Source organism: Nymphalis io, chromosome 9, assembly GCF_905147045.1.
Source record: "Nymphalis io chromosome 9, ilAglIoxx1.1, whole genome shotgun sequence".
In the NCBI taxonomy this organism is placed as follows: Eukaryota; Metazoa; Arthropoda; class Insecta; order Lepidoptera; family Nymphalidae; genus Nymphalis; species Nymphalis io.
In genome coordinates, this window is record NC_065896.1 from 3,291,667 (window position 1) to 3,363,755 (window position 72,089).

A 72,089-nucleotide genomic window follows, 5' to 3' on the forward strand; every position below is an offset into this window, starting at 1 on the left:
GTTATAGTAAATGTACCCAAACAGGTAAAATACGAAATTATAGAGAGACAAAGTGTACAAAAATATTAGCTTATGAACTTTAACCTTATGTATTTTCACTTAAAACAGAAGTATTTAATAATTGCATGAGAAATAATTTAATAATCAATACACAGATCGTCAGTATATATGAAATTTGCTTTTCTTAAAAGCATTTTGAATCATTATTTTAGGGAATCTCTTGGTGGTAGGGTTTTACGCAAGTCCGTCTGAGTAGTAACAACTCACTCATAATATGTAAATAATCATATAAACTAATGTTATGAGGAAGTTAGTTGAAGATAAAGATCTTGATTGCTAGTAAACTAAAGCTAGTATTTCTCATCATAATGCGTCAGACGATAATTATCATGCAGATTTTAAGTATGTTATTATGGGATAGCAAATATTTTAACTTTTTCCATAAAAGTATATAATTTTTTTTATTTTTTTTATGTAACACTAGAAAGTGTTCAAACTTTAATGTATTTAATTAAATAAATGAACTAAGAGAAAGTTTTTATAAAACACAAACTATTTATCGCATAGAAAAACTTTGATTCTAATCGCGTATAATTACTTTATTATTTTTGGTAATAGCTTCGTTTCATTCAAATAAGCGCTTAAAAGCATTACTTCGCCTGATGTGACCATCAATATTTATTTACTTTCACTTAAATACTAACATAAGCTATTGAAAGGTTTATTTTATAATAAAATAAGTATCTGTATAAAATAATAACATTCTTTTATCAAAAGTCAAATTATAATTTCACAATTTTCATCATCTATATTATATAAATATCGAATGATTTTGCTTATATACTAATAAATTGTAATTATGTGTTATTAAGTATTAGTTTTAGGTATTTTTATGTATGTTAATAGCTTTACTATCTACTAAGAATCTATTTCAATGCCATCTTATGATTGAAATTAAATAAGTAATTAAATAAGTAATTTAATTTAAATGAGACGCTTATTGTACTACGAAATTAAATAAGTACTCCTACGTTGTATATGGTAATATAGTATTACAAACTGCCCTGATGGTCTAGTAGCTTGATATAAGGCCGCAGATCTAGAGATCCTGGGTTCAATTCCCAGGTCGGGCTAATAAAAAGTTATAGGCTTGTAGCATCATTGCAAACGAAAACCAAACTGGACTATGAAACGCGAATTTTAACCGAATCACGCTGTTTCAACAAGCAAGTACTACGAAGTTCTCATATGCTTGATAATAAAATAAAACTTCTTGATTTAACCTGTACGTATCGAATGAAATTATGTCATATCTATCATTGCGCACTGAACCAGCGTGGTGAAATATATTCAAAAGCTGTCTCTATAAGTAGGTAGTTACTTATTAATATAATCTAACGATACAGTCTATTATGTATCATAAATCTATTCCGTGAAACAATAGACAACCAACATGGCCCTGTATATACATATTACATACACAACATTCCGAGTCAATGAAGAATTCATCCCTACAGAGTATACTTAAAACTTGTTCAACTATCCATAATCGCGAAATTTTGATTATAATTGCTGGCTGGAAATAAAATGAAACAACAGGCTCATCAAATGTAAAATAACAAAACATAAATACAAATAATAGATAGGTTACACCAAATAGATATGACCCAATTTGCTCGCGAATCGCGGGTTCAAATCTGTGTTCTGAGTCTTAAGTAACGTTATTAGCTATTTTATAAGAAGGTTGCATATTATTAAACGCAGCCATTGTTACCTTAGTCTTAAGGTAGAATTAAAAAAAGCTCCTTGTTACATAACACGAAGTGTCGTGACACTTTTTTCACTGAACCATAACTTAGAAAAACTTACCAACCCCTTATATTTTTTATAATAAAATCGTGCCCATAATAGGAAAGTTAATTATTTAATTCAACTTCTCGACTTTTTAATTTCCTGTAAAAGTCTTAATGAAGTGAATTACGACATTCTTACACGAACATGTTTTTGTGTTACACAATTTTTAGGACCACGTAAGCAAATTATACAATTATTATTTTTTAATTCGAAATAACTGCAATTTCTGAAGTGAAAGAAAATTTAATAATTTTACTCGAAATAAAAATGTCCTCTGACGTAAAAGAAAAACAAAATAATTAAATAATTATAAAACCTGGAAGCAAATTTTACATCACGCAATTGAAAGTGGTTTTCTAGCTAACCGCAGTTTTGAATTCATTAAAGTATTTTATTAGAAATATTATCTTGTATTTATATAAATAATAAAAGAAATAAAAATATAGAATAAATTTATAAAAATAAAAAACAAACAGAAAATTGAAAATATATATGTATATCCAGAGCGGTTCTTCTCCATAAATAGTTAAATGAGAAGAAGATGTTATAGTGCATAAGTGCATCGTCCCTGTCATAAGCCGAGGGGGTAGCAGTCAGATACGACCAGAGAGAGATCAGGCACAAGGCGGTTTCACGTACTTTCGGAGGTACGGGATTGTTACACTGCCTTTCTAACTTCAGCGTATTATTTATAATATCTTAACAGAAAACCTATATAGATATAAATCGAATATGTTTTGGAATAGGACGCGTTATTTTTAATCCGTGTTATAAAACAATCTACAAACTTTCAAAACTAGCGAAGAGGGTAGCCTCTAGTTCCTTTAATATTCCTTCATGTAATATTTATTCTAGTTAGTAGTCATTTATTCTGTTTTAAGAATCGAAAACCACAAAGGAATATTTAAATCAATAGTAAAATACGTAATTATTTACGTAATTATAAATAAACTACTAAGAAATACATGGTTCCAGTGATATTCATCGTACATAAAGTTATTATTCCAATTTGAGTAATGCTTAACATATTATCAAGATCTGATATGAAGCTCATATTCATATGACGTAGTTCCAAATGTCCCGATCCCGTAATTATAAATGAATTAGGCCAAAAACTCTGCGTCCAATGGCCACAAATTGATATAATAAAATGTTGTAGGCGTAGAAATACAATGGGGCTGTGTTCTTGAATTTATTTAGGGCTTTGAAATCATAGATAATATATATATTAGGAATAGAATAGATTTAAAAATCTAATGTAAACATTTATTTATGACTTACACAATCTTATAAATGAACAAGTGACGGAATAAATTATTCAATAAAAATATATTATATATAGACAATACAACGAAGTCGCAAAAAGCAACAATCTGAATATTAAGTAAATTAAAAAAAACCTTAAACAATATTTAAAATAAAGTTATCTTTCTTCATTATTTTTATTTGTATTTTTAGTATTTTTATTGTGTTACTTTGTTTTAGTTTTTCAAATTTTTTTTACTAAAGTTTAATCATTTAACAAAAGAAGTTTTGTTTTTTAAGTATCATTTTAGCTCTTTAAGTATTATTTTTAATTTGTAAAGAAGATATTATATTAGCTGTTGCTTAGTTATATAAGATGGATGCTGTGGTTTTCTATAACTGAGCACTTATCACTCGTGTAATGTTTTTAAAGCTTGTGATGTGTATTACTTGTTAGAGATCCTAGTAAACTAAAATAAATAAAAAATAATGAAACAAATCTCGAAATCTAAAATCGAAATACCCTTTATTGATAACAATATTATTGTGAACTAGTCTATACATACTAATTAGGATAGTCTATACATAATGAGATGGACAAACAAATAAATGTAATGAAATCAACGCGAATAAAACAGCTGGGAAGCATGAATAAAAGTATTATATACAATACTGAGCACTTAGCTATAAACGTCTTATTTTAATTTTTTTTTCTAGAATAGGTAGGCGGACGAGCATATGGGCCACCTGATGGTAAGTGGTCACCAACACCCTTAGACATTGGCATTGTAAGAAATGTCAACCATTGCTTATGTAGCCAATGCGCCACCATCCTTGGGAACTAAAATGTTATGTCCCTTGTGCCTGTAATTAAACTGGCCCACTCAACCTTCAAACCGGAACACAACAATAACAAGTACTGCTGTTTTGCGGTAGAATATCTGGTGAGTGGGTGGTACCTGCCCAGACGAGCTTGCACAAAGCCCTACCTCCAGTAAATACCTTAAACCGAATATTATGTGTTTACATATGAGCTCTAATCAAATGTACCGCTGAATGACAAATACTGTAATATAGTTTTGCAGTCAGTTATATTGTGGAAAAGGGCATATGTTCATTTTTTAAGTATTTGTAATTTTGAATAGCTTTATTAGCTCAATGGTTAACAACTGTTTTTAAATAAATCAGTTATTTTAATATATTGCAATTTTCAATGTTCAATAAAAAATTGTTTTGTTTTTAACAACAATATGTTAAAAATTAGCTTAATAACTTTTTTTAAAAGATCGTCAGCCCTGACGTATGTTTGAGGTGTCGCCCAATAATTAAGTGATTACGTTAGGCCGCGTGTTGGTGCGATTTGTATCATTGTTCGGTCACTCAGGCAATCATTATCCTGTTGTGGAATTGTTCTACGATTATATGACTTATTAAAAAATACGTCGAAGTCCCACAAGACTAAAATTATTTACGATTGATTTTTGTACGAATTATAAATTAATTTGTATATTTTTCCGTTAGTTTTAGAATAACCGTATAATTTATGTGTCTTCAGACTAAGCACATTGCCATATTAACAGCTTATATATATGAATAAATAAATAAAAAGATATTGATAATAAAAAGGATTGATAATGTTTTCGTTTAAATTCTTCTTAATTTTATAATTTTTAAGGGTGCATGCAGGTGTACGATAAGAATGTATCAACTCACTTTTGCATTTCTTGGTCGCTGCTGGGATAAAAAACCGTTTAAATAATGGAAAGCGATGAGCCATAGAATGAAACCTGGATTTTCTACATCCGACATTCTAGATGACTTCGACAATGCTGATGCCTTCTGAGCCATAATAACATATGCACAGATTTAATTAGAGCTAACTTATCTGCTTAGAAAAGCAGCCGAAACGAGACACAAAATAAACATATCTTAGACCAAAGAGAAGCAATATAAAAAAATATCATATTACTACTCATTGGCACAGAGGTTGTACAAAGACAAATTTACTTACCTAACCTTGCCGCGGAAACTTGGTGTCGGAAACTAGAGGAACAGAACAATATGCACAACGCCACCTCCGCACTGCTTAGACCTGTAGGGGATGTAGTCACAAAAACTGACACGTGATATACGGGAAAGTATCATGGAGAGTTGCCAAAGTCATTGCAGCAAATCCAAGTCTTCGTGATCTCTTGTTTTCGATGAAGTATCGGTATATTCTAACTTGGAAATATAACTAAAGTTAAGCTGTCAAAATGGTCTAACAAAATACCGATTGAACTACAAATTACACTTCGCAAAATGGAACTAGATCGACCACATCGGTTGAAAAGACCAGGACCATATTGCCAAAATAGTTTTGTATTGGATCTTGAAGGACATAGGAAGCATGAGCATTCTAAACTAGTATAGTTTCAGCAATCGTACCGTTGTAAGGAAGTCAAAATCAACAGTCGAAGGTGGGGTGAGGTGCAGCCCCAAACTCAAGACCGAGAAACCCAGTAGCCGCCTTCTACCTTTAAGGAGAAAGGAAATTATAAAAAGTCAAGTAAATTAAGTCAATATAATCTTTCATCTCTCAGACCTATTGTACTTATTTCGATAAATTAAAAGCATAATATGATTAATTAGATTTTAAAAACCTTATAAAAGATCCTGAATAGTAATGCAATACAAAATGGACGTATATTTATTTCACTCCGGATTGGTAAAAAGATTAATGTAGAGCGATAACCCGACTAAATGAAAAAGTCAGCCGCACTGAATTGAATCATTTGGAAATGAATGCTTTCATTTGCATAAACTATAATTAGGTTATAAGGGCTTTCACAAACGCCGGTCCTTGCTTATTTATCTGTAAAAAAATAATTTCGACAAAAATAATTTAAAAATTTCCACTCAAAACAGCAAAATATTAAACTGTATAATAAAGCACCTATAGTATCAAGATTCTTAAAATCTACACAGACTAAAATTTATAAAAAAAAATGTAGTGCTCATGAGACGCTCGGCAGGTGAAACGGTACATTGATCGTTATTTAAATATTTCTTTTTATGGAATATAATAAATTAAAATATAGAATTTCGTTTTTAAAATAAATATATTCTTTTTATATAACATACTTATGCACGCGTTACGAACGCACAAGCGAATAGAGATCTGCGGCGGAGAAACGACAAAGCAGACCGTCATACCTTTTGCCACGGCATTGTATCAGCAGCGTCAATCAAAAATCGAATCCATTTTTTTAAATGTGCGTGATGTTATATATATAGTTATAAGCTATATTACAATATATAGAATTTATGTACTACATATATTATTTATTACAAGTATTTTTAAGAACGTAGAGTACTTCTAGACGTTATATTGCTTGGAATAAATTTAAATACAACAATGTGATTATTAAAAAATATATAAAAAATAATTGGTGGTCTATTAAAATGACATGTAATTCTAAGCCAACTTTCATTAGAATCCGTCCGTTCGAGCTTGATAGACGAATCTGCTAATTTTTTATTACACAGAATTTATTTATTTATATATATAATTATTGCTTTATGTTTGTACAAGTCACAAGTCAAGTCAAGTAATTAGACATTTATTGATTCTATTAACCTACAATCTGATTTACGCTAATCGAGAATCTAAAGTAATATACAACATGTGGTCGACCTAAATTTTCGATTGCTGTAAGACTAAATTTACCCGCAAAATCTTTTGACATATTTTTTTACATATTTTTACTTTAAAAAAAGATAAAAAGGCTAATATATATAATTTATCAGTCTTACCTTACCTACTCGTAACTTTACGGTGCCGAATCTTTTGTTTTGTCAAATGAGTGGTCTATTTTTTTAAAATATAAGTGGTAATGATTATTTTCTATTGAAATTGATTTATATTCAATCTCCTTTCTATTGTTTAATTCAAATTACGATATGAAATAGAACGACAGAGTCGCATGTCATCCCTCTATGTTTGTATATAAAATTAAAGTTTTCAAAGTATAATTTATTTAAGCCTCTAGTAATAAAACTGTTTTAAATTAAAATGTATCGCGTTATAAGCGGTGTTATGGCCTGAATCTATTGATTATTACAAATCGGTACGCCACGCCCATCGCTATAGAGAAACTACATTATAAATCTAAGTCACTAACAATTTGCCAACATTCTAAATATTAAGGTAGAGACAAAATTATATAGTTCTATTTTTGACTTTGGAATATAAAATAATTGTTTTGAAATTAATTGGTAATTCTTTACGTGCTTTTCTAAATATATACGAGTGTGTACGTAAGTGTAGTTTCTGCTTTTAATCAAACTATTGTTTGCGAAATGAAATTAAAAAAAAATCTATATATTTTTAATAAATGTCAAAGAAGGTTTTTATACTTGTAAAATATCATTAAAGTGACAATTGAATTTGAAACGTAACACGTAAAATGTATAATATGAAATACAAAATATTTATCTTGTTATTTAGTGTTTTAAGTACAAACGTACCTTGTACTTGATACTTTAACTGATTTCGACTTTGTTCCAGAACTAACTTTTAAGTTTATGTTTTTAAGAAAAAAAAAGTAACGGCCGGTTCTAACAAGAAAGAACAAACAGCTAAAATAATTTCTCCTTTATAATTATGAGTACTTCTTTATATATTTTCCAAGTTCCACTAACCATCGAGCATTGATTTAAACAAATGGCATACATTAGAGGAAATCGCTAACTATCATCTCGAGCGTCGAACGTTACTAAAACTTATTATTCATTTTACTTGTTTTGTGAAAGTTGAAAAATGCTACATCATATTTTAAGCTAAAGTTATAATAATGTAAATGATGAAATCAGACTGTCTGTCTGTTTTTGTTGTTTGATTTTATGATAGATTGAGGATAAATATGGATAATTTTATTAGTCGTTTATCATTTTTATGTCAATAGATCATAAAAATAGTTAATAAAATAAATTTGCTATACATATGAGCCGTGATGGTTCAATGGTTAGAGGATGAGAATCTTAATCGATAATTCGGATTTCAAACTCGAGAAAGCACCAATTGATTTTTATGTGCTTAAAGGAAACAAGATATCACGATTAGACACGAAGGAAAACATCGTTAGGAAACCTTTATGTGGCGGACGCAAATATACCACGTGTATCAAATATAAACATGCAGCGTGGTGGAGTAAGCTCCTAAACTTCCCTTCAAAAAAAAGAAGAAGCCTTAGCCCAGCAGCGGGACATTTACATACTGTTACTTATCAGATATACCTAATCTTGCTATATTTAATAAATCAGGTAGGCATTAGGTAATAACAAATTTGAATAATCATTTTATAATATAACGTCAAATGTAAATCAACCAGCGGCTCGGAATATATTTTTTACCTAAACCGTCTGTTAATTTAACCAAAGAGGTTATATAAAAAATACATAACAAATTAGAAACTTGATGAAACTAAATGAAATAAAAATAGATGTATACACATGAGTAACATCATAAAATCTGTAAAAGAAATAAAAAATGTAATCCTATTGGAAAATCATGTTAAATTAAATGACAAATATATTTATATAATTAATTACAAAATTAGTCACCGAGTAAATATAATACGATAAGACGCTAAAGCTTACATAACATTGACGACCAATGCTGACTTTACTTACAGTTATTGCGCAGTTCGTATGATATATTAATATTTCAATCACTAATAGAATGTATTTTTGTCACCCGTTGTCTTATTACCTTGAACTAATAAGCCGATTTAACTAATGAAGCGTGATAGATGTTTTTACATAAGGATAATTTCTCAACGACGACATTCATATACAAAAGCAGTTAATTTCGATGTATGGATATATGAAGATATTATCATATAAGTCCCGCCTCGAGGATCCATTATTAATTATGCAAATTATATTATGAATAATGTATCACGTGTTACGAGATACGGCTAAATTCCAATAACTATTATTGATACATGTTAGGGATGTTATGTACACGTGATTTCGCATGAATACAATTATGGAAGTTATCTTAAGCACATAAGAGCTATAGTGCAATGTATATACTAATTTATGAATTTGTTATTTTAAATTAAGAATCGGGAATTTAAATGGTACTGATGTAGAGCTTTGTGCAAGCTCGTCTGGGTAGGTACCACCCACTCATCAGATATTCTACCGCAAAACAGCAGTACTCGGTATTGTTGTGTTCCGGTTTGAAGGGTGAGTGAGCCAGTGTAATTACACAGGCACAAGGGTCATAACATCTTAGTTCCCAAGGTTTGTGGCGCATTGGCGATGTTAGCAATGGTTAACATTTCTTACAATGCCAATTCCTATGGGCGTTGGTGACTACTTACCTGGCTCATATGCTCGTCCGCCTTTTTATTCTATAAAATTTTATATGGGATCTTTTGAATAGATGGAGAGTTGCAACGGCGTGTTATTCGTTATATACTTAAAATTTTTGCTGATTCTGCTGACGGTATTAATGCGCTACTAACCGTACGATCAATGTTATGAATGGCTTACACTACTTACAAATGCACTCTAAGTGTCAAAGCTCTGTTAACCTTAAGATAGCTTTTTTCTGACATCTTTGCCTGATATGGTACCTACTGATTTCACCCTCCAAGGAACTTAACAATACAAAGTATTGTTATGTACAGTTGAATAGTTGTGATCATTTAGTAACCGTCGAGATGTGATTGCACAAAACGCAATCAAACTATAGACTATACTTACTATTTTTTATTTACAATAATTTGTTTTGTCTTATCCTCTCCTGAATTACAATAAAATTTGTGAGATTTACTAAAAGCTTATAATGGTTTTAAATCCATTTAAATCTGACTATTAGCCCAGTAATATTACGGAATGTATTTTGCCGTCTTGCAAAAGAACTTGACTAATAAAATTCTGTTACGTTAGTTTAGGTTAGGAAACGGGTATTACATGATCGTGTAGTCCTTATATATATGCTGTCAGATTGCACACTTACAGAATTTAAACTAAAAACCTGCTTATGCCCAAAATTACTTCTAACTAATTTTCGGTCAAAAGTATTTTTGACTAATATCTTAGAACTGACTGTATGTAGTATATCTCGGTACAAGAACGACATGACTAGTCAATATTGTTAGCTATTTTCTAAATGACACGCCCACAGAAATAAAACTAACTTAACCTAGCGTTTTTATAGCCCGAATTACTTTTTACTAATGATATCAAAATTAACTTTTGACTAGGAAGAAAATTGGACAATATATAAAAAAAGTCTAAGACTGTAACATACATGTATAAAGTTATTGACAATTTTATAAAAAATAAATAACAAATATTGTAAATTTTTTGTCGGCAAAGATATTTCACGACAATATTTTTAGTAACGAGGGAATCGTTTGCACGTAACTAATTGTCGATTCCTAATACATGTGGGTGTATTATTAATTGGCATTATTGATTAAAATCTTGTTTTAAAAAATAATGTTCACTAAAAATTATGATAAATAGGCAATTTAAAAGACGCCAGGTGACCTCGATTTCTATGTAAAAAAACATTGGTTTGTTCGTTAAGTTTAATGAAAAGAGGTTAGGTGAATTTAAACAAATGGATTTTTACTGTTATTCCATGGGAGGGATGTTGGTATTCCGTAAAATGAAACTTTAAAAAAAACATATAATATTTTTAAGAGAGAAGATGATAATTTATTCATTGTTTCTTAATTAAATTATTAAACTAATGACAACACATTAATTTGATTAAAATATTTGTAATGTTGTTGAAATAGCAATACATTATAATTATCGTGTTCATCTTTACTTAATAGAAAATGACCGACTTTAATTTGATTTCACTGATATAACTTTTAATTTTAATTTAATTATATATAAAAAATGTATATTATACGAGATTAATAGACTTCGAGACCGTTTAAACGAGGTTTTTTTTTTTAAGGGAAAAAGGTTTATATTATACTATCCACTTTGTTGGAACTCGCTACTAGATGGCGCTGCAGTACATTTACTTCTATAACATTAAACAGTTCGCCATGATTATTGATATATGTTCGCTTGTATGATGTTTAAAATATTTTGAAATTTGTTTCTGTGTTACATTTAATTTATTAGGATCATTTCCACGTTTTATTTAAAATTGACTACAAATTTTAAACTTAAAAGTAATTAACCGACTTCTTTGTCAATGTTTAATTACTTCATGTTAAATTAAGCGTTCCAGCTAAAAACCACATTACCCTTTGGCCATTGAATTTAACTCGACCGGTAATGTCACGCATTCGCGTCTGCACATTGATACGGGTATCGTGTGTCAAAGCGGCATTTCTCAACGGTTTAAGATTTGGCGAATAATTTGAGCAAATTTTACAATTATGTTTAAATAATTCGAGCGAAAAATTATTTCTTATGCCTCTTGTTTTATGATCGTTTTTTGTTATGCTTTGAAAATTTCTTGAGTCGTGTTTTTTATTTTGTTATTTCTCTATAGAACATCTCTATATGAAATATATTCTTTTCCTATATAGATTTTAAAATAAAATAATTATTGCTTTAGGGATTTGTGAGATATTGTTATAGCTTAACACTACGAACTGATTGTTATACGTATGTTATATACTAGCTGTAACCGCGGTATCGCCCGAGTTTAACTTAAAGAAATCACTAAGAGCTCTCATAATATTTCAGTATATACAAATTTTTTTGTTTTATTTTCCTGGAATATTCATTGTAATGTTAACCCTTTAACCGTGCTTTAAATCAAGTCGTAAGATCGGTATTACAAATTAAATAATACATATTATATTTTATATATCAGCTAGCTGTGCACACATATCGTCTTCACTTGTGTCAATGTCAAAATGTGTGTCATCCGATATGACAGATGGATAGATACACAGATAATATATACCTATTCATATTATAAAATACTAATTAATACATTATTGTAGATGTGTGCACACTACATTCGTATTTATTGGTTTTCCCCACACCCAGATCTTGATAGGGCAACATACAATAGGCCATGTGAGCATGAGCGTTCCCTTTATTTATTGTGACTGCAAAGGATACTTTCACAAAAAATAGTGTCCTTTTGCAACTGATAGGTAACAGACTGGTTAAGTCCCACTGCTGGGCTAAGGCCTCCTCTCCCTTTTGAGGAGAAGGTTTGGAGCTTATTCTTCTACGGTGCTCCAATGCGGGTTGGTAGAATACATATGTGGCATAATTTCAATTAAATTAGACACATGCAGGTTTATGATAGGTAAATCTGTGTATTTAAAAAATAAATAGTTATTATCAACTAACCGACAAAGTATTAATTTAACAAAACAATGAAAAATATATGCGGCGACGAAACGAAATACCTACCTAACATATAAACTTTAACTTACAACGTTATTTATAAACCGAAAACAAATACTCAAAAAGAATAATTTTTTCCCGTTTTTGCAACATTTTTCAATCAGAATTACATTTCATGCTTCTTACTTTAAAATCACAGACTTCTATACAAAATTTATCCTTTACCTATACTTACGTGCGAGCGAAGCCGCGGGCTTACATATATACATTATAGCTAGTTAAACATACAGTATCGAAAAACAAAATAAATGTTTATTACATATATTGGTATATTATTTTTTATAATCCGTAATATTAACAGTTTTTTTAATAAGCCTTTTTTACTACCCTGAAAAAATATATTACAAACGAATACAGACAGAGGTTCACCAGGTCCCTGTGACCAGTGAGCACTCGGCGCGCTTTACATATACGCGTGGGCACCTTAACGTCCAGCATAAGCTGAACCCTATTTTATAGGATTGATAATATAGATCTGAGCTCAACTTACATTGGAAGTTCTATGTCTGAAACTGTCCATTTTTAACTTTGTTTTGTTCTATAAAATTTCAATCATCATCATTTTACAGACTATCATTAATAGGTAGCTAAAGTTTCATTTAAGCTAATTCAACTGAACAGTATTTTATACCATTTTTTAACGAATAAATGTTCGACATGATTGTTATATATTATATAAAAACATACGTTATAATGAATATCAACCCTTTGCGGTAGAATTTGAATATAAAAAATAAGCTAGATCAATTTGATGTACTTAGTTATTATAAGGGATGTAGTTATTATTATTTAGAATGTTTTTAGCTACCGTTTGTCGTTATATATTATATGTCGTTGGCAAAGAAACACCTCATCTCTCTTCGGTCATGTGATCAGGAGTGGAGGATAATCCGCTGAGAATTGTCATTGTAGCCGAAATGTTGCAAAAGGTTTAGCTTTTCTTTTTTAGGCAGAACGATTAACATTTGATCTTAAGGGCAAATCAAACATTATTAGAGAAAATCGCGAACGACATTTTGACATACTTAAAAAAATTACCAATATACGAGTATTTATATAAGGAAAAGACTATCATTAAGATTACAGAATCTGGGAACCGAACCCACGATCATCACCATTATATAACAATAATAGCTTTATCGCAGGCTGAAAATAGAATTCACTGAAATAAATTACTTAATTCAAACTAAGAGTTAACATTAAATTTAGACAATATTAATAGCTAATAATATAAAAAGTATATATTTATAACTCTTGGTCAAGGCGAACTGTCATCCAGTGTTATTTTTTAATGTATTGTTTTGTCTTAGTTCTCGGAAAATCTGCTATTGTACTGCTTAATACTTCTTATATGTCGGATGCGCAATCATCCGCATTTTTAATGCAATACGGAGGTTTTCGTGGTGCTGAAATTTGCAGTAATTCTTGTAGGTATATAATACTTTTTGTAGCGGAAGGGTATTTGAGCCTGAACACGTAGCAATTCGGTTTATGGATTTATATTACGCTGCGTAATATAGTATTTAATTTTTTTTATAAAATAGGAAGGCAGATGGGCCTTCTTGATTACTTACCTGGTGGTAAATGGTCACAACCATTCATAGACATTGGGGCTGTAAGAAATATTAACCATTCCTTATATCGTCAATGTGGTACCAACCTTGGCAACTAAGATGTTATGTCCCTTGTGCCTATAGTTACACTGGCTCACTCATCCTTCAAACCGGAATAGAACAATACCAAGTACTGTACGATGTAAGCGATGGTTAACATTTTTTACAGTGCCAATGTCTATGGGCGTTGGTGACCACTTACCATCAGGTGGCCCATATGCTCGTTTGCCTACCTATATTATACAAAAAAAATAAATAGTGGATATGTATTGAAAAACAAGTACAGTTTTAATAATGTTATATTTTGATTCAATAAGTTACTCGCATAACATACTTTTTACATCTTAATCAATGTGATAATAAATTTACAAATATTCCCGTATCACGCCACGTCTCATCTATAGATATAAATAAACTTAATTATTTTGTACCTATCGTATTGTTTCCTGCTACAAAATATACATTAGTGTGGTCTACGCTTATTTCTATTACAATAATCCATTACCAAAAACGCATACAAGTCATTCCTTATTACAAATATTACTAATATATATAAAATAATAAATAAAATTTAATTTGAGAAACACACAAATCAAAGTCTTATATCTTTTTGATCTATTTTGATGATTATGTATTAAATTTTGTTGAATATCTATATTTTTTTATTATGGCTTTTAGGGAGCTATGACATAATTTAATGTAAGTTTTACTTAACATGTGATGGGTAACTGAAATGCACATGTTTTAATATTCATATCATATCTTATTTTGAATATAAAAATAACTATTATTATTATAAATAAATATTTTTATCCACTAGAGTAATAAAAATTTGTTTACAAAATAAGACAAATTTATTGATGTATTCGAGTGTTTACTTTATAATATTAATGTATGTGAATAATTAGTGTTTTTTAAATTATTTTATTATTTACCATAAGATATGTTTCGATACTATATAAGGTTCTGTATAAAATGATAACTCAAATATGTCAATATCAATATCAGTGTGTGTTTAAATATACGTAACACCTATATTTAAACCCACACACTTACACTTGCAATTTAATTGGATGAAATAATAACTCGTAATTAGCGAGGAAAGCATAAAGATTTTGACTTGTGTGCGTACGTGAGGAACTATAAACAAAAATATAACTATACAACAACACAAAAACAAAACCAATTTTTTATGACGTTTTTACATTCATCTTTCGCGCTTTACTATTTAGAAGGATTTTATAAATATTTTACTAGTTATAACCTGTAAACTATTACTTCTAATTAATCGTTCCAATGTATCATGATCTTTTCAAATAGATTTTTATAGAAATTTATATATTTTATTTAGAAAACCCTATAAGATTCAACTTTCATTATTCATATAAAATAATCTCTCATTACACAAAGAAAATCGAAGCGAATCAAATCCACAATATAAAATTTAACGCTTGACCCAATGTACCTTAGCAAAGTGACCTTCTATATAAGTTAAATAAAACTTTTGAAATAATAAAGCAAGTAAATCCGACCATCCACTAAGCACGTAGCGATACAACGCAAATAAGTCGAGTATGCCAGGCGCTTACGCTACATATCCAATTCTCATTACGCATTTTGCCTTTATAATGATATTTGTAAAATCGTGTTTTGATAAAGTACTAGCAAAACATAGTGCTATATTTTCGATAGTTGACAAGCCTTTATCAGAGTGTTGTGAGTAAAAATGGCAATAAAGCGGTCAGCCATATTGTTGCACTAATTGGCGCTTATCGGCGGTCTCGCGTTATACATTAATTACTCATTTTACGACTTGAGACTTTCCTATGCAATCATATTTACGTGGACATTTTTATATAATTTAATTATATCGAAATGTTATTCAGAACAATGAGATTTTAATAGGTTATTCGGGTTAAGTGGAACCGTAGATTAATTTTGAGTTAATGATGTTGTTATAATTTTATAAACACGAAGTTCACATCGTACGTTATGACGTCATCGTTATCCAAATATTGTCGATAAAAAAACATTAGAAAAAAAAGAAAGAAACAAAGTTGTCGTAATACGTTTCTGCATTTACGAGATCAAAAATAAACTGTTATTCCAGTTCTAAGTTTCACTAAAAAAATGAATCAATACATGAAGTTACCAATCAGCTTAGCATACAAATTGAAATCGACGGATTACTATACATTTCATATTTACTTGTAACACCGTGGACCGGTTCCGTTTGCTCGGAATTTATTTCACTTACATATCAGCAGGTGTTCTTTGACAAGATAAAGGGTACAGTAGCAAAAACTTTATTTAGCAAATATAAAAGGACAATTTATGAAGTTTGTAAAGTGGTAAAGCGGGGCGTGTAAGAAATTATATTATTATGTCGGCAATTAGGTTAATTGCTCGCTTCGCTTGTGATGGAACAAAGTTACTTAATTTTCTGTTAAATGTCCTCTATTTGCACTGACGATAAATGAGATAAAAACTTAATGAATTTAAAAGATACCTATCTTCAATATATATGTGTATGACAACATAATCAATAATAGAATGTACTTAAAATACTAAAAATGACATTAGTAATACTTCATACACAACCTTTGCTTTGTCAAACCGAAAAAACTGGCTTACATTGATTAAACATTTAACGAAATACTTTTGCTTTATTAACTCAATCTGGAAAATTACACAATAAACATTTTTTTTTAATTTTAAGCTTCAATTTTTTTTAAGTACAAGGCCAAATTATGTAAACACCTTTTAGGTAAATACTTTAGCCATAGACGCGTTAGCTTTTAAAAAATATATATTGGTTTTTTAAATTCTGTATTACTATGAAAATTGATTTAATTCATTTCAGAATAGTATAGCGATGTCAATCGAGATCGATATTGAATATATAAAAAGATCGTTAAACTTTTCATTTATCAATAAATATACACGTGAAAAATAAAATACTAAATGATTAACAAATATTTAGATTTTTTTTTGTATTATTGCCCCACGATGAATAAAATAACATATTAACAAGACGAAAATAAATATAAAATTACTATTTACACTACTAACTATATAATACAGTTCCTAACTAATATTCACAAAGGGATATGTAAACTGGTACCTATAAGTCTTAACCGAAGCTGATTACCACTAATGATAATTATAATTCATTAATATTAAAGCAAAGGAACATTTCACAAAATGCCAGTGTTTAAGTCTGTGAAAGAAAAGTTACATCCGGAAGCCTCCCTCGGCGTACTTATTCTAGAAAAGTCATTTTCACGTATTAAGGAGGGATTCTATACTGAATGGATTGTGTTTTCTTGTTCCTCCGTTTTTGGAAAGGTCCTGTTCGGTGTTTGAACTGCCACTCAGGTCTAAGGAAACTGCTCTGCCAGAGTCGAAATCGAATTTGTCGAAGTTACTAGCTGCTGTGCTGAACTGCTTGAAGAAAGATGATTGTGGGTCGGGTAAGGGGCTAAAATTTCTCGCTGAATGGCCGTCTGAAGTAGAACTATCTGAATTGTTGATAGCATCAGTTCCAGATGGCGCGCGAAGTCTTCCAGATAGTGAAAAGTCTTCCGGTCCGGAGTCGTGACATGAATCTCCACCGACTACATCTATCATGCATTCTTCTCCTTCAATTTCGCCATCAGAGTCAGAATAAAGTCCGCTATTCCTGTGCTGTGCTAAGTATTCCGCCTTCAAAGCTTCGAGATCTACCGCAATACCCTTAGCACGCAGCTTTCTCGCTTGACGCTCTAATGCCTTTGCCAGCTTCTTTCTTCTTCTCGCCCTGTTGGAAATTGTAGGGCCTAATTAGTATAGAACCTTATTTTTGATAGATAGAACTCGATAGTAAAGTAAATAAGCTTTATTTAAATAATTGTAATTTGTTATTTATAATAAACTATGCCTATCGAATATAATCGGACATTTCTGACATTGATCAGAGGATTCATTTTACTAACAAAGCTTTACACATTACTATGACGTCTTTTGATGCTGATTTTAAACTAAAGTTCATCAGTCTTTATAAAATAAGTAATAGTGTCATTCGGCATCTTAATAATCTAATAAAATTATTCTGTTTTAAAAATCTTATTGCTTGTTATAAATTGTCATCATGCTATATTACAAAGCTTTCAACTTTTCTAAGCTAACCTTACAGGTTTGGCCTGTAATCTGCTCACCTCTCGCGAGCTCTCAGCTCATGCGGTGGTATGGGTTCCCCGGAACAGGATTGCGGGTGCGCATTATGAGCAGGCCGCCCAGGGCCCTTCTTTGTGTGTTCTTTTTTGCGCCATTTTGCACGACGATTCTGGAACCATACCTGTTGGCAATTGAGATTCGAGATAAGATATTTAACATTAACATGATTTCTTGTTTTCAAAACCTGCTGGTAGAACTGGCTGGTAATTCCGTAACTACAAACGTCAACGTTTTTTGAGATATGAAGAAGGCAGAACAAAGGCACTATGATTACATGTGGTGAAGAATATATGATGGATCATGAAGCGAAGGCAATTCTGTTTAAAGAATCGTAGCTGTGCGTGTCTAACTAGTTGTAAATGCCTCAATTAATGACAAAAAAAAACATCTTTAATAACAACATTATTTTCGCAAAAGGCCTTTAAGATGTGATCTTAAAACTTTTCACGTATTCACCAGCGAAAATAAAAAATATATATAATTTATTAGAAATGATAACCGAAAATTTGCATTCCTAATAATTTAATTTATTAATTTGGAATTCCTAAAAGCATTGGATAAAACATTATAAACGGTTAAATGTTATTAGTGATAGTTTAAGAGTAATCCATTGTATGAAAATGAATTTCTTTCATAACATTTAACATAAGTTCAGATAAAATGATTTCATAACGTATTATTGTATTTATAATTCTGACATTATATTTATAAATTGCCTCGTATATAAATAGAACTATTAATTTAACATCTAAATGTTCCACTGACAATAATTACGGAACAAATCATATTTTATAGTAAGCTCAACTTATATTTTCATAAAAGCCGTTTACCTTATTAGGTCTTTTATACTTAGGCTATCATTAAATTGCCTTTAACTATGAAAAATGTAATAACTTTATTAATAATGTAATTTGTGTTTATAATTAAGGATATTAATCAAGTAGTACTCTTTTTAAAATGTGGAAGGTTTATTTAATGAAGAAATTTAAAATTATTTACAAGTTATTATGAGTTATATGGTTATTATTAAGGGGAAATGCAATTATGTAATTAATTGTAATATTCTATTTTTAAATGTACTTTTTATAGCGTCCTGTTAAATTGCATTTATCTTTCTTAATCGAATGTATTAATTACATTTCATATTGTTTTAAAAAAGTTATTAGATAATTTACTGTATTTGTATCTCCACAGACGGGTTGTGTGACACAGTACTTTTGGTGCATCTTATCTTTAATTTGTTTCAATGTTTATAACCAGACAGCATCACAATCTAAGTTTCAGGATTAAAAATTAATAGCAATATGATATTCATATGCAATAAATACATAAATATAAGTTTAAATTAGACGTCGTAGTGTCCAGATAACCTCTTCATGAACTCGGAATATGTGCCAGTTGACTTCCTTGAAGGGGTGTTATTTGTCTTCGTGGGATATAAATTTCTTAGTTGCCTTTTAAAGACTTGTACAAATAAGATACCGTAATTTAAATTTCAAGTAGAATGTATTTTGAATTGAAATTCATAAGAAATTTCAATTCAAGTTGGTCATTATAAATAATACATATATTATATTAAAAGTAGAAGAAAATCTGACAAAAACTCAGTAGGTACTCTTTTATATGAAGTGTAGTAATAAGTACATGTATTCATTATTTTCATTTTTTAATATTCGGCATGAAAACCAAAAATAAAATATTAAATTTTAATAAATTATTGTTGACCAATAAATAGGTTTTAAATTTTCATACAATGTACATGGGTATGGAAATTATTCAATGAATAATTAAAACTACAAGAATCGGTAGCTATATGACGACATTTATAAGGCATGTTTTTGGTAATAATCTTTGTCGGCACACCGGTGCATGCGCAGACACGTATGTCATATTTTCGCATCAACCCGTACGCTTTATGTCTCAATTGATAGCTGTCTCGTGAATTCTTTTGTTGGTTGTTTTTATGATGAGAAACGCTTTCAATCATTTATAATTAAATTCAATTCTTTGCTTAATAACATTTAGTTATAGTATTGCTATTAAAATAATTGATTGTAAATGAATAAAAATAAAACATTGCCATAAAAGAAATATTATATTGTGGATATACTAAAGGAAATCTCTTCGAGCTTTTAATGCGTTGGTTTATTTTGATATACACATTCTATAGGCCTGTGTACTGGTAGAATATTGAATGAGTAAAATAAAACATTTTAATAACCCTGCATGTATGTTAGGATTTAAAGTTCTTATTTATATAAAAAATTGGATAATTTTTATTTAAAAAAAAGCAACGATAAGGATACATTTTCGCTGTTTTTATGTCGAGTATTATCTCGAGTATTACGAAAGTAAAATAAGGGTTAAAAATCACCTTATTCCATAACTAAAATTTGCTTATTTAACAAACTCATATTGTGAATTTTAATAGTACTAATTTAATTTTCTTAAATAAATATAAAACCTTCTTGTACTCAAAATGCTTAACAAAAAAAAGAAACAAATTGATCTTTTTGGAGGTATGATAAAGTACATTGTGCTAATTCTTTCATGGACAGATTAAATAGTCGAAAGAATATAAAGAAAAATATGTTGTTTTTATTTTACTTACACTAATTAATATATAATTTCTTCCACGTGTAGTCATACTTTAATTCGATTAAAAGCTCCTAGTTTCAAACAATGGGCTTTACAAATGAACAATAGTCTAAAAAATTCATTTCACGAGAAAAATATTTTTCACTCAATATTGAATCTAAAATGATCTATAAATACGTTTTTATTATTTTATAAATTCAGTTTAGCCTTTTATTACAGAGAGCAGGTATTTTTTATTTTGAATGCACTATTTATAGCTATTAAGATAAGTAATAATTACCGACACGCTATGCTTGGTGGCTGTTAGTTATTTAAAAATAATTTAAAAAATTATAATGGTCTTCAACATAACTATTATTTTTAAAACTAAGCCGGCCTAATTGGCTTACGCGACTTTCAAAGGCTTATGATAGGTCGATTTTAGCAGGTTGTGTTTGTTTACGAGTATGAATAGCTATGTGCAGTACGAGTAGATAGTAAAACTGATTTTAAAGATAATTTACAAATTACTTTGAAAAAAAAAAATTGTTTAAAAATATTCGAAATGTAGATTATTTAACTTATAACACCAAACAATTATTAAAATAAATATACACTTTCTTATTGGCATTTACAAAATTTTGATTTACATATTCCATGCGATTTGCTAATTAGCTCTGCTATGTTATGCACTTGCAACTGATTATGATGGGAAAAGTTGCCGGAAGGAGAGCTGTTGGGCGCAGAAAAAAGTCTTGGCTGTGCAACATCCGTGAATGGACGGGAATCGCGAGTGCTGCCGAACTCTTTCGCCTCGCGAAGAACAAGAAGGAGTATTTAAAGCTGACTGCCAACCTTCGCTAGTCGGAGTGGCACTCGAAGAAGAAGAAGATGTTATGCACTACAGATTATTCTTCATTAATTTATTATCTTTAAACGTAATACGTGTTGTATTATATTCTATATATTTATTTATATTCACTTCAATATAACCTCGAAAGCTGACAACATTTAAAACGCCATTTTTCGCGAATCCATAATGAATTTCATAGATAATTCAAAATGTCAGCCAATGACATAACGTCAATTTAATGTCAAAGTTGTTTATTTGTCTTTACTCCTCTTGCGATTGGAAAAGACTATAGATAAATAATGAGAGATTCATTTTATGTATTTTAATATTTTTATCTAATATCTAATAGATAAAATGAGCTATAAAAACTCTTTATGTTCATTATCAATAGCTCTGAGTATATAAGCCGAGTTTTTAATTAACCCCGAAGTCTGGCTCAAATCGAAATACATTGATTACGGAATAGAATCCGAACGGGCGGCGGTAATGGGTCTGCTCGTTTCCCTTAATGACTACCTACCACCTCTGGGGGAGGATCTCCCCGATAACTTGCTTGTTTTGCCAATGTGGTTGATAGGATTTGTTTGGATATATATGATTATTTAGTTGTAAAACTCTATTTTATCCGACTGTTCTTTATATATTTTAATTAGAAAGTTATTAAGACGCTTTTATCTATGATTTGTTATAAAATAAAAACACTTTTTAGGGAGTAATGATAGATTATTATACGAGAAAATATAACATTGCGTTTGCAATTGCTGTTCTCGTTCGATAATATGATAAATAGATGACAAACATTGATAAATCGCTATTAGTGTTGCCAGTTTCTCAAATTTCTGGATTAAGCGTTTTTTTTTTATTTTGGTTGCACTTAAAAATGCCTGTAGATACGAAGCTGTATCAAAAGGCGTGTAGCGTTTGATATTAAGGGTGCGAAAATATTAGTAGTTATTAGTACGAAGAAATTTACTGCATTAGGATAATCAAGATATTAAAACTTAATTCAACATTGCCCTTCTAGTAATGACATTTAACTTATGCGCACAAACAAACAAAAGTGTATGTAATTGTGACAATTCGAAAGACGAAAGTAATTGTCATCGTTCACAATCAAGACCCTTGCTCAGTCGTTGAGAACAAAAAAACATTCCTTCCCCAGTGAATTGCCTACTTACGCAAACCAAACAAAATTCATACGAAAACCATTCGTGAAAATCGTATTGTGTCCGCAATTGGCGCCTTTCCCCTAAGTCGGTGTAAATAAGAGGAGCGTATCGATACATTGACTTGTATTTAGGTATCTTCCCCTACTAGGAGGGCAGGGGAAATGTTCCCTTTTATCCTCAACGTCTGCGGTTCGAGCTATGAAAATGTCACGGCCTTTTGATACGAATAATTCAACAGCCGCAACGCAAACGTTTGATTTGACGCGTTTTTTTGTTTTGATGTTTCAAATTGTACAGCAATTTGTGATTTATTGTAACAATTTATAATTATACGTTTTTTTGCTTACTTTTTAAATTTATACAGTTGCAAGAAAATAGTAGCCAGTAGTTACATGCGTAGCTATCACGTTATCCGCACAAGTCAATACTTCTGTAGGGTTGGAAATTTCTTAAATTTATCATTAAAATATAAAACTTAATAGTTTCCATCGTTATCGTTATATTATTAATAGTAAATGACATTCCATATGATATTTATCGTTAAAACGTGCTGTCGGCATTAAAATAACCTCACCTTTGAAGCCCTAGTTACATTAAATCACTTTCAAACGAAGTTAGCCTTGTTTGTCATTGAATATAATATTAATGCGAAATATTTTACACTTAAAGAGGCAGCCCTGATATTTCCTCGTGTCTATCTTTTACCGCTAAGCCTAGGGCGGTAAAGGCGGCACGCGTTAGATACGGTAGAGCGAGACATGAGTATAAGAAAAAAACAAGTTAGATAGAGACAAGGAGATGTCCTTAAATTTTATATTCTATCCGCATTTTGTCGCCTAAGCGTTCCATTTAGTGTGCCATATTTAAACCTCGCGCATTTTCTTTTTCTTGTCAGCCAAGCGAAGAATGTAACGCAATTTTCTTTTTTTTTTTACTTCAGGTTTCTACCCGCGCCGATGTGTGCGGAATACTGATGTGTGCGTACGACCGCCGAGGCTCAGTTAGGGAATGAAATTGGCATATAAATGTAAATTTTATGCTATGAATTTTAAAATGAAGTCGATACTTCCTCTCTTACCGCAGAGCGGGTGAGCCGTTTTCGCAAGTTTTACGTTTGCCAGGGATAAAATTAGATTAGAATTTGCTATTTAGGTAACGAATGGCGTTTTAACGGTTCGCGTGGAACACTTGCTTAGGGGTAAATAATATTAAAACCACCTAATCACAAAAAAGTGTATTTATTTTTATGTTATTAATTTAAAAACTTTTTTTAAATATACAATAATCACAAACTTGTTGTTATATTTTATTTTATTTAATTGCGTAACCTTGTATATAAATTTAGATACATTGAGTTAAACATAAAAAAAAAATATCAAAGTTTAATTCACAAATGTCACTGTTCCAACGAAGAAATGAAAAAGAGAAGTCAAGAAGAAGAAAAAATCCACTTTACAGACGCAAACAAGTCACTTAAAGTTTATTGAGCTGTAATCGAATTGTGACGTCCCTGCACCGCGTTTCAGTCGGAGCGCGCAATCTATACCCATCCTTATCTGACCCGACCATTTAAATCTATGCTATTCAATCGTGCCTTCTCGCTCGCGTCCCAGGGGTGCCGCCGAGATGGCAATCTTTTGATTTATACCAACTATTAGGAGTGGTGCGGCGTAGTCTGTCTTTTGAAGCGAGATTCGCTGCGATAAACGCAGGATACAATCGACGTTAGTACTGATTATAGAAATAGATTCATTCCTGTTCCTCTGGGGAAATTTGTACACTTTACTATATTGTGACCCTTAGATTCGAAACCTATTGAGGACGGTTTCATGATATTAAGTACTTCGAAATATACCACCATACCATAGCATACCATACCATACGTATGTACCATACTTACTTTTTTGGCAACAAAAATCTTAAGTGCACATGAAAACACGTCTTAATAAACTCATCGGGAGTGTTTAAGTACAGTAAGAAAATACTGCCCACATAGGCAATTATGGTTAATGCTTGCAAAATACATTGGTTGTTTTATTTTAATACTATTTGTTAGTAATAAAAATAACAGCAATTCAGTTAAACAAGAAAACACGCTTGGTCTGTGGATATTCGATTAAAATATATAAAAACTACAGTAATTATTTGAAGGAACACCATTATTTTAATTAAAAATTGTTTCATATCCCATTACATTGAATATCGAAAACAACAAGTATTAATTTAACTTAATAAAATTAAAATTAACCTTTTATTAGCCGAGATGGCCCAGTGGTAATAAAGCGTGAATCTTAGCCGATGATCGTGGATTGAAACCCGGGCAAGCACCACTGAATTTTCATGTGCTTAATTTGTGATTATAATTCATCTCGTGCTTGAGACGGTGAAGGAAAATATTGTGGGGAAACCTGCATGTGTCTAATTTCACAGAAATTCCAAAAATGCGGGTTGCATTGGAGCAGCGTGGTGGAATGAGCTCCAAAACCTGCTCCTCAAAAAGGGAGAGGAGGCCTAAGCCCAACAGTGGGACATTTACAGGTGATAGCCTGTAAATGTCCCACTGTTACTGTACTGTTAACCTTTTACCAATTTCATCGTTATGTTATTAAAAGTTGCTCTAAGATTTATTCAATTAAGATTATCGCTAACATTAGTAGGACTATATGTACAATTTTGTATCAAGCAGTCTATTGAAAGGGATAATAACCAAAATTGTCTATAATATCGTTCGGTGAACTTTAGGTAAAAAGTCGACGTCCCTGAAGGCCGCTTAGACCGGGGGGTATTGGGAAAACGAAAATAGCCCCTCATTTATATTGAACAGGAAGTTAGGCCTACATACTCGTACATGGCATCGTAGTACTACCATACTTTGTATAAAATATTTTAGTTTTTACGTTTTCTTATATAAGTTAAATTTATTGTTTTTAGTAGAGCTGCTTTGCTCTTTTGCTTTTTAGTAAGTAAAAAAAAAAGATCTAACAATTTTAATATTTTTTTACAACTTTATGCATTTTTTTGTGAATAGAGTTGCGCCGTTTAAAGTGTTTTGAACCATCTAGATTTCCTCAGTGCGCGGTTGTTTTTCTTTCACAGTAATCTATCCTTTAAAAAAGAATTAAATATATTGATATTGAAATAGAAATTTTCACACAACGAATGACCAATCCACTTTATACCCAATTTCTACCCTTATTAAGCTTTGAAATTGGCTTAGAAATAGCACTCATTGGCCCTTGAATTGTCTACATACTACGTATATGTGAAAAAATTACGTCAACTAGTTGATCTACTGCAAGATACTCTAACAAAGCAATAAGCATTTATCTATTTATTACCTATTAGGTATTATGATATAAAGTACTTAATAGTATATACATGATTATATATGGATAATGAATTAAATTAATCCATCCTAGAAAGAGGCGTGGGCGTGCTGACTCTACTAATATACTTAGTATTGATATATTTTCATAGAGAACATTACATAAAAGTACTTCTTTTGATAAATTCTTAAAAAAATTAAAAATTAAGTTTATATCTCTGTTAACCCAATCTATTATTACTTTTGTTTCGATCTCTTGTAAATAATAATATTATTGTTATTTTTTACATTATCGTTTTTTTTAAATAGTAATAATTAGTAAGAAGCCTGTTATGTTGCCCCGTCTTAAATATGGCTTACGATATTTTGCATAATGTTTGAAATTTACATGTACCTATGCTTTAATGCCGAAGATTACGCCCTTAACATCATTTTTATTAAAAAAAGTATTCGGTGGTAGATCTTTTCACAAGAAATAAATATATATAATAATATATAAATATAATAAAAGGAAAGTTTTTTTTTTTGTTTTGAATGACTTACAATTTTTGTTCACATTTATAATAAAACTTATTACAATTTTTTTTTAACTTAACTTTTAGTTTTTTAAACTTGTAATTGAAAAATCAACATAATCATTATTCAAGAAATCTTTTACAACCACTTTTCAATAGTAGTTACGAAAAAAAAAGGTTTTTACTTATGATATGTTTTGCTAAATGACAATAAAATATAGAAAATTTTTGAGTAGCTACACAACCAGATAGTACAAAATTTTCCTTTCAATATTTTATCGTTCTACGTTTTTATGCTCGCCAAGATTTCGCCCCGTTTTATTATTCATACACAAATTTCACGGATCATTGAACGGGTCAATCTAATCGTTAGAATGGTAAGCCATTTTAATACATTTTTATGACAGTTGAAACTAACCAATAAAAATATTTATAATAAGCAATTTCATTCTTAAACAACATATGGGATTCTTAACTTTTTCATAATATAATAAAACATTATAGATTATCTAAAAATAACATTAATACATTTAATTTATTTCAGCGCTTTTCAGGTGAAGTATTTATTTCTGAAGATATTAAATAAATATTTTTCCTTCACCAGATAATACCTAAGTGGTTTTCTCTGACTGACTTCTCTCAAAGCTCTCTGGACATTAGCTTTGGGTGAAGTAATAACCGGTGTATTGTTATAATTGCGTTATCAACCATCTTATATAAAATATCTCTCATACTAATTTACTTACTATTCAAGTTAACACCAAGAACAAAATGTATTGCGGTAAATAATTGGCTTATAGACAAACCACGAGAAAAAGCCGATAATAATTATAAAATAATACATACTACAGTGCATTAAGAACAATCTTGCTTAGCCATGCAAGTTTTATACGGACATGCTATTATTATTTATAATGACATTTAAATTCCTAGCACGTACTTTACAACCTGACTTGAAGGAATTATCAGAAACAAGATGTACTATACTACAAAAACTGCAGAAATAAGGCGAAATTTTAAATAAAACACTTTAAATATCCTGAAAATCGTAAACTCTAACATTAGGTGTGAAGCGAATTAAGATGTTAAGCGTAACGTCCAGCTATTACAGCTTTCGCCACAGACTAAAAATATATAACCTCGCGTTAATAAACGGTAACTACTGGACAGTTAAAGCGTTTATGAACACAGGGAATATTGGTTCCAAGTTTAATTTCGTTATAATAACCGAATGGATTCGTTAACATTCTTTCTGAAGAAGTAAATAAAATATTATAATTATAATTATTTATTTTATTAGTCATATCGATAGATGCCGCAAAAACTATATTAAACTAACCTAAGTTTAAAATAGTAATAAAGGAATTATTTACATAATTTGTCTGTAATTATTTTACCGAGGTTTTTAAAATACAGGTTAATTAATAAAGTGCATTTCCAACATCTTCATTTCGTCCTTTTTTTTCTCGCTGGAAAAACACATTTATGTGTTTCCCCCACATGAGGTGGGGGGGGGGGTGTATGTGGGACTCGCCGGCGCTGAAGGCGGAATACCCCTAAAACCAGCGGTACCCACTCCGTCTTGTCGGGGGACGTCACGGGATCGCTTTCGCATACTACCGTGCCGTCCCATCTTCATTTCGTCCTTCATTAATATATTTATTTTGTTAACTATCATTCTACGAAGAACTGGCATGAAACTTAATTATTTTAGCTCTCTATGAAACTGTTAAACGTTTTATTATTGAATAAATTAGATAGTCCGTAAATTCTAATAATATTATTATTATAAAAAGTTCCAGTCTTACTAAGTCGGCGTCGTAATTTCGAAGTGTCCGCTCTATTAAAGTGGAGCCATAACGTAAGCGGAACAACTATAACTATAAACTAAAACTATAAATATTGGTAAATATTATAAATTCAAAAGTGAGGTTGAGTAATTGTTTCGCTTTCACGTCTTCACTTCTAAACCGATCATCTGGAAAATTTTGCATACACATTGTCAGGATTTCAGAAAAGGACATAAGAAGTACCCAATACCTCCAGCTACCTGCCACGTGGACGAAACCGCTGGCGCAAATTAGCTTGACATAATGTAAACAGATTTTTTTATTACAATAATGACTCACCGCAACCCTGCTCTCCTTAAGGTCCAAGCGCATCGCCAGCGCCTCTCTCATGAACACGTCCGGGTAGTGCGACGCAAGGAACGCACGTTCCAACTCCTCCAGCTGCCAGGAGTTAAAGTTGGTCCTTGATCGTCTCCTCTTCCCACTGTCACCATCGTCGTCACCAACACCTCCTGAAGGAAGAACTTGGTATCAATATACTTGGTAGTGTAACATGTATAATTGTTTAGGACATAATATATTATATTTTTCAGTAAGTAAATATGTAAGTTACTCGATGGCGAATGCATTCGACATTATTTCATTCGAAACGTTATTTTTTCATTGCAGTTGTTAAGTTTTATACGACTAAACACCAGGTTACCCACTCCAAAATATGTCCACAAATGATATTTGTATTTTAATTCTGTTACAGTTTAGTAACACAGTACAGTATTTACAGTAGGTAAATAACTATCATATTAAATGTATATAGTTTAGATTTTTTAAGCTATAAACGTGTACCGTTATTAGGTTATAACCGTCGTCCAATTTATGAAATAATGTTAAAAGAACATATAATTAGGTAAAAATGAAAATGTTCAACGATTTTTTAACCAATTTTATTAACCAATTGAATTTATCATAGAAATATCATCAGAGCTTTCAATATTAAGTGGAAAAATTTCTTTATGGAAAGCGATAAACACTTTAGTGCGATAAAGGCAAATGCGTAACTAAAGCTAAAATATTTCCAATCATAGCAGCGCAGTATTGAAATGAGTAATACAATCGTAAAAGACACCGGCTCTAACATTGACCATTTAGACAATCCTTTGGCCGTTAAAATAAAGCCGCGACCGGGGGCTCATAAAAAAGAGATAATCTCCAACAAAGCGTCAGAACAAGTTTCTGAAAATAGAATATAATTTCTAATTTTCTCTCGGTGATTTTAATTAAAAATGGTCCCAAGAGAGAGAGACGGCTGTAACGTTCGTAACAGGGGTTTGAAAGGGACAAGCGTAAATTACTCGCTCTGTCTTTAAATCTAAATAAATTAGAAGTGATTAAAAGGAACACGCTTCTGTTGCTCTGAACACGTCGTTATATCGTACCTTTTAATTTATTGAGCCGCTTTGAGTATCATCGGTTTATGGAAACGATTCTATATTAATTACATAAAATAAAAATACAATTTAAAAAATATTAAGAAAATTATAGCAACCGCCATATAAAGTCGTACAAATGTAAGTTGCCAACTAGATCAATGAGTTATGTAGTCGCCTTAAGAGAAAAACTAATTTACGTTAGTGTGAGGGAGACGGTGATAGCTTTCTAATGAGCGGAGTGAAAGAGATGACTACGCTTATTGTATTAAAACAAACGACCGCCTTGGGCCCGGAGAGAACAGTTTTGGCGCGCTTTAATTTAGTCTGCCTCAATGTTTTAATGTCACTGGGGAGGAGGGAGGGGGGACTCACTAAGTATCTATTTGAGGGTTGTATAACGCGGTTAATAAATTCGTGCAGTTAATAATTCTACTTTGCTGTTTCTGTATAAATAATACCAGAGATAGGATTTGTTTGGACCTATATTTAATTCGCAATTGTTCTCTCTCCAAAACTAGACATCGTTTAACGAATTTGATACATAACAAAAAAGGCTTAAATAGCAAATAAAGTTCATAGCAATTACGGATAATCAATTTTATTATTGAAAGTAGTTTAGCAGACTGGCAAATGAGACACCTAGACTATGAGTGGTGGTACTCATAGACGTTGACTCTGTAGGATATATTAACCATTGTTTACATCGTCAATGCGTCACCAACTTTGGTAACTAAGATGTTACTTCCCTTGTGCCGGTAATCACATTGGCTCACTCTCCTGTCAAACTAGATCACAACAAACCTAATTAACTGTTTAGTAAGAGTATATGATGAGTGGGTACACCCAAACGGGCTTGCACGAAGCCCTACCACCAACGAAATATCACAAATACTTAAAACACTAATTCCTATCAGAAAACAATATTCGTTCCGCAATATAAAAATACTAACATCAGACAATGGTCGTAAAGATTTTATCAAGCAAATAGAAGCAATAAATTTATAACATACAATGTAGAGAACGTAATTTTCCCCTCACTTAATAGAAATATGAATCTTGAATAACATCGCTTTTATTGAATAGAGAATATTCCGATCTGCACGATAATAAAGAATATTGTTATTCCCTTAAATGTATTTCGGTTTGCTTTTATTCTATTTACTGTTTTATGTAACTGTTTTTAATAAAACGTGTTAGATAGGTACCTGTATTTAAATCCATAATGATCGCTTATTTACTTATAATTAAAGGACTTATTTGTTGCGTTATATCTTCTAAAATTTTTAATAAAAGTAGGTTACATATATAAAAAATAGTACACTTAAATCAAATATCAGCTTAAGCTTTAATGACAGGTAATTAGAAAGTTCTTAGTGGAAAATTGCCATGAAGAACAGACGCATTTAAGATTATGAATTAAAATTAACCGAGATTAATAACGAGAGATTTATTTCTGTCTTATTATTCTATAAAAGATTATGTAGAAGATAATAAGTGTAGTGTTTATATTCCATAATTTTTATATTAAAATTTTTAAGAACTAAGTTTCTTACCGGTTTTTTCTGTCTCTTAGATTTTTTTTATAGAATTTCATTCAATTTTCACGTGGCTCATATTCTCGTCCACCTTCCTAAGGTGTCACCAACAACAAATTGTAAGTTGTCACCAACTCCGTATACATTGGCATTGTAAGAAATGTTAACCATCGCTTACATCAACAATGCGCCACCAACATTGGGAACTAAGATGTTATGTCCCTTGTGCCTGTAATTACACTAGCTCAGTCAACCTTCAAACCGGAACACAACAATACCAAGTACTGCTGTTTTGCGTTAGAATATCTGATGAGTGGGTGGTACCTACCTTGACGAGCTTGCACAAAGCTCTACCACCAGTAATGAACTTCATTCCGAACCGGAAACAGCTTTATATTAAATTTAATTTTGTAAAATGATGACATAAAAGTAATTTCTAAAGTAACTCGAATAAAATTTGTTTTTATTTCAATTAAATAATTAAAAAATGAACAGTAAGTTCAAGAAACGTAAGTCGTAAAAATTTATGAATCGGTTAAACGCTGATTACAATCTAATTTGAATAGGAGATAAGATAAAATATTCAACTAAATGTTTCCGAAATTATAATAAGTGTTTCTTAGTGTATTTAAGTTTTGTCAAATGAATTATCAATTAATTATTGCTAATTGAACCTACAGACACCTACCAAGTGTCAAAATGATTACGTTGTGTGTTACTATTAATATTGGTCATAACTACTATAATATTGGTAAAAATTAAACCAAAATTTAAATTAAAGAGTCCATACCCAACCGTCTGTGTACATAGTGTTTATTAAATCATAATTCAATATGGTAACACTATGGATAAAAAATTTATACACCCGTCTCGATCTGTGTCGTAAAATATCGTTTGCCAAGTTTTATGACATTCGATTTAAGTTTGAGGCGTATAGAATAAAATAGTATAATATATGTATAATATAAAAAATATTTTATTTTATATTATTTTTTTCTTTTTATTATAATTGGGAAACATACAGTATACACCACATACATTATACAACAATTAAACCGTTCACACACCAATCAAGCTTAAAACGAATTCATGAATGGCAAACAAGCAATTCAGTAATTATAAATAATAAAAAAAATTGTTATTTTAACCAGAATTTTATAAACATAGTCCCGATCGGCGACCGATTTTTTAAATATTTATTTTACGTTTTATAATTAATTAAGATTCGACAGTGAGTCGGAAATAATTAAAATTGAATTAATCAATACATCGATAGACAACAAGCTATACTAGCTTATAAGCTTATGAACGTACCTACACATGTAGCTTTATGGAAGTCAGGTGAAAAGGTATTAATTATTATCAAAGCAGGCACCTAATAACTTATAGTGATAAAGATATCTCGTGAAATTACATCAAGTTTATAATGCTATGGTACCTGGAATCAATTACTGATGGCGGCCTGCGCGCGCGCAACATGCACTTTTCAACATTAATGATGTATCGATGCAATGAAATTGCGGGACATATAAGCAAAGAAGATATTATAACATTTTGATATGTATTATAAATTTTATAATTCACAGTACAGGTTAGAATAAAACGTTTATTTTTTTTAAGCCGAGATGGCTTAGTGCTAAGAACGCGTTAATCTTAACCGATGATCGTGGGTTCAAACCCGAGCATGCACCACTGAACTTTCATGTGCTTAATTTGTGTTTATAATTCATATCGTGCTTAACGGTGAAGAAAAACATCGTGAGGAAGCCTGCATGTGTCTAATTTCATTGAAATTCTGCCACATGTGTATTCTACCAACCATTGGAGCAGCGTGGTGGAATAATCTCCAAACCTTCTCCTCAAAAGGGAGAGGAGGCCTTAGCCCAGCAGTGGGACATTAACAGGCTGTTACTGTTACTGTTACTACTTTATGATAAAAAAATCAGTCTTGATATTAATAGAGTACAATGGCTATAATTTTACGACATTATCTCGACAGACTGGTAAAATGTATTTAAATGGCAAAAATGCTTAAATAACAATATTTTAATAGATTAAGACGTTTTAGTCTAAAGTGTATACTCTTAACTGAGTATACACACATATGCAGACACGCCGCACACAAGCTTTGTAAATGGTTAATCATGAGAACCGGCAATTTGGATAAACGCTTTTAAATGTCATCCAGAATTTATTTAAGTACGCTTTTTATATCGATAATTATGATTCATGATTTTAATCAAGCTTTTCAAAGTTACTAATATTGTTATTTACTTTAAGCCTTAAATAGCCTACTGCTTACCAATTCTGGGGGTTGATAAATTATTCGCTATCCTTAACACAGGTTATCCAAATAGCCCTTGAAAGATAATGAGTTTCAGTCACCGAATAAGTTAAAAGTAAAACCAAAATTTTTAGTAAATGCTACTTTTAATGTTATGCCTTAGTACTAAAGTAGCTTAAGTACTTTAGAAACATAAGTTGACGTATGGATTACAAACTTGTAATCCATACGTCAACTTATGTTTGTGTGTGTGTTTAAATAAATGATTATTATTATTATTACTAAGTTGGTAATTATTATTACTAACTTGGTAGAACGCATCAATTCGACATTGGAAGAGGTATCGGATTGGGGAGATGAAAACCAAGTCAAATTTAATCCTACCAAGACTCAAGCTTGTTTGTTCACTGCCAAAAGGAGTCCATTCCCCCTGACTCCGACTTTCCGAAATATATCTTTACCCATCACCGAAAGTATTGAGCTTCTAGGAGTTACTTTAACATCCAAACTCAACTTTGGACAATGCATTTAATCCAAAGCTAAAACTGCTGGCAAGAAACTTGGCATCCTCAATAAGGTCAAACAGTACTTCACACCGGAACAGCTTCTGACCTTATTTCAAGCCCAAGCCAAAGTAACAGCTTGATGCTTTAGATTCAATGGATCTTCGTGGTGGAAGGCTCATTGGCGACCAGACAATGGTCATAAAACTCCAGACCTTGGAACACCATCGTAAGGTCGCCTGTCTCTCGTCATTCTACAGAATATATTTCGGAAAGTGCGCTCAGGAACTATATAATTTGGTTCCCCCGTCACCCTTTTACCACAGAACTGCAAGGCATCATAAAGATCTGCACCCGCACGTAGTTGACGTATTTAAGACACGTACGAAACGATTTGCTTCCTCATTTCTGATACGCACCGCTAAGGTCTGGATTACCCTCCCGTCCTCCGTTTTCCCCACCACCTACAATATGGGTACTTTCAAGTCAAGAATGAATAGGCACCTTCTAAGCGCGCTCCACCTTAGACTGTATCTTCACTTTCTATCAGGTGTGATAACAGTCAACTCTAGCGTATATATTTAAAAAAAAAAAAAACACTTTGGTATTATCAAAGACTACTAATGACGATAACAACGATAAAGAAGGAGTTTTTTTTTGTAATCGTCATTTTAATAAAGTCATGTTGCTTAGTTATAAGTTTTTCATGATATGTCTCTTTAAATTTAAAATAATGAATATAAATTATTTTCTTATATGTATCTTTTTTTTAATTATTATAACATTTATATTAAAATTTTGACAATGTTTTGAAATTAATGCGAAAACTGCGTAATTCAAAAATGCTTGCGTTTTAGCTGACGTTTTCTCGTAAATCTTTCCCTCCACCCCCGTATAAGTGATTTGAGAGAAAATAAATCATTGAAACAACATCCGAAGTGCTCATATTTCAAGTTTAATTTTATCAACTTAATTTAATTTTATCGATTTATTTAATAATGTGTACATTATTATTAGCATAGTAACAATAGCAACCCCTTCAGGGAAGATAATTGACATACGACTAATACATTTTTATTAAATAAAAAACATCGTCAATCCACGTTTCGGTTCATATTCGTTTCAGATTCACCTACTTTTCCGTTAAATTTCAGATCTTTTGATTACTACTTAAAAAGATAAGTACATACATTGTTAAAATCCATTTCGAGTGATTGCACCAACCCTCGACGCAGCACGTTATTAATATCGATATCGATAATGTTCACACTAATAATTGATGCGGTAGTTCGCCAACGTTTTCAAGAATCGAATTAAATCGATCCAATTTTTCTCGAGTGTCGTAATTGTGTGGTTAGGTGCTCTGTGGGTTGAAGTAATTGGATAATTGGGAATCGATTGCAGGTTGTCTCGTTTGCGTTACAGATTTCCGATCATAAAGACATTATATGTTTATTTTTTAATCGAAATATAATCGTAAGCTGAATGATATGACGCTTTCGAAGATATATTTCGATTTTTTTTTTTAATTTATACTAACGATTCCGATTTTGTATAATGTATTTATTATTATAAAGGAAATTATTAAAAATATTGAAAACATAATTTATTCTTCTTTATACGACAAAAAAATTCACAAATAATTAAAACGACAATATTTTGACAATGTTTTGAAATTAATTAAAATTCCTCAACTTTGGGTAAGCAGGCGAAATTTCTTTTTTTTTTTAAATGTCATCGAAAGTGTGTAACATTTTTCGCCTTCTTTACGACGATATTTGTAAAATACAAAATTGATTTAGCCGCAAAAAAAATTATTAATAACATACGAAAAATTCGACCGCCCGAAGCAACCGAGACGGTGTCCGCCTATAATTTTGTCTCGATCCCGGGAAATTAATTTCTGAAATTACCACCAATAATAAAGTAATAATTTTAAACCTAAATACGTACCTCGCTGACTGACACGTTCACCAGAGACGTATTTGAGAATATTGATTATATTTATTTATATAATTTTTTTTTATAATTTATATAATATAACATTTGAAATAAATTGTATATAAATATTGTGCTTAGTAAATTGTCCCAAATATAATTATTATTACATTTTTTAAAGTGATATCTATTTTAATGATGCATTAAAACCAATTGTACTTAATATTCTCATATAGCAGAATATCAGCTCAATCGGTTGAACGAAGCGTAAAATTCAATTTCAAGGTTTGACCCACGCACGATTACTAACAACGTTAAATCGAAGTTAAAAAAAATACACTTAAATTTATTTTTCTCGTAGAAAAACTGGCGTCCACAAATCCTTTAAGGCGCATTTTTAATGTCATTTAATCAATGCACGTAATAACAAAGAAAACGTGTATGTTATATATAGTTTAATATTTAACAAATGCGTTTTTATAATAGCACATTTTATAATTTAAAAAATACTGTAATTTAAAAACGTTTGTATGAAAATATATTCGTCGCTAACGTGTAATTTCGACCCTGTGTGGAGAAATGAAGACATCAGGTGAGGCGGTGCTTAAAAAATCGATGTTCTGCGAACAACGGTAACTGTAATGCCTAATTGAATTCGAGTAAAAATATATTTAACGTATAATTGTTGTATAAGTTATTATATTCTTGTAAAATAAACTATTTTTTTATAATAAAACAAATATTTCAATTAAATAGCAATAGAATCCCTACTTTGTGTAACATTTCAAATTATAAATCAATTGAATAACATATTTAAAAAAACTAAAAACTTGCAACCTCTGCCTTTGCGTGAAAGAAGTGAAAACTTTTTGCACAAGTTATAATTCAAAAATCTTTACCAATAAAAGCAGAGACATTTTTTATAATGCCTAACTGAAAAAACTACCAAACCAATCATAAAACTTTTACAGTGAAAATGCAGCGCTGGTCGGAGATGGTTTTAGTATATAATATTAGTATTTAGGTAGCTGTGCTTCGCAGTTTCACTCGCTTAAGGCTATTCACGGGTTAATTTCATGTTTTTGTAACGTTAAGAAATTTTGTATTCAAATACGATTTAGAATTTTCATCAGTTTCTTTAAAAACTTCCGTCAAAAGTCTAATAGAATGTTCAGAGACTAGACGACAATTCGACTCAGAAAAATAAACATTGAATTAATAAATTTAATGCAAAAATAGCGGCAATTATTAAATATCTTATTTATAATAGTATCGAAAAATAATCCGATCCAAAGTATTTTTACGTAAACCCTGACGTGTAATATTTCGATGCGTCGCTCGCGGCCTCCGGACGGCGAGATTGAAAAATGATAAATAGGACTACTATACATTACGCCGGTATTAACCATCACCGTTAAAATAAGGTGTAATAAAATTTTAATATTATATCCATATATTGATAGGTTTGAAAAATAGCCGCGGACATACAGCTAGTAATAAGCCTTGCTTGTATTTACTTCATTATTATAAATTGCAACGAAAAATGAACAGTGAGTTGTGCTTTTTTACTAAAATAATACCATCCACACACGGCCATCTGATCCTAAACTAAGCAGAGCTTGTACTATGGGAACCACATATATTACTTTTCTTTTATAAATACATACTTATATGAATAATTACACCCAGACTCAGGACAAACAGACATGCTCATGCATACAAATGTCTGTCCTGGGTGGGAATCGAACCCACAACCTTTGGCGTGGCAAGTATACCGACCACACCAACCGGCCCGTCAAAGTAAAAAAAAGAAGTAATCAACATACTTGCACTAAATGTCGTTGTAATTATAATATATCGTCGATTCTCGTTACAATACCATGCTACGCGACTTTACTTGCGTTAATTACATAGTTAATGAAAGTGTAAATATCACTAAACATTTATAAAATATAACATCTTGTCTCCTTACTGAAGAATTATGTGGAGATATTCACTGAAGAGAACTAGAACTGCGATTCAATGGGGAAAGGCTGCTAGTTCTTACCACCATTCCACGCGATCATGATTTGTACAGTAGCTATGTTTAATTTTCATTTGTATATTCATATTTATGTCCTCAATCTAAAAAGAAATGAAACTAAATGTACTATAGTGTATATATATTTCTATATGTTTCCATTAAAATCAACCTAAATATCATACTTTTATAAGCCGAGAAGAAGCTTTAGCCCAGCAGTGAAAAATATACCTAGCATACTATTTTATTTGAAAAAAAAATGTTTTGTATAACTAATGCGAAAAAAGATATTGCAATTCAAAAAATATTCATAAATTATAAACAAACAATCTGATACTATAATGAAATAATCGTTTTCGTTCGTTTAAGGGGTTATAAGCAAGAAGTTCTCAATTCAATGCAATGATAAGCTACACACGGTAACAGTAGTCATGGTACAGTACATTATCTTCCTGCGAACCTCATGGGAGTCATAACTCACTGCACTGTTTCCAATCTGTTTACTTGTGGTCGCTGGACTGTTAGGGTAGAGAATTGTTTGCTGTTTCTATTAAAAACTTGCCAAAAATGACTTTATTTAGAAGTAAAATACGTGTTAAACATAATTATAAAACAAAGACTTTATTGTCTATATTTGTAATTTGTTTGTTTTAAATTGGGAATATATGCAGCATATCATATAGCATATCGAATAATATGATATTATCTATAACATATATATACAAGTAAAATATTTAACAAGAAATATAACTAATAAAATGAAATAGCAAGTTCATATAATTAAATGAAATCTTTTAGGAAAGAAAATGAACGCAGAAAGGTATTTCATAACGAACACCCGTATAATATTATACAACAATTCTTTATATCAAATTATGCCCTATTATCATTAATACTTATTTACTACAGACAAAATACGAAAAAAAACAATAACCCAAGACTAGAAATATTGAAAAAGCATGAAAATGGCGGTCTTATTGTTTTAATAGATGATTTCATCCAGACAATAGTATTGCACAGAGTAAAATATAATTGATAGGAGAGATTTAAAAAGAGTTAATAATCGATTTATTAATTCGAAAGAGATAAAGATCATGACTATCTAACATGGGAATAATTCAGCATCCACATGTGCAGTTGATACAAGCAAGTATAATCTGTTGTCGGCGCCGAGACTAGTAGCCTCCAGAGACTCGTTCATAAAGTACTTCCAAGCATTGCTTAGGTGGAAATGAGATATGCTTTCATGATTGGACCATTGCTTCATGGATTAATTCGCGAATAATACAAGCAACTCAGGTGCGTTTACTAATGATGAAATATAACAAAATGCTTATGAGAACTAAACGATTCTCCTGTTTTTATTTAAGGTAGGCAATCAGGTAAATGAGCCAGCTGATGGCCACTACTGCCACTAGAAATTCGTATGGAAGAAATATTAACCATCCCTAACTTCGTCAATGCGCCATTACTGTTACACTGGCTCATTCGGCCTTCAAAGTGGAACACAACAATATTAAGTATTAATGGCGGTGTCTTAAGTGAGTGGCACCTCTCCAGATGGGTTGCAAAAGGCTCTACCATCAAGTAAGCAAACCATTTGTAACACAAAAAATGCATTTTAATGATTGTCAATGTCACTGAAATTCTGACAAATGTCTATTCCACCAACCCGCATTGGAGCCGCGTGGTAGAATAAGCTCCAAAACCTTCTCAAAAAGGAGAGGAGCGTTAGCGTAATTTACCAAATAAACTGCACGTATTATATTACGCGCAATGAAAGTTAGCCGGCCTGAAGTTTGGTTTGGCAATCCTGTGGGCATTCGAAACCGTAAATTGTAACTGCGTATGATTTTCATATCTAGTCTATCTTGCCGCCCGCACTCACTGCTTTTGCTTACGTAATCTGCGCAACCACTCGTAGCTAATTTCTGGCCAAGTATAAATTTTTTAATCAATCTATTAGTATATTCATTAGATATAATTATTTAAAAAAAAGCCGAGATGGCCCAGTGGTAAGAACGCGTGAATCTTAACCAATGATCGTAGGTTCAAACCCGGGCAAGCACCACTGAATTTTCATGTGCTTAATTTGTGATTATAATTCATCTCGTGCTTTACGGTGAAGGAAAACATCGTGAGGAAACCTGCATGTGTCTAATTTCACTGAAATTCTGCCACATGTGAATTCTACCAACCCGCATTGGAGCAGCGTGGTGGAATAAGCTCCAAGCCTTCTCCTCAAAAAGAGGAGAGGAGGCCTTTAGCCCAGCAGTGGGACATTCACAGGCTGTTACGGAATTACGGAAAAAAATTATTTAGTTATTAAAAAAAGTATATTGTATTAAAAAAATGGTTTGTGAAGGTATAGGTTTCGAAATACGAAAATTTATCGTATAATCTTTACGGCGTTAAAAGCGCCGGCTCAGGGCTGTCTCGAAAAACTAATATTTTTTATAATAATAATAATAATAATAATAATAATAAAATTGAAATGCCTACTACTACTATTGTCACGTGTAATCGAAGCAAACTTACGTTACAAGGTTTATACTTTGATTTATTGTTGGCACTACCATCGGTCCCCGGGGACCCGTCTATCAAGCTCTTTGAGGTATATTTAACGTGGAGATGAAATGGTACCTCTCTCTGTTTCTGTTTTTTTTTACCGTTTTGATGTTAATTTAAAATCAAATATAATTTTATTATCTTTAACTGAACTTTATGTTATATGTTTCATATATAATGATAGTCACTATGATGTCTGTCATCACTCATTAACGTCAATAAATGTAAAAGGTGATGGCCTAATTTTGATAAAACTTTTATATTTTTCTAGCACGATTTAATTGTGAAATTATAATTATTGATTACATTTTGCTTAAACTTATCAACGAGCAGAAACAAACCTACGGTTCCTTAAATTATATGTACTACATATAGTAACTAGTAAAAATTTAGGAATAAATCGCAGGAACAAAAGCTGCTTGGTGGGTACCAAGTATTCATTGGCTATTCTATAAAATATTTATAACTGTTCCGATTTAAAGAGTTAGTAAGCCAGTGTTTCTACAGGTATCAGGGATATAACATTTTAAATAGCACGGTTAGCGGTACATTGCTTTTTACAATGCGTTTCTTTGGGTATAGTTATCCTACTATCAGGTGACCCAATAGTTCGTCTGTCTTCGAAAATAAATAATGAAAAACGATTACTGTTCCAATCCATTCAATTGACATTAAACAATGAAGTGAAAAATATAGTTATCCTTTTTTGTCCCACTAGATAACAATGAAATATCAACTAGCATATTAAATATCGGATAGATTTACCATCGATAATAATTTATGATAATATAAATTACTAGTAATGTATTGTTATGGTTACACACTTCAAGTTTTAAAGTGGTAAGCAAAGGTAGATTAAAGCGTTTGTAAAGCGGAAAAATATTAGGTGTATTTAATGTAACTAACACTAATCCGCTTATACTTTTTAAATAAATAACAAGGAATTATTATATAATTACAAAAACAGAATATTTATAAATATAGAAATTTAGTATTTTATGTAATATTATTTTTCGGAAACAAATACCTACCGGATAAAATCCGACCTGTCGAAATCAGCGGAATTGAGTACAATATCAATAAGATTTTTAATACATTAAAAGAAATCTCAAGACAAAAAAGTCCTCTGGTAGGATTTCTTTAGGAAAATATCAAAAATTTTGTAGACAACAATATATATTAATTAAAACCCTTCGGCTGCCCCTGCACTGTGCACTGTACCCTGTCGGCTTGCTCAAGGGCCGCATTATCATGACACCACTAGTTACAGATTTATTACACTTATTATCGCATGCCCTTTGGGACACGTTAAATAATTAAGTTCAAAGATATCGCTCGATATCGGTGTTGCTGGAGACATTATGTTACGAAATATTGACTTCATAATATTACACCGATAGTTAAATTTGTTGCCTGATAGCAAAATGTTTATTTAATATTTGAATTCGAAATATGGCTTTTAATATATTCAATGGACGATCTTACGATTGGAAATGTTTTGTTTTTAATTTGATCCGATATAAAAAAAAACGATTTGTACATAAGCTTTATATCGGCATTATTTTTTTTTTAATTTTAATTAAAATTTAGGGCATAAATAATAACAGTAAGTGAAACAAATATTGTAAAGCGACGTTATCAAAATATATAAAACATGTATATTTATAAAGTATAATTTAAAGCAAAAATATCTAATATTTTTAGAATACCTAATGCCTAAATTCTAAGCATTATTTTACCTTGTTTATGGTACATTTAAGTCAAAAAGTGACCAAGCCCCTAATGCTCCTCAGACCCCGACGTACTTAAACATTGCACGCATCGGGCGTGACGTACGGGTTAATTTTATGCTACATTAATAAAGGAGGGTTGGAGCCACTTTTTAATAGGGTTAGTTATGGTGCGAGGTCTCTCAGACCCTCCGCCGCATTCTCAGGGTTAGCGATACATTAGGAGATCAAACGGATTATTCACTCATATTTGCTTGGTCCAATGTTTGTTTTACTGATCCTATTTATCTACGCGCATTATATTTTCTAATAGCTCATTTAGTTCAATAATAATGTATACACACATACATTGAGTGGGTGTTTTAGCTGGCTTATATCATACATGAATAATACCCGATTTCTTTATTGTATAGACAAATAAAAATCAATACAATTCATTACACCTCTATAATACTTTATAGATTTAATTAATTCAATTAAATGCAAATGACATCAGAATTAAATATGGTTTATATACATACATATTACCTTCTTTTTCCGTGAACGAAAAGAAGTTCACACGAGTAGGTCAGGATAAAAAAATATTTTGAAGAATGACTTGTATATTTTTCAAATATAACACTTTCCAGTCCAATTGTAATTATTCACCGTTTATAATTTCGATGAATTACAATAGAGAAACGTAATTGAAACGCGTGTTTGATTTGTAATTAGTAATAGCAAAAAAATCCGAGGGTGATGTTTTTTGTCTCCCTCGAGAACGGGCAAAAAAAACAATACAACAATAACAATTATTTATTTCATTATATAATTTAAATTCACGGAACATACGAAAGCGTAAAATTAAATTTTTTTTGTTTAAACAAAAACTGTGGGTGACACTTTTTTTTAACGAATCCCACGAAAAACAATGATTGCTATTAATAAGTATGTTGCACGTGACAATTGCTTAAATAATTTTATTAATCTGTGAATAATAAAAAAACAAGAATAACGATATGAGTTCAATACTATAATACAATACTCGTAACTAAATTAAAAAAAAAACAATGCTTTGTCTTTTTCTTTCGCATGTCAAATAAATAAGAAAATAAAACGAGACGAACGAAAGAGCGAAATCTGTGTTTAACTAAAGATCTGTTAATGATGGATGGATGTATATTTGTATGTAGTTATTATTAAGATTAGAGGTCAAATTTAGCAGAAACTTTTCTGATGTTTCATTTTTGTTACCTGCCTTTAAAGTTTTATACAACATTGAACATTAACTTTCGTTTAAGATATAATTATTTTAATCGTAGGTACTACAAAAATATTTAATCTTCACACTTACATCAAATATTTAATATCAATAAGGGATATCTAAACATCTGAGAAGTGAACAAAGCCGATCGATATAATCTAATGGGACTAATACATGCTGTCTATAACTTCGGTATCAAAACCCTGGAGCCCAATTTCGATACTAAACCTCTAAGTACAGGGCATATTGGCAACACGTCTCCCGCGACCAATCGCGAGGGTGAACGGGGTTGAACGGTACGGTGTAAATAGTAAAAAAAGCATATCGAATTAGACAAATGTGTGTTTGTAGCCACGCGACGATATATTCGACACGGTGCATGCGAGATGCGACAATTTTTAATGCTTTAACTTTAAAATAATTGAACTTTAGAAATTTGATTCGATCTTTTAGATGTATTTTTTTTTATTTTTACTCTCAATTTCAATCTACCATGGATGGACCAATACTAAACGTATTACTTTGATTTCCTATGATTATAGACTATTCAACACAAACGAAGCGCAGCCAATAAAGTTATTCTTGATTAGCAATTTCTTGCAGTAAAATAATGTGTTAGATAAGTAAGTAACTATCAATAAATCTCGTTACAATGCAGTGCTAGAATACTTGATACGTTTCACCTATTATGTGATATATTGTATTATTATATCACCTATTATTATCTGTTAATAATAAAGAGATGAATAATTACTTTCATTGCCTTTAAAAAAAGAATTTAACCCATATTTTCATATTTAGAACAAAAGCTGCGCGAAATGTTTTAAAAAAGTATCAACCCTATATTAGAGGTCATATTATAAAAAAATTTGAAACGTCAAACATTTTGACATAAAATTAGACAGACCTAAGCATATCCCTATTAATTTTCCACAACAGCTGTGTAATAAAAGTCTTCGGTTTTATTTTAGGAACCGAGGTCACTCCCCTGTTCAGGGTGTGTGAGGAAATGGCCCTTGAAATTAGCCCCCACCGGTTCTCGGTTACATTTCGCGCACCTTGCCATCGCCCGACGACTTGACAAATACTTCTTATTAGACCTTATTACGAACATTTTTGGCCTTTTGTCACTTGTTCATGGTAATGACGATGTTTTTATAACTCGGACACGGTGTAAAGTGATCTTGTACTTGAAATATAATTTATAATTTCGTCATCGTGTCGTTACGTCATAGCGTTTTTATTACGTTATTTAATTTAGTTTTATCGTGACAAAATAATGTGTTTTCATTATCACCGGTCTTCGAAAAAAAAAGTATTTCGACAGAAATTAAGACACACAATTATATATATAAATTAAAATGTTTTAATCTGTCTTTTATAACATTTGAATGAAATATTATCAGACCTTTTAAAATTTTATTTGGATAAATAATGACATGACTTATAAATATTAAATAACGAATTAAATACAACCACAATTCACAGTATTTAATGTTCAATTTCTTAAAATTATAATAGCAATAATTTAAAAATAGCTATTATGTAAAATATAAATTGAAATATTGTTTTACAAGTATTTATAGATAAAAAGTATTGCATTTTAACGAGAGAGGGAGTGTGTGGATATTTATGCGTTGTTCCGTTCAAGTCGACTCCCCCACGAGCCTGACCCTTTGTTGATGTGCTTTTGACTAGTTGTGATTTCTGTTTATTAGATCATTTAACTTTGTTACTTCGAGAGGAGTTTGTTTCCTTGTTGCGTGGGGGACGATTTGTTTACATTGCGCAAAATTACTACGATGTTTTGAGGTTACATTAGTTCTAGAGCTATTTTGCTGTGTATATAGGAACACAGCAGAATAGCTATAAAAATACTCATAAGTAATATTAGTTGAGAGTAAATTAAGTATGTTTATGGGTTATTTTTATAATTATAACATAAACACAACGACTTCGCAGACGTAGTCGACTATTGATCGCGCAAGGATTGATCAAATGTTTAGGGATTGGAAATACTTATGTTAGTATACTTAATTTATACATTATTATGTTCATAATGATTTCATCCTGACTGATTCCAGCTACGAAATAAATTATGTAGTCAGCTTCACAGAAAATATTATAGTGCACAAGTGTTCAAACCAAGGTGCACTCATTCCCTCACTTTAATAATCCTATGGGACGGCCTTAGATGAGAGAGTTTAGGCGCCAGTAGACAAATGACTTAACCTTCTTTGGTGGACATGGAAGTGGAAAAACTATCAACTTCCAAACTCAACCGCTGCAAATCGTCAAAACCCCAATAGCAGTTTAATTGCCCGACCCGACAATAGATCTCAAGACCTCTCAATCTACAGTCTTATATTTATACTAGTTTTTGCCTACGATTTCACCCACTTCTGAAGAGGGACAAGGTGTTAGATATTCTGTGTCCTTTTTTGAACTAAAGACAATGTGTATTCAAAATTTCATGATATCGGTCGAGGAGTTAAGACGTGAAAGCGTAATAAACAAACAATCTCGCATTCGCATTTATTATATTAGTAAGAATTGTTAATATATGTAATTAATATAATATAAGTCGAGATGGCCCAGTGGTAAGAACGCGTGAATCTTAACCGATGAACGTGGGTTCAAGCCCGGGCAAGCACCTCTGAATTTTCATGTGCTTTATGTATATAATTCATCTCGTGCTTTACGGTGAAGGAAAACATCGTGAGGAAACCTACATGTGTCAAATTTTATCGAAATTCTACCACATGTGTATTCCACCAACCCGCATTGGAGCAGCGTAGTGGAATAAGCTCCAAACCTTCTCCTTAAAAAGGGAGAGGAGGCCGTAGACCAGCAGTGGGACATTTACAGGCTGTTACTTACTTACTTATATAATGGTTCATTTAACAATAGAAATCGTAATGATTTCAAGATAGTAAAACAATTAACAAGCAAGTTATATTTCCTTGTACCCAAAAAAAAATTTCTGTTGTTGTTTCTGTGAAGTTCCTATTAAGATGTCAGTTGTAATACTTTAGGTGCGTATTTCGAAAGGCGGCGATTATAAAGTTTAGAGTGATGGCTTGATTGGCCAAACTTTTTTCTTTTCACCGCTCGCCTGACGAAGAATGAAATTGATTCGACCTGCTCTAAATGACAGAATGTTCCCAGTAGGCTCGATTGTTTAGAGGCCGTAGATTAATAAAAAAACATAAGACTGCGTATAAAATTCTTTTGCAAGTTACTGTAAACAAATTTCTATAATTCAGTTATTTTTTTATTACACTCCATTTATTTACATTTATTATTTATATCAAAAACGCGTACTGAAAGTACGGACAGCAGCTTGAAGTTTATATTTTATTTTTTCTCAGGCACAAATATCTTGCATATAAAACACGTTTCGAAATTCGAATTATCTATTAGAACTATTTAATACAGATGCATAAATCAATAATAAGCAAATTAGCTGCTAGGACATTTCTTGTAATAATGAGAGGTCATTAACACTATAACTTCACGCTGATAATAACATTAACTAAATAAGATAAATCTTATTTTATTATGACATAAAGATCATAGTTCCGTAGTCTAAGTATATCCTGCACAAGTAGTATTATATGATAAGTAATTATAATACGATATTGTTAAATGCTATATGATACTACATTTTGTAAACATGTGATTTAATTAATAAAATATTTTATTAAAACCGTATGATTTATTACATCACGTATAGTTATTTCGTATTACCGGTTATTGAAATTTTTCCTTTATACTATGTATATGCATTTTCTTTCACAAATACCATAGTCGTTTTATAGATTTGAATAATACTTAAAAATACTTTTTAATCGTACAAGTATTTACACAAGACGTTTTCGAAAACACCTTCTCTTCAATACAATGAAAGAGTTTCTATAGCTATCCAGTTACATAAATCATATCGATAAAAAACATTGATATTTCTATTATATGACGATAAAAAATGAATTGTTGTCAAGACACAAAGCGGGGTGGTCATGCGTCATCCACATAACATTTAACATCCTAATTTTGTGAGTAACACCTCAGCGCTAGTGCCGACAAAAGACTCGATAAAAATCTGGGTATCGACATCGTGGAGCGAGCGACGCGCGCGCAGCAGGCGGCCTCGCCGAACAACTAATAACTTACATTTGGATTACGCTCGTTAGCCTCTTCGCACCTTGCCAGCGTTTATTTTTTTATTAATACAAAATTTATTCAAACGCGACCGGAGCGAGAATATTTCGGGAATAATACCTTAATAATATTAAAACGATAACTTATGGCTAGTATAAGTAGATCGTCCAGCGGAGGTTATTTATTAGGATATTATTTTTAATCTGACTAGCTCGCTTAAAATCAACACACGATTTAGTTTAATAGTGACATCGAAGCGTGAATAATACGGCCTTGTCAGTTGATTAGTAAATTGTTATGCATTCAACCGTATGATCCGTACGAAGCGAACGTTTTTTTTTTAAACAAATTTTGACAGCGACAACCTAACCTAACAATTTGCGTGTTACAACACTAGCCTGTAAATATAAAAAAAGAATTAAAATGTGTTATATAAAAAGTAAAAAATCTTTAAATATCTTTAGCGAGCTTCAGGTGTATGTAAATAATTCATTTTGATCGTCAGCAATTCTCTACAACATTATATAACATGGTTAGAGCAATCGCTGTCGCTTCGCCTCATATAGAATTAGTGTACCAACATAATATTAATCACTTCAGTATCTTTGAAATGTATGTTTCCTTTTAATTTGAACACTTTCGTTATGTTATCATTTGTAAATAAGTATCAAACACAAAAATTAGTTTATATATCAGATACAACATAAAAGCTCAATCTTTCTTTTGTCAGTTTCCCTATATGAACAAACTAAAATATATATTTTTTTCAACTATAGTAAACTAAGACGATTTAAAAGTATTAAATTTTTAATTATATAGTCATAAAATTATTAAATATTATATTTTAACCAAAAATGTTATCTTATTTTAACTTCCGAAATATAACCAACCAAGCAGATGTTCTAGCGTAAATATTACTTATGTTATATTAAAAAAAACGTGATTAATTTAGCTTAATTAATGACTTTTTTTAACTAATACTGATTCACACGAAATAATTAAATTCGAGATAGCAAAGTTTTCATATTTCGTCAAAGAATTCATTCTTTAATTATTCGTAAAGAGTAAATTACTTATATGTATAGTAACGTTCTCCTCAAAATGGAGAGGAGGCCTTAGCCCAGCAGTGGGACATTAGCATGCTGTTACTGTTACTGTATATAGTACATGCAAAATTGTATTCATTTATTGTCACATACATAAAAATTGTCTACCTAAATGTAAGTGCGAATGTTCAACTTTTTTACATAGTTTTCAGGGCTTACATCGGTAAACTGCTACATAACATATAAAATTTACACAACACAACAACTAAACAACACATTCAATATTCCGCATTTTCACTCACATAAGACAAAAAAGCTTTGTGCAAGCTCGTCTGGGTAGGTACCACCCACTCATCAGACATTCTACCGCAAAACAACAGTACTTGGTATTGTTGTGTTCCGGTTTGAAGGGTGAGTGAGCCGGTGTAATTACAGGCACATGGGACATAACATATTAGTTCTCAAGTTTGGTGGCGCATTGGTGATGTAAGCGATGGTTAACATTTCTTACAATGCCAATGTCTATGGGCGTTGCTGACCACTTACCATCAGGTGGCCCAAATGTTGATCCACCTTCCTATTCTATAAAATATATATATATATTAAATAATTCTAAAGCGTTCAAAGCGCTTGATCGAGTGAGAACAACATATCTTCAAATAATACATGGTTATGTTACAGGATACAGGTATTTTAGGGGCGATCGTGTAAAGCATACTTATAACAAAATTGTCATAGCTAATAAAAGGTGTCTAGTCTTTTGGAAACAACAAATTATTTTAAGGAATCGTAATATAATCGTCGTGAAAATATACACAATTGTAATGTCTTAATCTTTAAAAAATATTGTCTATATATCTGTTTGATAAGCTATCGCTGCCAGAAATACAACTTTTTCCACGTAAGCGTTTCTTAAATATTCTAAAATCTATAAACTAAGTAAGCGAAGCGAGGGTCACAGCTTTTCATACATTATGCGAAACTTACATTAATTTTTATATTCCTATTATTTATTTAATACGAGCACAATAATTATTTACATTAAGGATTTAAATAACTATATACAAAATTAAACAAAGCTACTTTACAAATCATGACCACGTGGAATAGTGGAAAGAAGCAGAAAGGTACAGCATTTTCTGTTGAATCAGAATTCCACTTATCTTGGCAACAAATGAACTAGTGGAGGCGGGGAGCTATATATTTTAGAAATGTATTTGATAATATGAACAGATTGGTTTTCGTTTATATTTAATGTTTTTTTTTTTTTGGACATAATTACACAATTACATAAAGCTACTATTATTTGTTCGGAATCTGTTACCTATTTCATTTGAAAAAATGTCGTCTATTGTTATTCTTTTATAGTATAGTAGTATATGTTACCTATTTTATTAAAAAGTTAGAATATAATATTATTGAAGAAAAGCTAAACGGATGAAAAAATTATATTAATAGGATAGGATATTTTTAAATTATTTATTATAAAAATTGTTTTTTTTTTTATGATATATAATAAGACAATCTCTATGAAAACTAAAATAAAATTCTAAAAACGGAATATTCGATTTCATTTTTAAAAAAGCAATTAAACATAACGCTTAATATACAACTCTTCAAAAGCGCGCGAAATGAATATGGATAATGCGATAATGGATAAATAAATATTATTTTATTGTCAGTTAATTTGAAAGAAAAAGCAAGTCTATCATAATTCGTAAAAATTCAAGGATAAAATAAAAATGTAGACATGGCTTTCGTTAGGAGTTCCAATAGATAAAAAATGTAAGTAAGACTTATTTATTATCTATAAACATAATGTCAATTTAATAAGTAGAAAACGTTACTCACTGATTTCCCCTAAATCGCGTATTATTTAGATTTTTAATTGTTAGGTATGACGAGATATGGAAATATAATTAATACATACTGTACGTACACACACGCATACCGGGATTAATAATACATCCCTAATAATATTGTACTAGATTTCGTTTTCAAAACACCACTTGATCATAATCTTATCACCATTTAATTATAACGATAATTTAATAGACATTTGATTGTTTCAAAAAATCAATTGATTATTTCCTCATGCCAACTTGAGTTAAGTAATTAAAGTTATTTTTTAATTTACGTACATAAACTTGACACATCATTTAATACCAATGGGGCCGCGAAAACAATTCGTAGATTAAAAATAATTTCGATATACTTACCGACTTCGAACTATTGACCATGCTTGGTTTAATGTTTTTTTTTTATTGTATAGAGTATATATTATAGACTATGACGATACCGTCATAGTTTAGTTGAATATGTACATATTAAAAATGTAATTCTATTAAAGACTAGATATTCAAATATAGATAAGTATATAATCAAAACTAATAAGCTATTTCATTTAATAACAGTTCATAAAAAAAAACGTAGCAAGCAGTTTAAAATTCAATCAACATTTTAGGCTGTTTGTGACAATATCATTGCCTTATCCACAAAACCAAATATCACATGATGATACTGATTATAAAGTAATGATAGACGCCTATAACCATCATAGGAGTGAGTCATGGTAGTTTAAAAATTGCCGAAAGCTCGCGTGACCTCGGTTCGAAGCAATATGCTTTATCCCGATTCGATTTGCAGCGTCAAAATAACGCGGGGATAATTGCGTATAATTGATTGATTTATTCTATTATCGTGAACTGTACACAAATTGTTTTTTTTTTTATTAAATGGTTTTTATAAAAACTTTTTGCTTCTATAATTTGTCACTTTCTTAATTACCATAAGAAAATATCACAAACAAAAAAAATGCTGCACTTGTATTGCAGCCACAAAATGAGCTTTTTAAAAAGTACGTAGTAAGTAGAGATGAAATAGTTCTTATAAATATAGTATTTCTTATAATAAGTTATAAGTAGGTATGTTATATGCGAAATATAAACAGACAACAATAAGGAAAATATAAGTATAAAAAACAACTGCTTTTAAGCACATTTCTATAGTCTTAAGGTAATATTTTCCATGTAAGTGTAATCCAAGTGAAATGTAACGCTAGATTTTAATTTTTAAAACATCCTTAACTTCACTTAACGGAACAAAAATACGCAATAGTATTGTTTAACTGAACGGAAAACAACAATACTATTGCTGCTTGGCGGTTAAATATTATGAAGAGTAGGTGGTACAGTGGTACCTAAACGGGCTTGCACAAAGTCCTACCACAAGTTGAATATGTTACCAGTTTATGATATTATTTAATATTGAATATATCGAAAATATGTCAAATTTTAGTTTTAAATTTGAGCGTGTCTGAATGCATTACTTCAATGTCGCGTCTGTAATGTATATAGATTTCATAAAGTGGAAAAATTATGTAACATACCATTCTATATATTTTGTTGTGCTGTCGTCCGTGACTCTTGTTAGAAAATTTGCATTATATTGTGAACTTGATCGATAATTTTATATTATTGTATTATACATATATTATTTGTTTATTTTTCATCGCATTGTTTCACTTCGGGATAGACAGTTTTTGTAGCCATATATGATTTAACAATAAAGATAAAAACATTGAAACATAAAAAGAAAAAAGTAATGCAAAGTCAAACGCTAACCCCCTAAGTAATTAAGTATATTTAATTTACTGTTAAATAAATGTGTAATTCATGTATATTTAAAAATACTCTTATTATCTAACTAAGTAACTGATGTTCTACAATACATAGTGTGTACTTAGCAGTGTGTGTGTAAAAGCAAAAAAAAACATATCAGACTTATTTATATTTACTGGTGGTAGAGCTTTGTGCAAGCTCGTCTGGGTAGGTACCACCCACTCATCAGATATTCTACCGCAAAACAGCAGTACTTGTTATTGTTGTGTTCCGGTTTGAAGGGTGAGTGAGCCAGTGTAATTACAGGCACAAGGGACATAAAATCTTAGTTCCCAAGGTTGGTGGCGCATTGGCTATATAAGCGATGGTTGACATTACTTACAATGCCAATGTCTAAGAGCGTTTGGTGACCACTTACCATCAGGTGGCCCATATGCTCGTCCGCCTTCCTATTCTATAAAAAAAAAAAAAATATACTTAAATAAAAGTTACATGAATCAATTCTCTTATTACACGAATAAAATAATAAATAACGGTAAGTTAAAATTTTACGATTTTTTACAAAAAAAATAACGTAATAAAATTGTTACGTTAAGTAATACACAACTGAGATACAACAATAATTGTCCTCATTAACGTACGCACGAGACGTGTAGACGACAAATGTCTGCGACCAACTTGTATACGAAGACTCTACAACATATACTACGATAATCTAAGATTCTTGAGTCGTCGAGTGTCGAACTTGCGTTGCCTTGTGTAAAAAGAAATTAAGTTTAATAAACCAGACACTTTAACGTTATAAATTATGGCAAAAATGACGTATAATTTAAATACAGTTTCGTACATATTTTCTTATCATAATGCTGTTTATAGAAAAAATGAAGGAGCTAGGCCCTTGTTACAATGTGAATTTTAAATAAACTTAACGCAGAAATTTATACACTAACTATTTTTGTATTTCGTATCAGGAGGTTAAATTATTTATAATAAAATTACTTAATTATAAATAAATAAATTATAAAACAAATTAAGTCTCATATATAATACCTATTAACTATTGAAACTATTTAAAACTTATTGAAGTAGAGTTACCAGAATTAAATTTTTTTTTTTTTGTTATTTATTTATATAAAATTCAGTTACTTATTTATTATTTATATGTTTTTCGTCAATATATATTTTGTTAAAATATTTTTATATGCATGTATAAAATAAAACAAGGTTTTTCTTAATATATAATATTGGCTTTCTTTTTGATAAAATAAAATAAAATAGTTATCAGTCTACTTGAATTAAATTATTTTATTAACTACTATGATTTTATTTTCAATCATAGACTTACGTATAGCAGAAAAGAAAGAGACAGCCGCTATTAATAGCTTAGTAAACATTTTGAATCAAGAGAATAAGACAAATAATTTTACCATATAATTAAATCTAAAAGTATGTCGACACTTTGATAAGCAATAATTTATTAATGATTATTAATATTGACAACAAATTAAAACCAATAGCGATTTAAATAATATATGCAAAGAAATATCTAATTGTAATATTTCTTTAATGTTTCCTAAATTTGCCTTCATACTGGCATTTCAGTTTCGGTAATAGTTTATATGTGATAATTAAAAAAAAAATAGAAATGACGTTAAAAAATATTTGACGTTTAAAAAAAGAATGATTTAGAAAAAAAGTAATAAGGAATTGTGGAATAAAAAACTTTAAATGTCGTTTCTTTGTGTACAGAGCAACCTTAAGTTTACTTATTTGTGATCCTTCATTTAAATTAAAAAAAAAAAATCTTATACATATTATCATATTTAATACTACTACTTTACTACTAAGCGACTTTCTAATAAGTACCTAAAATAAAGTCCTTACAAGCAAATCCATAGGAAATAACTAGTCAAGCATGTGGGTAAAAAATGAAATGAGTATAGCATTTTTTTTTTTTGAAATTTAATAAAATATAATTTACATATTCTTAAATAATTGTATATATGTATCAAATGAATGTTTCTATTGATAATGTCAATTATCCTAATCACCGTCGGCTAAGTTGAGTTTATTCGTCGTACACAAAATTTGCAAGCTTAACTAATATAACGCTTGTTAAATTCAAATTGTTCATATCAAATTAAATTTCAATAAATTACAAATTTACGACACATAAAACTAGGTACTCAACAATTAAAATTCTTAGGGATATCATTTATTAAAATAATTAATTTACTTTAGTTTCCATAAAATGGAAATGAATTGACTTAATTAATTATAATTAATGAAATGTAATCGAAAATACATTAAGAAAAATTAAATCATTTTTTTACAAAAATAATAACAACTGCATCTAATTTAAAAATGTTTTTATATATTATAAGATATGCATGGAATAAAACTGTACTTTAAGAAAATATTCGTTAAACAACATTTATGTATGTTAATGATTTAATATGTTTTTCTTAAGTGTGAAGTGCGGTTTTAACGTCTTACAGACAATAAATTATTTTCAATGCTTAGATATGTAACTGTTTTTGTTATTAATTAAAAATTGTACTCTAAAATTTGATCAGATGAAGTGTTGGTCTTGTAAACTTTTAATATTTTAAAGATAACTTACCTTTACTGCTTCCACCATCCTCGTTGGAGTCCTCGCTGGGCGGCCCATGGGGCGCCCGCGCGGGTAGCGGATGCGGCAACCTCGGCCGCGCCAGGAACGGCGGTGGCACCCCAAAGAACGGCAGAAACGGCGGCCAGGCCGGTCGCGGAGCAAGGCCTGCGGCCGCCGCCGCGTACAGCTGCAGCGGCGCCGGCAAACCGCCTTCCAGCACCATGCCGCCGGTGCCACGCTCGACACTCGATATCTTGATTATCGACTACTGACAACACTATCAACCGCAAGCATTCTCAGTCATTACATTCACCACCAAATTCCAATTAGTCAAACACTATCGTCCGTTACACACTCATCACGGTTAAACGGTGTGCTCGCGTGGCTCGCTCGGCCCGGCACTGAGATGGCGCGCCCGACGCAGGGCGGAGCGTCGACCCCCCTACCCCCACCTGTGTACAAATTAATTCCCCGCCTCTTTCATATTATAGATTTATTCCTCCGACAGTACAACGTACGGCGTAGCTAAACAATATTAAACCTTATGTCTGCCGGTTACAGATGGGTATTGAATAGAGGGCCATAAATTAAGGCTTGCCATACGTGGAATTAACGATATCGGAGGAAGCGATCTTTGTCACGCCGAAATGAACTTTGCGATCTGTGGTGTAAAGTTCGTTATTGACTGTGTAATGATTATTCAGTGGATTTATAAGGCCGTCGTACGTTTATACGAGGCTGCGGGGCCGTCATAATCTTTTTTAGCCGCATGGCGCGCCGCTACAACAAGACATATAGATAATCGGTAAGACGTTATGTTATAGATTGTTGCCGCCAACATTTACGTTTCGAAAACTCATGTTGTCTTACAGATACAACAGTTAGAATAATAGCTGATATTATTCAATGTCTATATTTATATTTTACAAGTGAGAAAATTTGTAGTTAACATCTCTCTAGCTAATGTCTCGTGAACTTAAAACTAATATATATTATTTTTAACGATAATTTGTATAAGTTAGTTTATATGATAAGTGTTTTTATAAACATTTATAAATAAAACTATTGCAATTTATTCAATGTTATTTACTTATTGTACCTTTGAAAGATGTAAAGGGTTATTGTATGTTATATAAGTTATGTATTATCGAAAGTATGTTTAATACAATAAAGGTATGTAATTAGTACAGAAGAATGTAAGAATTCATCCATATCTAATGTGAAGGGTAATCAACAGATATTATAACTTAAAAATAGGAGATGGAGTTGAGATTATTGGGCGGCACAATAGATGTGTTGCGTAAAACTAGATTGCGCCGGACTTTAATGACCCACAACAATCAATCATACGAAATTAACACGTTACAAAATATATTCCTGACAGTGATGAATCATAAGCGACCGAAAGGCAATCAATTTCACAAGCGATTCCTTATTCCATTAAACAAAAAAGTAATAACCTAATTGACATAAATAATAATAAAATATGTCAAGACAGCGTAACGACCCGCCCGGACACGACGTGACAGCTCTATCAGAAATCTCACACTGACTGTACTCGCTTCCACGCCCCTCTTCTCATTGTACACACACCGCTCCGTGTGCTCATTGGCCGACCGCGTGGGGTGGGGGGAGGTGGGCGGCCCGCTTACAGAGGGTGTTCGAAAAGCTTAGTGTTGCATGAATTTAATTAGTGTGAGGAGCACCTCGGGCGCATTAGGAGTTGCGATGGGCGAAGCAATAAAAGATATAAAGGAATGAGTATAAATTAAAAGTTAAATAGAGAGTGCGGTGGGAGGGAGGCAGAAGGGTATATAGCTATCTCTCGTTCTGGCCTGGATGAGCCGTAATTGTTTGACGATCTTATTAGTATCAGTTAAATGTCGCGCTCTCTTTTCCTCTCCGCGAATTTAATTACTCTTTAATTAGAACGTGCTTAATGAGATTCTTTCAAGATTAGTATTTGTACTTTCTATATAAGGTTTCAGAAATTGTTTCTTAATTAATTGATGCTTTTAATAGTCTATTACCTTATATCGTAATGTAGATAAAAATTAGGTAGGTACACATTATTTAGTACCTATGTGATAAAATCTATCCATTGCATTAAGCTTACCATTTTAAATATAGAAAAATGCTTCTAAGATTTCATCACTTTAAAAAAAAAATTATATCTATTTATACTTTACTATATTAGCACACCAAAACACAATTAAGTAAGGAATAAAGCTATAACTGTGGTTTAAAATTCATGTTTTAAAACCGAGCACTAACTTAGCGACAATTAAAAACAAATTACGACATAAAGTGGGTACTAGATTCCGCCCGCGGCTTCGCCCGCATGTTTGGGGGTGGGAGGTGTTAGGTTCAATATGTCCTTTCCTGTACCCCTAACAAACGTGTATGCCAAATTTCATTATGATCGGTTGTGTAGTTAAGGCGGGAAAGTGTAACATACATATAAATAAACAAACTTTCAAATTTATAATAATACCAGTAAGGATAGTAGCTTGTTCTGTCAACAGCGCCAAAATTTTGTGGAAAATTTCACCTCGATCGGTTCTTCGGAATTTGTAATTTATTTTCAAGATTTAACTTACACTATATCACAGTTGAATTTAAATAAAAGCTTGAAATAAAATATTTACTATTACTTAGGTATGGAACTTGTACCTGCACAATATTTTTAATTTAATTTATTTATTGTCTTTTCTTGACTTTTAGTTGTATCAAGATGCAATTTTTGTTTATATAATGTCAGGTTTATATAAGGTCAGAAGATAAAAAAAAACTCATATATTATCATCTACATTTAAATACGAAAAGTAAATTCCATCCTTAGTTTATTTTAATTATTATAATTACAGTTTTTATTACATACAACTTATGGTTTGACAAACTTTACAAAACCTTAATATCCATTAAGTGGAGTGGAGTAAGTCATATTTCTCATATCTACCACTACCATTTCGTACAAATAAAATCGCCTACCTAACTTACTCAAAGTCTAAAGTACTCAGTAAAGCTTGTAAGTACCGACAAATGTTATCTTACAGAATTCATTAATAAATCTGTACCAACGCTTATGTACAAATAAATAATAGGAAAAGAATTTAATTTGAATTGTAATGTAACTTTTTATAAAAAGTTATTTCCATTTAACATTTATCAATGTATATATTTGTAGTTTATTTAATCATTATATTTTACTTCCGATTGAATAATTGTATTAATTGTATAAACTGTTCTCTTTTGTTTTTCTAGCCAACCAGGGTACTGGCTGTATATATTATATTAATTAAAATACTTTTTATTTACATAAAGATACTAATGTCTATATACCTACATGAGTCCGGCCGGGAATTGAACAGCGACCGGCTATTGGTGGAGATTTAATTGTTATATTTTTTATCTCTTAGTTACATTTAAAGGCTATTGAACTATATATTCTTACAAAAAAGTTGAAACCATTTAATTAGATATCGTAAAATTTATTGTTATGGCAAACTTGCTTACGATTTAATTTACATTAAGTAATTTTTTGGACGGTATTTTTATAATACATATTTTTATTTTCCCGAAAAAAAATATCTTTATAAATGTAAGTAAGTAAGTAAGTAAGTAACAGTCTGTAAATGTCCCACTGCTGGGCTACGGCCTCCTCTCCCTTTTTGAGGAGAAGGTTTGGAGCTTATTCCACCACGCTGCTCCAATGCGTTGGTGGAATACACATGTAGAATTTCGATGAAATTAGACACAAGCAGGTTTCCTCACGATGTTTTCCTTCACCGAAATATCTATATAGTTTATAATAATAATCTCTTTATTAAATGAAGACACTAAACAATAAAAACAAAATAAATAAAAATCCAATAATGGCAATTTAGAATCTATCACTCGTATAATTTTTTCACTTGAAATAAATCAATACCGGGTCTATTTTTGATTTTCCTCTTTTATACCAAACTAGTTTCCGCATGTAGCTTCTTCCGCGTGAAGTAGGGGATGTGTTAGGTACCCTATATCCGTTTCTGTACCTCTAACAACGTGTATACAAAAGTTCATGATGAACGGTTGAATAGTTAAGACGATAAAGCTTTCGAATTTATAATATTAGAAAAGCTATAATAAGCCGATTTTATTGTTGAAATTTCAATAGTGCCGGGGGTGAAGTTTATAAATAAGGCCGGTAATATTTTGCATAATTAAATAACAATTGTCGTGTAAATCATTTACAAAAAATAATTTATTTCTATATGAAATTAAGCTCTTTAAAGGTATATACAGATATATATTATTAGAAATGTAATGTACAAACTAAAATAAGAATTCAAGATTCATATTATAATTTATAGTGTCATTGACCTTAATTATTTATGAAAAATCACATAACAACAGGATACATATTTCTTGTCTAAGCTCGTTAATTGTTATTAATGTAAGTATATTGTTACAAATGAAAATTTATTGTTCTAACAAAAAACTTAACAAAGAACAAAACAAAAGATTTTGATAAAAAAATGTAGTCACTGATTAATAATTATAATTTATATGATTACTACGTATTATCCACTCGCTTCGCTAGGCATAAGGTTAAATATAATTAAATAATATTTATTTTCATTGTTAATTTTTTTTTTTCAAATTTTATTGACAGTAAACAGTTACATGTTACGCAACGAGGCCTTAACGCCTTCTAATATATTATATATTATGCCCTATAGTATAGTAGTCCGAGGTAAAACTTCAGACATATAAATTCTATTATAAAGAGATGTGCGGGCTATTATAATCGTGCAGCTAGAAACTTCGGGAAGTTTTGTAACAAAGTTCGATTCCTGCCAGTATTATCATAATATATTTACAACAATATTATGTAACTAAATCTAATATTATCTTTATAAAAACATTGACAAACATTATGCCTAAAAAACTACTCACATAGAATAATTATTTTGCAACGTTTGTAATAATGTTTTCAGATTAAAAAAAAAATATTTTGTATTATCGCATATAACGGAAGTGTTAATTTTAATTATAGTACTTATTATATTTATATGTGTAAGTGAATTTAATTCTTATGTGAATAATAAAGATGTAAAAACAAACCAACATTTCTTAAATACAAGAAAGTTATAAAGGTGACAAAAAGCGTCCGTTTAGTCTTCATTTATTTCCGGGCAAGATTTAGATATTATAATTTAATTGATACAAAAAAGTAACTCCTTTGTTTTTAAAAGGCTTCTAGATTTAATCTTCATTCCATATCGGTAGAAATTTTTAATTTAATTAATTCTTGTAAAAAGTTAAATCAAAAGTGCTCGTAACAAACTTACTTGATTAAGTGTAATTATTTTGATTTTGTTTTTTGATGGTATCCATTTTAAAATATGATGAAATAAACAAATCATGTAATCAATTATGTGCGTTCGAAAGCTTTAATTTGTATCTTTAAGCAAATGCAATATGTATTATTGATTTTATATATTTAATTATTTTTAACTGCCATTTTAGTTTTTCATTTTTACCGTTACAACTATGGTGGTCAAAAGCTAACCGCCAGCTACTGAGCGTGAAAAATGCGACTCGAATATATACATTATAAAATGTTTTTCGCATAAAGATTCTAATATAAGACTAGCTAATCACAATAAAAAAACAAACGCCTTAACAAACATTCACTGTACCATCCATCCCCAATTCAGTTTGTACATACATCCATCTCATTCTAATGTATGTATGTAATATATTTCCGTCTCAACTAACACATTAGGCGAGCCATGCACGTCCGCCGTTACTCCTCATTACGCCGCGGCTTACGTCGAGACACGAAGCGTTTATTGTCTGCCTTGAATGGGCGATTTAGTTGTTTTATTGATGTATCATTCTCCTTTATATCATACGCCACTCGCTCCTCAAGAATGAGACATTTATTTTAATTTTAAATATATATGTATAAGATTATACTTAATAGACAATTCGAACCTTCAATTAATGTGTAAACACTTAATGCCTTTAAAACAATTGGCGTAGATGCTTGTCTAAGTCTGGTCTCCACGTAAGTGATAATGATTTTGAGAGTATAATGAATGTATTTATATTTTATTATTCTGAAAGTTATTCGTGCGATCTGGTGGTCAGTGGTGCCTATAGCCTTTAGCACTATAGGGCCGTAAACTATTCGTTACTCAACTTTGACACTTCTGTCAACACGGCAACAGCTGTCTAAGATGTCCCTTGTGGTTTTAATAAGACTTTTTAATCATTGTTCTTTCAAAATGGAGTGTAGCATTCAATCTGTCTTATACTAATCATATGTGGAGCGAGTGAAAAACCATAATTCCTCAATTGCTATCTAATATAATAAATAATCTGCGTCTTTATAGATAATAAATAAAAATGCAAAGATATACATGGACTATAATGTCATGCTAACATTATGCCGAGTTTCATTAAAACCTATTTACTATTGTTCGCGTGAATATAAGACTACATAGACAAAAATTCAATTCTTGCACAAAAAAGACCAGTGTATACTAAGTTCTTTCCCACAAAACAAACATAAATATTCTTTTTTTTATCAAAAATGTACTTTAATAGTATACATATAGTATACATTTTATTAATTTTAAAAGTATCATAATTTTCAGAATGACTGTGTTGCTATATAAGAAAATCTCGAGTAAGCTTTTAAAACTCTCTGTTGCTATATTTTATTTTTTTATTTTTTATTTTATTTATTTTAAGGACCACTAGTAGCTACTACATGTTTTAATGACAAATGTAAAACAATTTAGTGAAAATAGCTAACATGTGAAGCTTTTTAAAGTAGCCACAACAATTACAATATTTGTTTTAAAAATACATTAACACATAATTATAGCAACATGAGTAGAAAGATTAAAAAAAAAAAAAAAGTCCAAATTGGTACAAATTAAAGATCATAAAAAAATAAACATGCACTTAATAAAATTAAAATTAATAACACAAATAGTTTGAAATTGATATAGGTACAAATTAAAATTAAATAATTCATTAAATTCATGCAAAGTTTACGTTACAAAAAAAATTACAAAAGTTATATTGATAAAATAAATAAATAATTTCAATACGGAAATAAGACGAGCCGTCGGGAAATGTCACTGTGAGGTATGATTGATGATTGTTATGCCAGGAACAATTGAGTTCGGTCTTTTCTACCTATATACTTAATATACAATTCGATATTGACAACAACAATGGAGTAATAAATATGTATAAATATACGTAAGTAAAGTAAGATATAAATATAATAAGCCGAGATGGTCCAGTGGTAAGAACGCATGAATCTTAACCGATGATCGTGGGTTCAAACCCGGGCAAGCACCACTGAATTTTCATGTGCTTAATTTGTGATTATAATTCATTTTGTGCTTTACGGTGAAGGAAAACATCGTGAGGAAACCTGCATGTGTCTAATTTCACTGAAATCCTGCCACATGTGTATTCCACCAACCCGCATTGGAGCAGCGTGGTGGAATAAGCTCCAAACCTTCTCCTCAAAAAGTGGAGAGGAGGCCTTTAGCCCAGCAGCGGGACATTCACAGGCTGTTACGGATTACGGATAGTAAGATATATATCTTATTATTTGAATAGTGTATTATCTAAAACTATATATAAGTATTTTTGGAGGCATTTGTTTGAGTTTAAGAAACCCCATTTTTGTGATAAAATTCATAAGATCTAACTTTCTGGATTATTTTTTCTATACATATTATTAAATAAAACATGCAATATTCTATGATATTTTATTTACCATATATATTTATATATCACCAGCTACAGCTACGAGTATATCATTTTTTATTTTCATTATTAATTTACCGTGAAATCACTGAAACCGTTCAAATAACAATGAAACATTCGTGACTAGTTTTTCCGAACAAACTTAAACATTTTCAATTAGTCTTATTTTAGCAAAAAACCTTTAATAAGTACAGTCAGTGAAAACGGCATGCTATAGCTATTTCAATAATAAGCACAAATAAACTTAACGTTACATTACAATAACAGATTGAAATAGTTTTAGTGGTTATTTCTTGTTTAAAAGTATGTCTATACTTACAGAGAATACACCCTATTTCCGAAAGAGTAATGATGAACAAACCTTTCATTTACATATTTCATACTATTTCGTAATAAAGCTCGACTGTATTATTCAATAATATCAGTTCTTGATTTACATATCTTTATTTTTAGTTAATTTTACTTCCGAATTTCCGATAGCAACTTTGTCGACATTCAAAACGCCATTTACTATTGAATCCATAGATTATTTAAGGTATAACTATCATATATATCAGGTCAATTCGGTGTCGGTGTTTTTTGTTTGTCTTTCCTCCTGTTGTTAGAATAAGCTATATGTCACTCTTCAGCGCATATAGCATTTCTATGCAAAAACATCCTGTCGTAAGATTGCTCAACGCAAACCAACAAACAATTTCGCACTTACAATATAAGGGGATAGCTTAATAGGACCTATAGATGTTGATATTATTGATTCGGACTGTACATCACGATTCTCATTTCCGCGCGTCACAATGTTAACCGGTTCATTGCTAATGTTTTTTATTGATAAAGCAAGATGGATGGCGGGCACGCGGCTACAATTGATTTAAAATTAAAATTGCGATGATTGATGTGACGGTGTTCCGTCACGCCCCGACTTCCTGGGAATCGAAGGGTTAAACTAACATTTTTTATAATCGCTTTTAACTGTTAATCGGTACCAAATTTAACATAGCAGTCAACATTCTTAAAACCATGTGGTGATATTTTATTATTTATAAAGTTTCATTTATAATCTCTTTTACGTAACTAGCTGCTAATAAACGGCCTTCAACTGGACTGTAAGTGAGCTTGACCTTTAATCAGCATTATCACTTAATTTCTACTCGTCATAGACGTTTACGAGTAGTTTCCACAATGGACAGAACATCTTTTGTCAGTCGCGCAAAGACTGGGTACAGAATTGGCTTATAGGTCTCTGGAGTGACTATAGTATCATATGGTTTTTGCTCGTCAGTCTTCCTAAATTAAATTAAAAAATTAAGAACGTTAAACATACTGTCTATATAAATATTAAGTTGTAAGTCGGACTCGTAGAGCCGACGGCGCTAGGTGGTAATAATTGATAATTAATCAACATCCTTAGAACTGAACAGATTTGTATAAAACAATACACAATATTTTAAATATAATATCAAAACAAATGAAAAAACAAGTATTATATTATATCGCAAAATTCACTGCTTATTATATACATATAATTCGAGATGTTCGCATTATAATCACGCACACCCTTCGTATGTCTTTAGATCGTTCAACTTTTTTCATAATAGGCCATAACTCGTATGAAAATACGCGGAGGTACAAAATTATTCAAGTTTTTCACCCTTAATATGCAGATACAGCCATTTAAGTAACACGCTGCTTAAGTGTACGCTCAAAAAGCGGTCGGATTCATAATCTTGTTAGCACTGAAATTTGCATTAATTAAGCTTGAGGCTCGCTCGTCTAAACCCGGGGAGGCCGGGGTGAAGACTTAGATAATATTCAAATGGTACATATAACGCGCCCGAGTCCGGACAACGCCGCCCGCAAGCAATATAGGCGGGACACTCGCAGAGACAAACACTGAACGATTTTTCTTTTCGCGTTTTACGAAAACGTTCTAATTACTTTCTTAATTATATTGTATAAGATCTTGCTTGTGTTTATACTTTATTTAACTTATTATTATTGTAACTGCTTATATTATAGCGCGGGACGCGTTTGGTGGTATTATAACCAGCTTATTTTTGTATCGAAATCGATACTTTAAATTTTTTTTTTTTTATAGAATAGGAAGGCGGACGAGCATATGGGCCACCTGATGGTAAGTGGTCACCAACGCTCTTAGACATTAGCATTGTAAGAAATGTCAACCATCGCTTACATATCCAATGCGCCACCAACCTTGGGAACTAAGATTTTATGTCCCTTGTGCCTGTAATTACACTGGCTCACTCACCCTTCAAACCGGAACACAACAATATCAAGTATTGCTGTTTTGCGGTAGAATATCTGATGAGTGGGTGGTACCTACCCAGACGAGCTTGCACAAAGCCCTACCACCAGTAATAAACCACCAGTAAATAATTCTGATTACTCACTTATCAGACTAGTGATGGAAAATTAATCGCTCAAGTTTTGGGAGACTTATCATAATCGTTCGTAAAATGTCAGAAAGTGATATGCGACATTGTCCATAGTAAAATTATAATATTTCAAGAACACACGCAACAAAATAGTATGCAATATATAAGTCAGTTGTCAACATTTCACAGGTAAGTAATGAAGGGAAGTTCTTATAGAATAGCACTGCTGTATATTTGCTTACAGAAAAGCTCATCACTCTTTCCTTCCACTTTTTTCTAATAAGGAAATAGTACACTGTTAAACTTAAAAAAAAAACACTTTTTTAATAAAAAATAACAATTACGCAACAATTATTAAACTTATAACAGTTTTCCCCTTGAGCATACATCTCTGAGAGCATCGAGGGTACGCTCGACAATTTCCTCCTCGGGTAATTCACTAGGATTTAATTTAAATTAGTTTTGGCTTGGCTTAATAGCTTCCCCCCACAACGGGTGGGAAAAGGGGAGGTTGGGGATGTGGCTTCGTTCGAGGGAAGTATTCTGGATGCTCTCGAATACCTAATTATTTTCGACGTGCTCTCTTAGCTTAAACTTCCCCATTTCACTATTCTGTTATTGCAGTCTTTTTTACCAAAGACTAATTTTCATTTTTTTTAGTACCTTTAAAATATTTTGTATTAAATAATACTGAATATATAATAATAATAATAATATCCTGGGACATTATTCACACACTGCCCCAAATTGATCCCAAATTAAGCAGATCTTGTACTATGGAAACCAGACAACTGATATACTAAATTTACTACTTTTCTTTTGTAAATACATACTTATATAGATAATTACACCCAGACTCAGGACAAACAGATATGTTTATGCACACGAATGCCTATCCTGGGTGGGAATCGAAACCCCAACCTTCGGCGTGAAAGGCAAGTGTCTACCAACCACGCCAACTGGCTCGTCAAAATATCTTCTTCTTATACGACTTTTACCTAATTATTTACAAGGATAACCTCAATTTTCGATATTGTTTAATATTCCAAAACCTAATAATAAAGCCGGCATCATGGTTATATGATAATGACGTCATTCCGGCCCTGGTTGCCTTTCTCAAGGGTAACTAGCCACAGTGCTAATTACTATGCACAAGTGTGTGCGCAAACATAGCACTCTTCCCTCTACTAACTCTCATAATGTGGTGAAACACGTCCGGAAAGCTTGCAGTGTCAAGGAAGAGAACCAAAAGTTTGGCTTGCTTTTCGAGGCAACCTACTTTTAACTTGATCCGGAATTTGAATCAAGAACAGGAGGCAGTTTAGCTAGTATAAACTAAACACATCCTAAGTAATATTACAAATGTTAAAGTTTGTTTATTTGTAAAGCTTTCAAGTTTTAACTACTCAACCGATCATGAACCATCATGAATACATGTTGTCAGAGATATAGAAAAGGTCAGTCAAGGTCAAGGGTACCTTACATCTCCCTCCCCCCCACATTCAGTCGAGCCGTGTGCGGAAACTAGTAAACTATAAAAGAAAAATATAAATGTAAAACATAATTTATACGTGTTCCACTTTACGGTGCGACAAGCTGTCTTGTCAAATATCTAAATAACTTTGATGTAGTGTTCCGCTGTGCAATTTCCGTTCGTATAACATCGAATCAATTTCAAGTTTCCTTTGAATTTGAGAAAATCAAAATATATATTTTTTCAATTATATGTATATTTATATTTAGATATTGTATTTTTTGGAGCGTGGCATATATGTGGTACCGACCCGGACATGCTTACACAAAACCCAACCACCAAGAAATACACATGAAAGCTAAAGAAATACTACTCCCATCAGTAATACCCTTAAAATTTAACAAGTAAAATTATTTAGAATTATTTCATAGAATAAGTACGTAAGAACTAGTTACGACAAATAAATGGAATGATGCTTGTTCCTTAGTAATTATTAGTGTTGCTTTTTTTTTTTTTTTTATAGAATAGGAAGGCGGACGAGCATATGGGCCACCTGATGGTAAGTGGTCACCAACGCTCTTAGACATTAGCATTGTAAGAAATGTCAACCATCACTTACATATCCAATGCGCCACCAACCTTGGGAACCAAGATTTTATGTCCCTTGTGCCTGTAATTACACTGGCTCACTCACCCTTCAAACCGGAACACAACAATATCAAGTATTGCTGTTTTGCGGTAGAATATCTGATGAGTGGGTGGTACCTACCCAGACGAGCTTGCACAAAGCCCTACCACCAGCTTTGATTACTGACGATTATAGAGAAACTAATTTGATATCTTCAGATGCATATTTCATGCTAAGTAACTCAAGTATTTATGTATGTTACGGAATAAGCATGTCACGTCTCGTCACCTATTAAAGCAGAAACGACGCCCTTTACATTAAATGTAATTATTTGCGTTTAAATACCGCTTATTATGAAGAAAATATGTTTATATGTTTATATTGAAAAACAATTATTATATAATTATAAAATAAAAAATTAACAAACCGTAAATGCTGGGGCTCATGAGTTGATTCTTACAAATAATAAAAAAATGACTTGTATATGATAGCTTATGTATATAAATGTGTTATAAATTGTTTTTAATATTTGAAATCAACATTTTATATATAAAAAATTTATTTGGCTCAGTTTTAGCTTCACTGAAAAACTACTACTTTAATTAAGCATGTATAATATATAATAATAAGCTTATAATTATATTTAAAAACGATTTTATCTCGTTATAGCTCTATGCTGCTTACTCTGAGATATATCTATAAAACAAAAAAATACCCGATGGACATTAATATGACGTAAGAATTAAAATCTACTCAGGTGAAGCCGCGGTTAAATCTGTGTTACATGAATGTATGTAGGGGGTGGATCAAATGAGAAAGTGATGATGGAGATGGAAATGGTTATGAACCATAAACCCTGAAATAAATTGGTTACTTTTTGGAAAATGTATAAAGCATCACATGAAATGTTAACGATGAATATATAATTATATATACCTATATATATATGTAAGTATACGTTTTAAAATGCGTGTATTATCTTTCGTCTCGTTAATCCTTATTACGATGGTAGGGTTCAGATTTATCTCTGTTATTTTCTATAAACTTTATTATCAAAGCACATCTCATTATATTGTATAATTCGTCCCGTCTACGGGTAAAATTCATACAAAGCTATCCCTCGTTTTCCCCCTTAAAGTTGAAATCTTACTTAGCGGAAGTTTATGTTATAAAATAAACCGACGTTCCAAATTTCAGCTTTCTGTACTCAGCAGTTATGGCTGTGCGTTAAGAGTCAATCAGGACGAAGTATTTTTTGAATATATATTTGTGTATTTCTGCTGTATAGGTTTTGAAAATAAGTAGTGAGTGAGTTTTGAGAATAACTATTTTAAATGTACACATTGCTTAAATAAAAATGTTCCTGTAAAATGCGACAACTACATGCAGACGCCAAGCAAGCGACACGTGATGTTATAAAATTTTACTGTTTAAAAAGTCGAGAACTTGATATTTAGCAAGTATAATATAACTATGTATGAAAATATTTAATTATGTCTTCTTGTAGCTTAAAAGCTTGATTAGGTTTTTTTAGAGATATCATTTAAGTGATTTGCGCTAATTTTTATGTATTTTATTATTTTATATTTCAGTATCTCCAGTAAATAGATGGTATTGATCTGGACAATTAATCCAGATCAAAAATATATTCAACTAAAATATTGCAATTTTAATGTTTGTGAAGTTATCTTTGGAAGTAAAATTAAAGTTGATTTAAGTAAAGTTTTTTTTAATTTTTATATTATAGTTAGGCGGACTAGCAAATAGGCCACCCGATGGTAAGTGGTCACCAAATAAATAAACATTGGCAATGTATGAAATGTTAATTATTGCTTACATTGCCAATGCACCACCAACATTGGGAACTAAGATGTTGTGTCCCTCGCGCCTGTATTTACACTAGCTCACTCACCCTTCAAACCGGAACACAAAAATATCAAGTACTACTGTTTTGCGGTATAATAATTGATGAGTGGGTGGTACCTACCCAGACGAGCTTGCACAAATACCATCAGTAAAATAGTGGAATAGTGTTATATTATAAATCAAGATATATAAATCAAAAACTGAAATGAAAAAGCGCATAATATAGCAGAGCAATTAGCACATCGCATGGAATATAAACTAAGTTTTGTTTGTATCTACTCCTTTTTTATTTAAAAAGGCTATATTATGAATCTGGAGAGTATAATTTTACCGCGCCATTCTCAAAAACTATCCAATTTAAACCAATCTATTTGCGTTATACACTCTATTTATAATATTAAAATGATTACGGGTAACATCACTTAACGCCCAACCAAAGATGCAGAAATAGTCGCTATAATTTTATTGGCATGAAACATGCGGTAAAGAGCTAGTTTTTGATAAAGCAGCTTAAAATTATAATTGCGTAAATTGGAACGAAAGAATTAATTTCGAATCCTTTCAAATATCATATTTACACGAACACTCTATATTTGGTCGTATATGTGGGCAGATGCGCTCGTTAACGGTTATGGGTCGACAGGGAGCCTGTCTCGCGAGACACGGTGACCTGTTGTTGGATGACTTTGCAATTGAATACGTTGGTTATCTGCGTCATTCGTGATAAAAGAACACATTTGTATTAACTTCTTATATGATCCTAAAAATTGAAAATTAATAGGCTTTAGACTTAAATAATAAATTTAAATCATAGACTGACAAAAGAAGTACATATATTTTTTTCTTGTTTCGTCCATGTCGACATATTTAATGTTTTCTTAATGTATGTAAATTATTATTATTATTCTTATTTATCAACACTAAAAGAAGGTTATAAAATTATATTATTATAGTGGTGATATGTAAAATCAATAAGCAAGTGTAATGCTTCTATATTGCATAAAGTATTTAAAATTAAAATTATTTTGAATTTCGAATAATTAATCATTATTTATTTCATACATATACAGGAAATTAAGTTTCAATACAATTTCAAAAGCCATCCGTACAATCTTAAAATTTCATCAGCGTTTCGGTCCATTGCACAATCAACCCTAAGACTTCCGTCTTAAATTAAAAACTGGAATTAATGTCAAACAATAGCAAATTAAATATTTAAAAAATATAATGTAGTTGTTGTACTATTTAATGTTTTATATGTTATATATTAGAAGTGTTACACTCGTTAATGTTAATGTATGGCGTGTCTATTGGTATGTGTGTGGTGTCAAGTTTAAAGCCTTTATAGATCAACAGATAATGTTTGTCACCGTTAGCAGTAAACAATACTCTTTTGTGACAACAAAGCGACACATGTTTCAATTATTCTTATCAAATATCTTTATTTCAGTGACATTTGTCCCTTTATAATATTGAATTTAAAACGCAGATAATATAATAAAATTATATTGTGTATACAGATATAATAAATAATATAAAAATTTATGACTAAAATTATAAACAAGTCAATATAAATATATATCAAGATTATTAAAAAAATGTATTAATTATTTCGTTTTTAAATGTGTTGTAAATTTTTGAACAAATTATTTTTTACAAAAGTTAAAGTAAAAAAAAATGTACAAGTTTTTTCATAAATTAAATTAAAAACACTATAAAGTTGTTGTGATAAAAGAAACGATGGATAAAATAATCGTGAATCATTTAAAGTATTATCTCTCCGTATTCAGCCGCAATCGAAACCGACTTTTGTTGTAATTGTCACATCTGCCAAAATACTTACCGCTCCCTACTCTACAAGAGACTCGTTATGTCACCAATGGAAATCAAGGGTTAAATTTGTAAGTCCGCTATTGCAATATTATTTTTTAATTTAATTCTTTCGATTAATTTATTTTTAAATAGGACTAGCATTTGATTTTTTAATAAAGTACTGATAGATCAACTTCAAACCAATTAAGGCAATTTATCTAAATGCATATTGTAATGTCAATATTTTTTTATGATAAAAACTCTTTGGTATATTTTAAAATAAGTTATTCAAACGGTAATTTAAATTCAGATCATTACTTTTCTTAGACAAGGTCGGTCGAGCTGAGGTAGGGAAAAAATAATTTATTGAGCTAAAAAGCGCGAAAATGATGAAATATTGCCGCCCCTACCGATTCGCGCTTCGTTCGGCCAGTGTCATTAGCCCTCGTAAATTTTACTTCCTAACATCTCGTGATGATGCAAAACGATAAAAAACTAACTGTTTTATTAAAAGATGATATTATTAAAAAATTAAAAAATATAATCGAATTATTTATTTATTCGAACTAATTAATGTTCAATCAGCGAGTAAATTCGACTGTAATCATAATAGAACAAATTTTTATCTACTCATATTTACTTTTTTGTTATTGATAACTGTAAGATCTTCAATAGCTCAACAAACTAAGAAGAAAAAATAACGAAACCGTTAGTTATGTCTTTGCCTGTTAAGTCTATTTCTATTATATACATTTACTAGTGGTAGGGCTGTGTACAAGCTCGTGTGTAGGTGCCTACCACTTATCAGATAGTCTACCGCAAAACAGCAGTACTTGGTATTGTTGTGTTCCGGTTTGAAGGGTGAGCGAGCCAGTGTAATTACAGGCACAAGG

At 31.0% G+C, this 72,089-nt stretch overlaps 1 protein-coding gene across 2 annotated transcripts; it reads right to left on the reverse strand.

Annotated features, from left to right (window-relative positions):
* Positions 1 to 14,391: 14,391 nt before the first annotated feature.
* Positions 14,392 to 55,623, reverse strand: LOC126770816 (homeobox protein unc-4-like). Of its 2 annotated transcripts, none has more exons than XM_050490395.1 (4): positions 55,248 to 55,623; positions 28,889 to 29,061; positions 18,302 to 18,441; positions 14,392 to 17,895 (listed from the first exon to the last, which is right to left on the reverse strand). In XM_050490395.1, exons 1-4 carry the CDS (start codon positions 55,459 to 55,461, stop codon positions 17,388 to 17,390), a joined length of 1,035 nt encoding a protein of 344 aa, XP_050346352.1. In that variant the 5' UTR covers positions 55,462 to 55,623; the 3' UTR covers positions 14,392 to 17,387. The 2 variants fall into 2 exon arrangements, with proteins under 2 accessions (XP_050346352.1, XP_050346351.1); XM_050490394.1 differs by having other exon boundaries at positions 14,392 to 17,904.
* Between the last annotated feature and the right edge of the window lie 16,466 nt (positions 55,624 to 72,089).

What these genes read in the sequence shown, in the direction of transcription:
- LOC126770816 (XM_050490394.1), bottom strand. Translation starts at nt 55,461, where the DNA reads ATGGTGCTGGAAGGCGGTTTGCCGGCGCCGCTGCAGCTGTACGCGGCG. An exon ending in GGATGGTGGAAGCAGTAAAG is followed by an intron (nt 29,062 to 55,247) that starts GTAAGTTATCTT and finishes TTCTTCCTTCAG; the next exon opens with GAGGTGTTGGTGACGACGAT. An exon ending in TTAAGGAGAGCAGGGTTGCG is followed by an intron (nt 18,442 to 28,888) that starts GTGAGTCATTAT and finishes AATTGCCAACAG; the next exon opens with GTATGGTTCCAGAATCGTCG.